This window comes from Corvus cornix, chromosome 2 (genome assembly GCF_000738735.6).
Source record: "Corvus cornix cornix isolate S_Up_H32 chromosome 2, ASM73873v5, whole genome shotgun sequence".
Lineage (NCBI taxonomy): Eukaryota > Metazoa > Chordata > Aves > Passeriformes > Corvidae > Corvus > Corvus cornix.
This window is the reverse complement of record NC_046333.1, coordinates 4,988,864-5,039,785: the sequence shown is the minus strand read 5'-3', so window position 1 is coordinate 5,039,785 and position 50,922 is coordinate 4,988,864. Positions and strand designations below refer to the sequence as shown.

Sequence of the window (50,922 nt, the reverse complement as noted above, 5' to 3'; positions counted from 1 at the left end):
GTGATCCCACCATATCAGTGCTCTCTGCACCCAGAAACAGTCCCAGTTCTTGGGCAGCAGAACCAGCTACCCCAGTGGGGGGTACTCAGACCTTCAGAACCTCCGGTCATGAAGCTATGACGTCCAAAAATAGCATTTCTTGCCCCAAATAACTAAAAATGAGGTAGTTAGGCTTGTAAAGAGAGAAGATGTGAACCTACTGCTTCTTCCAGTGAAGGAGTTAATTTAATGGTTGGGCTCAATGATCTTGGAGGTCTTTTCCAGCCTTAGTGATTCTGTGATTCATAGATTGCAGCACAGTGCTCTCTGTGCTGATGACACAGCAGGTGATGATGTGTGTTTTGGGGCTGAATAGCATATTTGAGGGAATTTTTATTTTATCTTATTTTATATAATGTATACTATCATATATTAAGATATTTTTTATATTCTCTTCCATCCCATTCTTGCTCCACTCACAATTCATGAACAAAGGTCCTCTGTCCTCCCTTCTTCCCTCAGAACCACAGTAGCAATGATCTTGCGGTGAAGAACCAGCAGCACCTCAGTGTCACAGATTTAGTAGCACAGCCAGGGAAAGGAGGGAAAAGCCACAAAATTTTACTTAATGTCCCACCCACTGGTCCTGAATAATTTCTTGTCTTTCTTTTGCAGTCCATAATTTTCAACTCTACTGCTTTTTTTTCAGAGGGAGGAAACACTGTTAAAACCTTGTTGAAGCACCAGGATGACCCATCTGTTTCATGTGTCTTTACAAATACAGAAATTACTCATAATACTAGAAAATCCTCAATCCTGTGATAATGAAATCAGCTCAGTCTGTACTCAGCTTATAGAAAAAAACAGAGCAATATTTACAAAGGAAATAAATCAGATTAATGAAAGGTAGGAAGAAGTACAGGAGGGGAAAGCTGCCTTTAAAATTTCTCCCATGCCAGGAGCAGGACTGAGATGGTTCTCTCATTTTCAACTCCCCAAAAAAAGAATCCTTTCCCCCACTTTTCAAGCATTTATATGCTCTTTGGGTTCTTCTTTTTAAATTGCCTCCCTTCAGAAGACACAGAAATGTAACCCAGGAACACACCATGAAAGCAGCAGCTCCAAATCCCACAGCAAGTGGGGAACACCCTTGGCACAGGAGCCACTCCTAATGCAAACACTAATCTTGAGGTAGCCACGTTAATTGGAACCCTATAGACAGGCTGATCAGAGAGCTGAAAATGGATTAAAAACCGTGCTGCCTTGCCAAAATCTTCCTCTCTGCAAGAAGCAGTCAGGTAATGCTGGCTTACTGAATGTCTGAGAAAGTTCAGGCAAGACAGCTGAAACCCAGTAAACGTCCATGTCAGATGGGAGTAAGTACCAGCAGCAAAATAAATACTATGGAAGGTCAGTTGGGGTCATCTTTCTCTTCACTTCTCTCCAAAAAAATGCCTTTTTCCTCACAAAGTGATCACTGCATTCTTAAAGGGATTATGGACAGCAGTGCTGGTTGCAAAGATCCATTTATTCTCCCAAAGATGCTCATGAAGCCTTTCTTTCAGCCCATATCCCTACACATTTGCCTTTCTAAGGAAACAAAGAGTCTGAAAAATATGCAGTTCTTGAAAGCCTGAATTTGGAGAACAGTTTTAGTTCAAAACAAATTCTGTATTTTTTTTTTCTTAAACAAAAAAAGAGGTTTAGAAGCGCTTTTTACTTGTGAAACTCTATTTAGCAAAAAAGAAAAGGAGTATTTTCCTTCACAATTTGAAAGGTTTCTCCATGCCCTCCCACCTTGCTAGCACTCAGTGGAGTGCTTTTACTTTCCAGAGACCTCGACTTTTTATAAACCCTTTTACTGCTTGGGATAAGTGCTGTGAGAAGCTCCTTTAGCACGAGGTGCCATGAGGATGTCACACGCAAAACTCAGTTAAGCCAACACTTCCCTCTACTGGGAAAGAAAAACACTGTCATTTATTTTAATTCCCTTTGAAATAAAGGGAGAGATGAGGATAACAAGGGGTTTTCCTGCCCAAAGACGGGAGATTTGAGGGCATGTGGGATGAAGAAAGGGCAATTACCAATACATTGCTGTTTTATTAGCCAGGCAAAAGGGGTTTGGCCATCCCATTTTGATTCCCCTTCAATGAGGACACCAACAAATTCTCTTCCCTGATGGCTTCCCAGCCCCACTGAGAGGGAATAAACAAACCAGCAGGGCTGGGACCCCCCCACAACCCCACCACACCATGCTGTGGAAAAAACAAGGTCAACCCACTATGCCAAACACCTTGTGTGGATCCCACACTGAACCACATCAGGGATAATGCTAAAACTTCATTGTGTAACACAGCCTGGGCTCTGGGCTTCTTTCTCCCTCTCTAATGAGAGCCCTGATTCCTTCTCATCCCCCCACTTCAATTCCAATAAGCAAAGAGACCCTGACACAAACCCAGCTGCTGTGTCAGGATACATCTGTATCAGTCTTCAGCTTCTGTCTTTTAATTAAGTGTATCATCCTCATGGAGCAGCTCTCATCAAGCATCCACAGGGAAATCCTGTAACGCCTGGATAAATTGCTACATTTGTTCAATCAGACTCAAAGATATAACCCCTAAAGTGAGCTAATCTAATTTAATGGGGGAAAAAAAAATTACAGGCAGGCAGTGCCCATGTCAGCGACTGTGTCCAAGTGTGAAGAAAGCATTCAGTGCTCTGATAGACATAACAGCTCACATCATTAAAGCAAAATTAATTTTCATCTCCCTGAAATGGCTCACCTCTCAATCCCTCCAAAATTAGGCCACTTTATGTCTAACCAGAAGACAGCTACATTTTAATTTAGAGGGGAATGAAGGTTATGCTGGGCTGAATTATGACCCATTACCATGCTTTTGCCACCTGTGGCCAGCAGAAATATTTGGTGATTAGGCAGTTCAGAGAGCAGAGGAACACAGCTTCACTAAAAGGGGAAAAGCATTTACATGGGGTTTAGTGATTAGCAGGGTCAGAAAGGCAGAGCTTGAGTTTCCAGAAAAGCTTTCTGTGCTTTTTGGAGGAAGCAAAGATATCCAAGCACCCCCTTTCCCTACATCAGGTAAAGCTTCCTAAAAGGGGCTGGTCACACACTGAGCCTTTGCAAAGTGTAAAGTCAAAATTTATTCCCTCCTTTTTGTGCCAAAAGCACATATCCAAGAAACAAAAATCTTTTTACCCCTGTACTGTTCTCTAACAGAACATCAGAACTAAAAACATCTCCAACAGAGTCAGAGTAAGCTGGTTGATTGATTCAAACACTGCCTGCAACCTGCAGTTAGAAACATGCCTTGAGAAGTATCTTTAAGGCACAGCTAACAAGAAAATCCCCACAAGCATTGCAGGGAAGTTCCAAGTGGTAATTTTCTGCATTTAGTATCCTGATACCTCTTCTTTCTTTCACTGCAGTCCATCATGCCCTCCCTGTTCCATTTTAACACTAATTAAAGGCAAACTTCCTTCCACTACATTTACTTAATATTTTACATGAGTCATGAACCATTTCCTTTTTATTTTTTAATTTGAATCTCCTTATTAATTGTAATGCCTGATAGTTTGTATTCAAACTCTGCCATTTCAGCTTCTGGGAAGTGCTTGGGGTAGAAAGACCTAAGCAATGATGATCACACTGTTTTCCAGTACAGAAACAATCCTGGGGACTTCCTTGGGACTGCTCTAGGTCTATTGATAGCTCAGATCTTGGGCAAATTGTGGTCACAAGTGGTTAAGTGACTCAGAATTTCTGATAAAAGCTTGACCAATTTGAGGCAAATTAAACTGAGCTCTTCTCCTGTTCCTTTTCTTGTAGGGTTTCCTGTAAGAGCACTAAAGGACAATGATGATGTAGAAACCTTTCTCTGGTGCTCCTCATTGATCCTTTCATCCTTATATTAAGTTTCAAATCCAGGGTTTGTAGTCTACTCTGCCTATCCACGTTCTTTTATTTGCAAAAGTGCCCATGGAGCATTAAGATGTGACAGTATCTTCTTCTGAAAAGGGGACATGAAGACAGCCAGGGAGATAACCATGCTGGATTAATAGTTGGACTCCATGATCTTGGAGGTCTTTTCCAACATAAATGGTTCTGTGATTCTAAGACTGAATTTGGGGATTATCATCATTTTTTCAGCATCTTCAAACTGATCAGCCTAAGGAGCCCTGGGTGGACATGAGGCCTGCCTTCGAGCTCTTTCAGCTCTAAAACTCTTATCCTGCTACTTCAAAGAATCCTTTAGGCTGGAAAAAACCTCCAGGATCATCAAACCCAGCCATTAACCTAATACTGCCAGGTCCCCCACTAAACCCTGTCCCTGTATGCCATATCTACATATTTTTTGAACCTTTCCAAAGGATGGTGACTTTACCACTTCTCTGGGCGATCTGTTCCAATGGCTGAATACCCCTTTTGTGAAGGAATTTCTCCCAATAGCCAATCTAAACCTACCATGATGCAACTTGAGGCCATTTCCTCTTATCCTATTGCTTCTTATCAGGGAGAGGAGACCAACCCCCACCTGTCTCCAATCACCTTTAAAGCGGTGCACTGACAGCAGGTTGGGGAGGGGATCCTGCCCCAGTGAGGCACATCTGGAGTGCTGTGTCCAGTTCTGCGCTCCTCAGGACAGGAGGGACATGGAGCTCCTGGAGCAGGCCCAGTGGAGGCTACAAAGTTGATTAAGGGACTGGAGCATCTCTCTCACAAGGCTGAGGGACTTGGGCCCGTTCAGCCTTCAGAAGAGATGATATCTCACCCATGTGCATCCCTTCCATCTGAAGGGAGGTGTCAAGGATGGACCAGGCTCTTCTTGGTAGTGCCAAGAAACCCAGTCTTGAGCAGAGCTCCACCCTCCACCTTTGAGTGAATGTTACACAACAAAAAATAATTACTGAATATATGCACGTCAGACATATACCCAGACAGTAATTAAGCACCACACAGCCACTCACTCACTCCCCTACCAGTGACATCGGGGGGAGAATTGGAAGAACAAAAGTGAGAAGGTTTGTGGGTTGAGATAAAGACAGTTTAATAGATAAAGCAAGAGCCACACACACAAGGAAAGCAAAACAAGGAATTCATTCAACCCCACAGGCAGGCAGGTGTTCAGTCATCCCCAGGAAAGCAGGGCTCCATCACACATAATGGTGACTTGGGACAACAAACGCCATCCCGCTCACTATCCCCCCCATTATTCTCTATTCCCCCCCACTTTCTATACTGAGCATGATGTCACATGGTCTGGAATCCCTTGGTCAGTTAGGGTCAACTGTCCTGGCTATGTCACCTCCCAGTTTTCCATGTGCTCCCACTCCCCTCACCAGCAAGGCACTGTGAAAAGCAGAAAAGGGCTCAGCTCTGTGCAAACCCTGCTCAGCAGTAACAAAACCACCTCCATATTACACAACCTGTGTCCAGCACAGATCCAAATAGTCCCAATACTAGTTACCACAAAGAAAATTTACCCCAGGCAAACCCAACACATTCCACCCCTTGTTCCATATCGTTTGCATCATAGTCAGGTCATAAAATATTCAACATAACTTCATTAACCGTGATCTCCCTTCCCACCCTTCAATACAATAAACAGATGAGCTATCTGAATGACCAGAGCCCAAGACAAGAGGCCATGAACTTCCAATCCTTCACACAAAGGGATGAAATATGGAATGAATGTATGTGAGAGGGGTGTGTAGGGAGCCAAGCGGAGCCCCCATCATCTCACTGGAGCCACCTGCTCAGAAGGGGCTTCAGTCCCAGCAGTAAAACCATCTGGTGGTGGGAATGTGATGGCCAGTGAGCCTCATCAATGGTCAGAGTAGTTTTCTTAGCAAGGTCTGCACAACAAGGTCCTTTGTGTTCATGTAGTCCACAACTTTGGGCTCCATCAGTCACAACTGGCCACTCAGGACAGGAGGAATGGTGTTGCACTGAGTTACTGGGCACCCAACCCAGCTCAGCTCACTCTGCTCTTTCTTTGAATGCTTTTCCTCCATTGGTCCATGTGGCTCCTGGTACAGTAATTCCTGCAATATGCAACTCAAGCAATGGCTTACAGCATTTGTAAGTACATCCATCACAGTCTCCACCCCTGGTTCTTTTGGGCCAGGTTACAGGGTTTAGCACTGCACTGAACTCCTCCCCTCACCCCCAGCCTGGCTGCCACAAGGGGTTCCTGCCATGGTCCACATCCTAGTCCTCCATGGCTGCAGGGAACTGCTCCTCACCATCACATTCACCACAGGTTTCAGGGGCATCTCTGCTTCCCCTGCTCCAGTGGGGTGTTCCACCCATAGGAAACCATTCTCCCCAAATTTCTCTGGCACAAGCTCTTCCCACAGGCTGCAGTCTTCACAGGCTCACAGCCTCCTTCAGGCATTAACCTGCTCCTGCATGAGGTCCTGTGTAGAGGGATTCCTTGTGGAACAGGGGCATATGATACCCCAGGACAGTCTGGGCAACCCAGGGCTGCTAGGGAAGAACCCCTGAAGGGGCCTCAGGCTGCAGACAGGCTTGAAAGACACCTGGCCGCAGGCAGCCTTGAAAATCCTTGGCAAAGTTACACACTGGTCAGCTCCTCCGCTGCTTAGAGGCTGTCCCATGGGAATAGGGTGTGAATCTTTGTAAAGTAGATATAAGTTGGTGTAAGTGAACAATAAAGGGGAGCACAATGCTCAAATCATATCAGTGTTCGTAACATGACTCTGGCCAGCTCCCCTGCACTCAGAACCCTCCCTGCAAAAGTCCTCCAGGAAATGTCTGCTCCACCATGGGCTCATCCACAGTTCACAGTCCCTCTGATTGGAGTTCACACTGGAGTCCCAGCCTGGCCAGTTCAGCAGCACAGACACACCAGTGATGCCCTGGTCATCTGCCAGCCCAGGCACATCACCAGGGCTGTTATCAATATGTGCCCAGGCACAGCAGAGTACTGTGATCAGCACTACAGAGAGCAGCAATTGCAAAAAGGAGCCACTAATGAGGCTCTAAAACACAGCCAGGCAAGTGAGCCCCATGGCAAGCACAGGAGCCTGTCAATTAATAGCTAAATGGCAGTAACAGCTATCAAATCGATCTAGCACACTTCAGTCAAGTCTCTCATTGTCTCTAACCCTTCGAGTTGCACATTGAGCATGAAAAAAGTCTGTTGTGGTTTGACACTGAACCGTGCCGTAAATCAAATCCCTCCTGATGGGAGAGAATTTTCTAAAAGTCCTTGCAAGGAGTTTCAAAGATAAACCAAGACTTTTCCTGGAGTTTCAATGCTGCCGGATAGTTGTTTATTAAGTCTTATCAGAGGAACAGAGCCACTAGTGTGACCCAGGTACAGCATAGAGCACAGAAAGCAGGAGAGAAGTCTAATTATCAAGATTTACATGGCCTTTTAAAGATATTTTAACCAATAGTTACTAAAAACGTATATTATTTTCACTTTCCTACCAATTATTCAGTAACACGACCAGGAACTGTGGAATTCTCTATCCAATCATTCCAAACTACTTTTACTGCAGAACATGGAGTAGTAGAAGAAGAAGAAGGTTTGGAGAACAACAACAATCCTCCATTTTGATATTTTTTACTCTTATCTAGTTACTACAAAGAGAAGCCCAAAGCCTCTAAAATTTTTCACCCTGTGACAATCTTACATAGTAGTCTATCACCTAATTCACACCACTGTATTTTCTAGTTCTTGTCTAATCATAGGCAGTTTTTTCCAAGGTTGGATGTTAAAACAGTGTTGTTCAGGGGGGTAAAAACCCTTAAAAACAGGCAGAGAAATATTCTTGGCACTCTGGGTTCCTACAGTGGTTTAATCCCAGGCAGCCACTCAGTCACTCCCCCACCAGCAGCATCAGGGAGAGAATCAGAAGAGAAAAAATGAGAAAACTCATGGGTAGAGATAAAGACAGTTTAAAAGGTAAAGCAAAAGCCACACACATAAGCAAAGCAAAATGATTAATTCATTCAGCACTTTCCACAGGCAGGCAAGCGTTCAGCCATTTTCAGGTGAGCAGGGGCCCATCACACATAGTGCTGACTTGAGAAGACAGATGCCATCACTCCAAACATCCCCCCTTTTTATTTACTGAGCATATGCCCTTGGCTGGAAATGTCCCATTAAAGCACATCAATGCACACATTGAACCACCACATTGTGCTTTTCCAAGCTGACCCCTCTGAATGCAGGGTCAGACCCTGACTGGATATTGAATCTTCTGCTCAGCATCAAGCAAAGTCCAATTTTTTTTTTTTCTCCTCTGCAATATTTGAGTGCTCTCTCAGAGTTTATTTTATTTACTATTTCATCTATTTTCAAACATTGATTTGGGAGTGACTGTAAATGGGGTAGGACTTGGGCTACTCTCAGATTTTTTGGAGGGAATTGCTCTACTCAACACAAACACAGCCATCCACAGAAAATAACACAAAATCCTAACACTTGAGTCTGGTCTCCAAAAGAGTTTGAGGACTGCAACAGCCCCCTCTTTTGAGGGCATAGTAGAGTGCAACAGCAAGAATGGAAGCTGGAAAAGCACTTCCCACCACCTGTTGCTTCTCATATATCGCTTTTTCTAACTGATTTTCACTCCTTAGCCCTTTCTGCACTCATGTTCATACAGAAAAAAAAGGGGCAAACCAAAAGCCTGTTTCCACAGATTGTTTAAAAGTAAAAGAAAAGTTGAAGAGCAAACAGGTGAAACACAGGCAAGAACTTCTGAATGCAGTGACAATGGGCCCCATTTTCTTTCCACATAGGGTAACTATTTAACTACTTTTCTAGTAAAAATGGAAACAGATAAATCACTCCTGTCACTCCCATCCCAAAAACATACCACAACTCCAGATGTAGTCTCCTTTCACACCTCAAACAGAATACTAAACACAAAGAAAAGTACAGCAACAAAACCCAGACCTTACAACAGACAGGCAAACAAATGCAGTCATGCCTTCAGAAAAAAAAGCCCCAAAAAGTAAGGATAAACTCCCCAAGTCCACATACATAGAAAGTCCATCTGGGACACCAATCACAGCAAAAACTTTTCTAAAAAATAAAGCAAATATACCTACAGCTGTACTACTACCTTGTTAGATATGGATACCACTACTGGTTTAGAGCACAGGTACCAACAAACCCTAGTCCTTACTCCAACAACAACAACCAAACCACACCCACCCACCCCCACTAAAAAAAAAAAAAAAAAACAACAAAAAACCCCCAAGAACAAACCAACCCAACAAAAAAAAAAAAACAAACCAAAAATCTCACCAAATCCCCCAAAACAAAACCCAACACCCCCCCCCCCAAAAAAATAAAAAACAACAAGCAAAACCCCCCCCCCCCCCCCCCCCAAAACAAAACCACCAACTACCACCCAAACACTCCCAACCTCCCCACCCATCTCCTGCCTTATAAATAGTTTATTTCCTGATTGTTTATCCCTTTCAGCTGTCTCCTAATGGGTGAATGCATTAACGCTGCTCTTGCCACATCCAATTAAGCTCCTGGCTGTTGGTTCCTGCTCTTCAGCTCCATCCAAGAAGGTGAATATTGGCTGCATACCATGCTGGCTATAATGATCGTGACAAATTCAGCTGTGTTACTGGTTTGTCAGATATAGGAAGGTGTTGACAAGAGCCAAAAGGTTGCCTGATTGTTGAGAAAATGCCTGTGTGAGAGGCTTTAAGAGCTCCTTCCACTCACATTACAATAATAAATACAGAAGTGATAGTGAATAATATTTTCATTGAAGGTGCTAAATAAAATTTTAATGTAGCATTGAAGGTGTATCAAAAACCAGTGACTTGGCACTGAAGTCAAGCTAATTTAAATGAAGAGGTAAGCTTGTGATTCTCAGTGTGAGGCTGATGAACTGGGAAACAAATTACCAGGTGGCAAATACTCTCCTTGATGTCCTTAGGTCAAGAGCTGTAACCCTGGCAGAACAAACTGGTTTAGTCAAATAAAGCCAAACCCACCTTTAAGATATTTGGCAGCACTGACCTGCCTTTCCAGTTCCTTTCAGTGAAAACATGGAAAATACATTTCCATTTTCTGGTATTACTTTCCCAAAACATATAAAGTCTCAGGGACCATCTCAATCAACTTGATTGGATAAGCAAACACATATTGGAGTATTGGATCTTGCTGTTGTGGGGCAACTTTTGCTTTAAGACCAATAGGGTACAAATGACAAATTTTCTACGTGCATCTTCCAGCTTTTCTCTGTGCAAGAAGCCTGGTCCACAGCTATGGGATCATGGCAAGCTTCCACAGGGAAAACTCACCACAGGAAAACTGCAAACTGCACCCTCCTATAGACTTTGGAGGGCGGGTGGTTGATGCAGACTCTGTTCAAAAGAAACCTTGCTCAATACTCTGGTTTAGCCCTCACCGACATTTATTCCCCTCTCAAGTACCTCAACTTTCATTTTGCAGGATTGAGCAAGCCAGGATTCCAGATTTCTTTCTAAAGACTTTCTAATTTCATGTCCATTGTAGAAACCCTTGAAATCTTGTTTGCTTCATACGAATCTTCCTTGGGTGTCTCGCACCAGTGCCTCCCCTCTACCTCAGCACTGTCTGCCCCCCACGGGCTGTGTCTCAGCTGACAGATCTTCACTTCCATTTCTCTGTTTCAGGGTTGCACCACGTTACACATCCCAACCCTTCTGTTTCAGTAATTGATCCAGGTCTCCACAGGGATCTGCTCTTTCCACCCCCTGGAAGCAAATATCCCCATTTGGCCCCCAGTAGAGGATTTCATGCTCTGCCCTATTACATTCTCTCAGGATACCAGGGGATAAGATTTGCCACGTTTTTCTTTCTTAGTAAATAGATTTCAAACATTTCTTATTCAATTTTCCACTGTCCTTCAAATATTTGATTATTTCCCTCCAAAATGTGTCCCACAGCCCTGCAATATACTTAATTCAGATCAGCAAGTCTCTGCTTGAGCTGCTTGTTACCTCTTTTTCTAATACAAGTATTGCCTTTAGATTGGATTTTGTGGATTTTTTTTCTCTCCTGCTACCTTTCCTGATCTGACAGGTTCTCACAAAATGCTTAGAGAGAAAGCTTCATGTTCATGTGCCAGTTCTCAACAGAATTTTTGCCAAGGGGTTATTCTGAACCCCAGCATTGTTTTAATTGCTTTCTGTGTCCATCCGTGGATTTACTCACATTTCCATTCAAACACTTCTTCTTTGCCAAGAAAAATAGGAGCCCATATTGACAGTAGTCTTCACTGAAAATTAAGGAGGTTATTTACCTGATTCTTATATATAGCTAGATCAACTTTAAGCTATCCAAAACCTCATCCTGCCCGATTTTAAACCAAACTCACATCTTCTTTACTTTTTCTTCTCATTTCTTTTATAACCAGTGATTTATTTATTACTGTTTCAGCTTCCTATTAATGGTTTAATTCTCTTTTACACTGGAAATTCTCACTGATCTTGTTTTCTGAACTTTAAACTGCAGCTTTCTTCTAGAACAACCCTTCTCCCTCTAAGATCTCTGCTTGCTGCTAATACTTTTTCAGGTAGTTATTTATCTGTTCAGGTTTCACTCTCTATACTTGAGACAGAGGCCCCACTTTTTTTTTTTTTTTTCACATTGAAAGTGTCATTTTGATCGAAAACCACTAGGAGGAAGCATTCAACAAGTTTCCCTGTCCAGATGTAGATCCCAGTTTTAACTTTATTAAATTCAAATAGTTTTGAGAGGAAATAAGGAGCCTGTAGAGTCACAGTTTGCCTTGAAAATGCTGTGGCACAAAACCCCTTGAAAACACGTGTAACTATTTACCTTCCAAACTGGCTTCTCTGCTCCTGCTAAAAACAGTTTGGTGACTCCATCCTCTGAAGAACAGAAGCCACCTCTAATTTACAACTTAATTTTCCCCTGACTATTGTATTTGTCCTTTAAACATCTTCCTCCCTCGCTTTTATTTTCTCACCTGCTTTGTTTACTGAGAGTTACAGTGCATCCTCTCAGCTGTTATTTCTAGGCTGAACAAACTAAACTTGAATCTCTCTTCATATCACAGGTTATTATTCATCCTAGCGTTGCTTCCCAGCACATGATCCAGTTTTAATTCACAACTGTTGAATTACAAAGGTGTCTGGTGAATGGGAGGAAAAAATGTCACCTTTCTTTCAAGCACAATTGGAGTTTCATGCCGGGCAGCTCCATCAATTTGCCCAAGAGCTGAGAAACACTGAACTAAATTATTCACATGGTTCAATTAATGATAGTCTCAATGGTAAAGTCAGTTTAGCTTGTGCTACAGGTCCTGAAGAAAATATTGCTGAAGAAAATAGCTTTTTATTCATTCTTTTCTTTTTTATTTTTTTCCCTGCCCCCTTTAACTCTTTTGACTGATTTGCAAATATTCAAGGATTTTCCATTACTTTGATTTCCTATGAAAAATGTATGTTCTTTAGGTGCTGAAATAAAGCCCAGTACAGAGAGGTACAAATGTTCAGGAATTCTCATGTAATTTCTCCTTATATTTATTGTTCCACATCACTATCAAAGGAACAAACTGATACATCATGTTGTTGAACTTGTGTTTCTCATGGGCTGTCAAAGGGAAAAGCTCTCAGGCCTCAATTTTTTGTTGTCTCTATTAATAATCCCCTTTAAAAATGCAATAATTTGGGGTAAAATTTTAAGTGATACAGAGTTTGAAAGAGGTAAGTGTTGAAGAGACCAGGCTGATAGTGGTCTCTGATTAGTGAAATAATGACTAAAATCACATGAAATATTGCTCTGAATGACCAAAAAGGACAACAATCCATCTGGAAACAAGGCTGTATGTCCCACAGCCACCACAGGAAAGCATGATGTTTGTAAGGGCATCGGTAGGATCCAAAATTAAGAGGCTCAGAGGAGAACCAGAAGGATTTGGAAGATTATTTATTTCTAAGGGCGTATTTTCTAACTGCTGTGCTTATATTCCGAATTTCATCTCCCAAATGTTTGGGACCTTCTTGTGGCTTCGAAGATTTTCTTGTGGTCTTTCATTACATAAAGAGGCTTTGTAAGAAAGGTGGAGCAAAACTTTATTAGGGTTTTAGACTGAAAAAGGATAGGTTGAACTTGAATATAAAGAAGACATTTTTTTGCTATAAGTTGAGGTCCTGGCACAGGTTGCACTGAGAAGCTGTGGCTGCCCCATCCCTGGAAGCGTTCAAGACCAGATTGGACAGGGCTTGGAGCAACCTGGGATAGGGGAAGGTGTCCCTGCCCATGGCAGGGGGTAGAACGAGATGATCTTTTAGGTCCCTCCCAACCCAACCCATCCTATGATTCTGTGGTTAAAGAACAGGGCAAGGGAACTGTCTTCCCTAAGACAATATCACTTTTACTCAGAGTTTCTGCAGAAGGTAAAGTTCACCCTAGAGGGTACTTGTTATTTCTTGCACCAACAAAGGATTCACTTAGGGTACCAAATGAACTTTGGCATCTGATCTCCTCTAGCTCAGTTTCAGGGTGGCCTTTCCAGAGAGGACATCAGTGAGACTTTTATGTATCTGACCAACAGTTAATTGTTCTTACAATGAAAAATAATTCTTCCTGGCACACAAACTGGCAAAGATGAGTCACACCACATTGAGTTACAGATATGTTTAATACAATTTCCTGAGAGAATGTGATGTCAGGACTGTTCATTGCACCCCCAAATCCAGGAGAATGATGCATGTGGCTCATTACTGCTCCTCAATGGATCCTGCACATCTTGGGAAGCTGACATTGAACAGGGTGGAGCTGGGAAACACCATCCCACCAGTGCCATGTAGTCAGCTCCTCAGCTGTGGTTGTTCACATGCTGTGAAAGCAGTTAAAAAATAATTTTAGCCATATAAACCCATTTAATTTCATTAATTCTTTTATGGTTTTTAGATTTGTTTTTTATTTGAAGGAATAGAGCCCCTGAGTTCCAAAGGCACAGAGCTGTTGACTTTTCTGGTAAAACACAGATTCACTGTGCACCTACCTTAAAATCTGAGGAAGTATTAGTCAAAACTAATTAAAGGTACTACAATTTCAGGAATGGCTTGGGAGAAGCTAAGGGAATATCACAGATGAAACTAAAAGGTACTATAAATATTATTTATTTGCATCAGTCATCAGACAATATTAACTGAAAACAGAGTCTCATTATTAGGTGTAATTTACCATTCATAGTAAAAGAGAATTTCTGTCCAAAAAGCTCACAATCTGAAGAGGTGGAAAAGACAGGAGAAGAAAGCAACACAAGACATAAGAATATAACTGCTACCACAGAGAAGGGGCATTCAGGAGGGAATAAAACTTGCTGCAGGTTGCAAACGAGTGCACATGAGGTCCCACTCAATCACAGAACTGGGGTACTTTTCTGGCTGAAATAATTGTGGAGGGAGAAGCTCACCTGAGCATTGCCAGAACCTGCCAAACCCAACACTGATCACACAGCTGCAACCTTGCAACTAAGAAAAATAAAAAGCATCTTAAACTTGAAAGACATTAGTGTATGTAAGAAATTAAAATGTCAGGCGTAATTTGTGACTACATCTAGTAGGTGATAAAGGAAAACACAACAGTCCTCAGACAGCAAAGTGCATCAGCTGGATGTATCTCCAAAGTACATGTATGAAGGACAAAAGATGAAGAACTGTTTGGGCATGTGTTTTTCTGAGAAGCCCGAGATGTAAGGACATGAAGATAAAGGACTTCATAAGGAAAATGTGGCGAGACGAGAAACCATCAGAGACCGTCTGCACATGTAGTTCAATGAGAAATGGAATTTATGATTAATCCTTAGTCTTACGTTAACCCCAGACCCAAATACATCAGCCCAGATTTCCTAATTGACAACATTACTGATAATTTGGTTTCTTCTAATTTTCGCAGGAGAGAGAAGGCTGGTTCTCCCATCAGAGAAGCACAGGCAGGAGGGAGAAAGGTTTCTACCTCCACTGGGACACATCTGCTGTAAGCCCAGGCCTCTTTCCATGGTCATGGGTGATGTTCATCACCACGACCAACCAAGCTCTGGTGGGTCCCATGTGGATTTCCCCAGCCTGGGTTTCTGGTGTCTAAGGGAGTACCTGAAGAGATATTACCAATTTCCAGCCAGTGGAAATGTTGATTTGCGTTTCTCTTCTCTACCACATTGTCAAGAATGAACTTGAACACAAAACTTAACCATTAGGTGAAGTCTGAGGAAAGTATGCTATAAACACAATTTTTTATGGGATGAGTGATGGCACAACTGCCTTCACCTCACTGCCAGAGGAAACCAGGTTAAAAATAAAAATCCTCACAGGCAAAACATAAAGCAAGGTTTTGCTCTGCTCAGTATGACTTCTGTAATACTAAGACTTGTATTTATTATTTCATTAAACTTCAGTAACACAACTATGATAACATACATGCCTTGGTTTATTCTATAAATCGATCATATGGGAAGAAATCCACTACACTGTGGAATATCTGTGGATCATGCAGGGTCTATGTGGGACATCTGTCCCTAAACATAAAAAAATTAAAAAAAAAAAAAAAATTTAAAAAATCAGCAGCCATTTGCTAAACAGGTTTATAATTATAGCATCAATTAGGAATGGAATAAATTTTAGCTCCTTTCTATTCTTCAATTTATGCTCATATTGACATTCATTTTCTGTTCTCCAGTAGATCCAATGGTGCTTGGACTTTCCTCTGCTTCCTTTACAGGGAAAATATCAGCTGAGGTTGCCTATCACTGCTATGAACATGTCACAGCACTCAGGTACTGTGGGACCTGCTGTGCAGTGGGATGCCCTTGATCAAACAGATCCAAAAGCTTTCTCTGAACTTGTAAATATTGAAGAAAACTGAACACAGCAGAGCCAAAGGCCATGATTCTCCAGTTGCCGTAATTAACTGATCACCATCAACAGCCCTGGTTTCACAGGGAGGCTGCTTCAGCTGACATGTATTTACTATATCACATTCTGTGAAAATTTAAAAATATTCTTAACAACTTTGTCACTGATTAACTACTTAACACCTGGAGATTGTTGATTGCCTGTTATTTCTCCATTCTCAACCATGAGATTGCCACTACTCTCCCTTGTGACGCTGTCATACGACGGAGGGATGGACACTGAGGATGAAGTTTCAGACTTGTTAGCACTCCTACCGTAATTTGCACTCAGCATAGATGCAATAAGTCCTTCGTTTTCTGGAGCAGCATCCCCCAGAGTGTCAGTGCTGCAAGTTCTGCGCTGGTACAGGTAGGAAGCCTGTTTGAGGGAGCGCAGGAGCAGGTGACACCTGTAGGCACGTTGGATCACCGTGGCCGATGCTTCCTCTTGCCTGTGTCTGAGTGTAGTTGATATTGGCTCGTAGGATTGTTTTGATGGGTTGGCAGCCATGAATTTCTCCTCCATTTGTACTTTCAGAGAATCCAGCTCCCCAGAATCTCCCAACACCCTCTTGGTGAAAGCAAACAAGATATCCAAGCAGTGTATCTTGTCCCCACTGACCACAGGCAGGTCCATTGCTGTGAGTTCAACTTTGTTTGGTTTTGGTACACGCAAAGGCTTAGACAGAGCATCTGCAAAGTCTGAAAGTACAGAGACGGTTATAAACTGGGTTGCCTCAGGATCAAACTTCTCCCAGATTTCATAAAAGATGTCAAAGTCATCTTCCCCTAAAGGCTCTGTACTTTCCTCAGTGGCAACATTGAAGTTCTCTAGAATAACAGCTATATACATGTTTACAACAATGAGAAATGATATAATGATGTAACTTACAAAATAAATAATACCTATGGCAGGTTTACCACATTCACCTATGGTACCTTTTACGTTTGGATCACAGTAGGGTGGCCCAGTGTTTAAAATAGGACTGAGAAGACCATCCCAGCCAGCTGATGTGGTGATTTGGAAGAGACAGAGCATGCTGTTAGCAAAGGTTTGGAAGTTGAACATATCGTCAATGCCACCTTCCATCTTCACATAGGCAAAGTTAGCCATGCCAAAAATGGCATAAATGAACATGACCAGAAACAGCAAGAGGCCAATGTTGAACAGAGCAGGTAGAGACATCATTAAGGCAAAAAGCAGAGTTCTAATTCCTTTGGCTCCCCGGATGAGTCTCAGGATTCGCCCAATCCGGACCAAGCGAATGACCCTGAAGAGTGTGGGTGGTAAGAGATGTTCGAAGGCTTTGCCAATGCTGGAAAGCAGTAAGGCTGAAAAGGAAAGGATAACAACTCATTAGAATATCACAATTTTCCTTAACTAGCAAGGAGGCTGGAATGATAATATCTTCAGAGCTCAAAAATATCTGATGTGTGCTTGCTAAGCTCTACCAGAATTACTTTTAGGAGAAGCTGACTGAAAAAAATAGTTGTAGAAATCAGCAATTATGAACTATTTTCTTCAGCCATCAGAGGACAGTCCCTGTTGCACTAAAGATGACAAGGAACTTTCTGTGCACAACTTCAAATATCTGTATCAGTTGACACTTGGTGACTGATGGTTATCTTTGGCTCTGGTTGCATGAATATTTCAGCAGGTTCAGGTTACCTTCTACATTTGTCTTCAAATACTGACACTACAAAGGTAAACTAAGAAAGCAAGATATAATGCAGTGTCATGGTTACTATTGAGATAATATAGGCAAGATATGCAGAAGCAAACACAGTAATGGATGTAGAGTGGCATGCACAACTTCTACAATGGCTCTTGGTTCATTTAAGGACATAGCTACACACAGATGTTACTTTTTCTTTGTTTGAATGAAAAAAGTGACATCTAGTAGCACTAGAAGAGGCTTGTCTTTTCTAAATGTAGCTGTTTTGGGTACATTTTTCTGTATTTACAATCCAGAAACTTAATTTTCTCAAGAAAGGGCCATAGTCTTACTGGAATCTTACTTACCCAAGACATGAGTCATACTAAAGAAATGAAGTATCCTTCTTCCCCTAAATGCCTGTTGCTTGTTGGCAGTACTAGCCCTAGGAATAGTTAAATGGGCAGAAAGCTCAAATTTGCAACTGAGCTCTTTACCTCATTCTTCCATTGCAATCCCTTCAAATTAAAACTAATACATTTTTTGTGATCTTTTCTATCCTGGTACACAATGTGTATTTTCAGTCAGCAATGCCTGAGTTTAGAGAAACTGAATTCCATTGTCTATAATCTAATTCCAGTCTTCCTATTCTCCATATATTTCAGTCATCTATCAAAAACACAGATGACAAAACCTAACAATTTGATCTGATTGAAGATTTCTTAGTTGGCACTAAATCTGTGACAATGGAAATTATCATGTAATGTGATAATGCTGTGATGGGATATTCATTCTGTATTTCAGATGAGGAAAAAAAAAACCCTAAAGAACCATTATGAATATATACACACTTTTACTAAAACAATTGTTTTAAATCTCATTTAATATTATTTAATATCATCATAGGGGGGTACTTATTTTTTCCTTAAGACTTTACAGTATTACGACTTACATTTCAATGCCTATTTGCAGTTAATAAATTTTAACTACCTCTTTTTTCCTAAAAAGAATAATAATTGATATAGTAAAGAATTTTCCAGACAATTTTACTTACCAACAAGTGATATAATAACAACAACTAAATCAAATATGTTCCAGGCATTTGAGAAATAGTACTGCCTCAGAGCCAGCAATTTCAGCACACATTCTGCAGTAAAGATGGTAACAAAGAGTATATTGATTTTGCTGAGCACGTTTGTCTTCGTTTCACTTTGCTCATAGGTTTCCACCATCATCGTGATCATGTTGAGGCAGATGAGACCCATGATGACAACATCAAAGATTTGGGATGTTGCAATGTCGAAAAGGAAGCCTTGATATCTGTTCTAGAGGGGGGAAAAAAATACATCTGACATCAGTTATGAAAATAAGGAGTACTCATCCATACATGTTTCCAACATTTTCAATTTTTATGTTGCAAAGTCACTCAGCTACAGTGAAGTTGGTGAAATTGGAGAGGGGCAGAGTATAAAAATGACACTGAAATCCCTTCCCATCCTGAAGTTTCATCACTTTCAAGGTGAATATAAAACCCAGTAATATTTATGCAGAGAACTTAATGAATATTTAACCCATAAAATAATTCAGTCAATGTGTTTCAATGTAAAGACAGTATGAATCATTTATATGCAATATATAAATATATGCACTTTTCAGTGAATTAAATTGTACTTTTGCAATGCTTTTTCCCTTTGAAGAATTCAGTCTTACCAGTGGTCTTGGAATAGGTTTTTGAGGTTTCTTGGATCCCAACTTTTTCATTGCATTGTAGTATTTTTTCTGTTCTTCTGTCATGAAGATATCTTCCCCACCTAAGTATACAAGGAAATGTCACTGTTATTTGGTGAGAAGATAACTATTGTAGTTAAAATGTCTAAAATTCTCAAAACTGGCATTCCTTCCATTTTTACACCTTGCTGGTACTGGCCCTTTTCATATCATCTAACTGTGTCCGAAAAATCAGTGGCACAAACCAGACATTCACAGAGTAGAAGTCTTGGTGTGAAACTAGGCTCACTCAAAAAGCATGAAAACAAAAAACATGGACAGGAACAAATCTATCCCTGACTTCCCACATGCTGGGCTTGCTGAATATCCAAGATACTCTTCAGAGCACCTGTAGCAGACCACTTACTAAATAACAAGTCTCCTGTCACGCTCAGCTCCCAAAAAGGAGTGAAATTTTAAGAGGCTTTGAAATGTTTCAGGAAGATCTAGGTGTTCAGGTTACAGGGGAAAAGAAAGGAGAAAGTTATTTCTTGTAACTTAATCATTAATACTCTGGTAAATGCCGATAGAAATTTTAGATTCCAGGTATAGGACCTTGTTCTCAAAAGCACAGCCAAGGCACTTATCTTTTTCTTTTGTTGGTTGAAGTTGTCAATGATTACACCGACAAAGAGGTTCAGGGTGAAAAAAGATCCAAAGATGATGAAGTTCACAAAGTAGAGATACATATACAGACTGTTCTCCATCTTCGGCTGATCATCTTTCTGCAAGAATGAGAAGCAACTTGAGAAATAATCAACAACAACATGGGCCCAGTTCAGAACAATCTTCATGTTGAAGCTCCTCTCAAAAATTGATTCCAGGAGTAATTATGATTTACAGCCTTACTGCTAATTGTGACAGAAGTGGTATAGTTTAAAACTACCAATAGTGCATAACTCAAAATTTTGTTTGAATATTCTTGACATGATTTTCACAGGCATTGCAGAAGTTCAGTTCCTTCCAATAAGAACAAGAGCTGCAAATTTCTCAGTACATGAAAAATCAAGCAAACTATGTAGAAGTCAAACTCCAAGCTCTTGCCATTAAAAATCTTGGCCTAGATATGTTGTTATTCTTTTTTCTCTTCTTAGCAAAAAACTTCTGTGATGGTTATTATTAATAAAAACAAAATCAGAAGAAGAAAAATAACTTTTCACATTGAAGAACAAAGAAGAAATACATTGAAACACACACAAAAACATATCAGTATATGAAAATACTATTATTATTTTAATATTTATATTATTATAATATAAATATTATAATTATTATTATTATATGAATAACATTGTATAATATATATTATTTTTATTTATCTGTATTTTCATATATAATATTAGCAGTATTAAAATATTAAAATAATGTAAAAATTCTTTTATTCCTTTGAACTCATAATAAAATTAAGACATCCTCTATATTTCAAATTCTTTCCCTCCAAAGTCATTCCACTTTGTTCTGTTTAAGTGGGTGGATCTAGAGCTGAAACCCTCTCCCCTTTGCAACAGAGGAGCTTTAGGATACTATGAATCATTTGCAGATTAAATGTTTATATCATCTGATAAAAAATAATTACTGGAAGTATTTAGCGCAGACAAACAGCAGATGTAGAAGTGCAAAACTAATAATGCATTAGGAGAAAGCAGTAGCATTCACCAAAAATGTGGTTTGAATACAATGACTGACCTCTCGTGAATCTACTGCTGCATACATGATGTCCGTCCAACCCTTAAATGTTGCCTGGAATGAAAGATGATGGAAAATGTGTTGAACTTTGACCTTAAAAGTCTTCACATTATTCGCAATATCCAAATGACCCTGACTGGAGCAAGAGCCTTTGCTGAGTTCCCAAGTACAAAGCACCGAGTTCTGGCTGCTGCTGTGTGTGAGACATTCTCAGCCTCGTTAGGATATGAAAGCTCTCAAGGGTGGGACAGAACACTTTATCCTAGGATTCTGACAAAGCAAACCTTCATCAGCGTGGTACTTAAGGCCATGCAACCCTCATGGCTGAGCAAATCCATATTTTGACAGAAATGTCACTATTTACCCCAGATTTCCATCTGAGATTGACTCCAGCGCTCAGGATCACAAAACTGCTAGAGGCTGCAACAGCACCTGCTCACCAAATGTTACTTTATCACCTGGAAAATCACAGCAGGATCTCATCTGTCCCCCTTTTGCCATTTGTGTGCATGAACAGCCAGCTACAAGGGGAGAGCAAGTTGTAGGATATTTCACTGCTTGCATCACCCTCAGAGACGAGTTAGGAATTGACAAAAGGTCAAGCCCATCTGACAAGGTGCTGACTACTGAGGGTAAGCAGCACTTACCACCTGAAGAAGAGCCAGGTAGCCAGAGCCAACATTATCAAAATTGACTTTAACGTTGACCCAGAATATCTTTCCAGTGTTGTTATACATCCCACAGTCTGTTTTGTTGTCGATGGAGCTATTTAATTCAGAATTTTCATCTGTCATATTGACACATTTCCCAAACTTCCCAGCAAAGAGGTTCACTCCCATGATGCTGAAGATGAGCCAGAAGATGAGGCAGACAAGCAGAACATTCATGATGGAAGGGATGGCTCCCAGGAGGGCATTGACGACAACCTTGGGTGAAAAGGGAGAGGAAAAATACACTTCAAAAAAAAAGGATGGGCCTGGGTATCTGTAAGCAGTCACTTAGTTGTCTCTGCAAGAAAAAAATCTGATGTTTTCCATGTAAGTACTAGAGCTGGCAGGAGGACCTTGAACAATGTCTATTAGGCTTTCAAAGCAAGAGCTGATACTTCTTGGTCTGCTGTGAGACCCTACTACTACTAAAATGCACTTCCACCCTCTTTTTTTGACTTTCCCTTGGTTCTGGAATAGGAGAGAGTCCATTTGCTTCTTTGTTTTAAACTGTATTAACATAAAATTTCTGAAGTATTCATCCATGAGCACTAGTGCAGAGGACTATTTCTGAGATTGTCAAAAGTAGTTTTTAAAAGGATCAGTAATAATTCTCCACTAGTAATTTGCTTCATTTACTTTTAGCAGATTATGATTGTGTTTGGGGTCTATAACCATGAGCCAGGTACATTTTCTGTGCTAAGTGCTGTACAGGCACAGAAAAGTGCCTGTAAATGTAGATTTTAACATATGCTAAGACATAACAGATTGCTTCATAAAATGGGGTAAGGGAATGGTGGGAACATTTCTTTGAGTTTCACAGTGAAGGCAGCGAATTCATCTGTGAGGTAGCAAAGAAAAACTTGATGGACCAGCAGAAAAATTCAAAGGCCCTGTGAAGGTTTTTTGGAGACCCCGTCACATGCATACTTCATGGCAAGACAGAAAGTATGACATCACCTGTTTCAATTTCAAAATAGACTCCAGACATGGAAATTTTGATAAATTCTGATAATTCATTTAATGCCATTTCTGTCTCTCTTCATAGTGTCAAGATTGCAATCAGAGAATTTTCAGTCTCACTTCCAGAATGTATCCAAAAGCAATTCATGTCCCAGCTGCATTGAGTCTGCTTTTTTGGAAGCACAGAATGGTTTTGGCTGGGAGGGACCTTAAAGATCATCCAGTTCCAACCCTCTGTCACAGACAGGGACACCTTCCTCTATCCCAGGTTTCTCCAAGCCCTGTCCAAAATGTCCTTGAACACTTCAAGGGATGGGCCAGCCACAGCTTCTCTGGGCAATCTGAGGAAACAATTTCTTCCTGACATCTAATCTACATCTCTCCTCTATTAGTTTAAAGCCATTGCTCAGGTAAGTGTGTGACAGTGATATTGTTTGCATTTCTATCACCTGTTTCCACATGCCAGAGCACATCCCACAGACCTGACTTTTGCCTAAATACCACTGTGGTTATCCTACTGTTTCACATTGCAGTGTACAGATATATTTTACCAGACGGATAAGGGAATCCCTCTCTGCATTTGTACAATGGTAAATTTGTAAATAAATGTAATTAATGTCCAGCAGCACCTCTTTGTTCCAGGTGCTTTTTTGATGGAAAAAAAGCATCAAATATTCTACAGACAAACACTTTTGCTTTCTGAAAGAACACTATTTGCAACAATAATTTGAGTAAAGTACCTTTTAATAGGCTACAGGTTTTGTAAATCAATCCAGTAAAATCTTTCAGAATTGAAATGACTGCTCTGAGTTGGCTTGCCATCAGACTTCAAAAATTGTAATTGTGCTCACAGTTCTTATTCTCTACTTTATTTTTGTCTCCCTCAGTAAGACAGGAACACAAGAACGATTGAGCAGCAATGGAACAAGGTTCCACCTAGGCCAGTTTTAGTTTCAACAGCATTTGGATCAATCACTCCAGGAAAGTCTATAAGGAACATCCAAGTACAGAAAAGCGCAACTAAGGGGCTCTTTAAAAATTCATTTTATAGTTCCTAAACTGAACTCAGGGTAAACGTGTGAACTTCATAAAGACACAGCGATGAGTTATAAACCTGTTAGGTGCTCATCAGTTCTGACAAGCTCTAATTTGCAATCAGCCTTACCCTCATTCCCTCAAACCGTGACAATGCTCTCAAGGGTCTCAGAGCTCGCAGAGTCCTAAGAGATTTCATGGGGCCAAAGGTACTGCCAAAGAGGTTTACCAACGAGACCTGAGTGGGAGGACAAAAAAGAAGTATGAGCAATGTCCTGTCACCCTTATTTCTGTTAAAAAAAAAAAAACAAAAACAAACCAACAAGCAAAACCATACTTTTGGTGCCTGGAATACAATATCCCGACACCATTGCTACAGGAGTTGAGGGCACTGTCTGAAATCTGCATCCAGAAAATAATCAGGGATTCTGCTACTATTCCTGTGTAGAAACAGCAAAGGCAGAACTCACATTTACAATAAGGAAGTCCAGCCAGCACCAGGCATTGGTAAAATACTTCTTGAAGCCATAAGCCACCCACTTCAGGAGCATTTCCAGAACAAAGATGAAAGTGAACATTTTGTCAAGAAATCCCAATATCGCTTGAATTCTTTCTCTCTTATGAATATGGATGTCTTCAAATGCCTGAAATCATAATTGATATAGATAAATGGCAAAAGTCAGAAATGAACCTTATACTGTTAAAGTCAAGCAACACTGAGATCTCTTTGTCCCTCAGTTTGTTTTAATACAGAACTGAACATCATCTATTACTAAAATCTATGCCAGATGATAAAAGTATAATTCTCCCTGTGCCTTCTCTTTTTTTTTCTCTATGTAGTACAGCCCTGTGGATGCATCCTTCCTGCACAATGAAATTGTAAGAGGACAGTATATATTTTTAGAAATTTATATCATAAAGTTTGTATATTGAAAAAAACTAAGTATTTTTTCCCAAGTATTAAGAATCACTTGTTTGTTTTAATGGTATAAAATTTCCTTAATATTTCACAATTGTGACATAACTTCCTGAGAAAAATCCAGTATACAGCCAGAACAGAAACAGCTTCTGAGATTTATATATTCTTAGCTTTGCTCATGCTCTCTTATAATTTTTAAAAATATCAATAATAGATTTGCAATAATTAAAATGGTGAATAAATGACTGCTATTTGAAGACTCTTCCCTCATTATGAGTTCAAAGATATTCACTGTGTTTGCTGCTAAGAACAACTTCTCTGGGTGTAAATTAAAGCCAAAAAATCCTTCTGAGTAGATACATGAAACTGTGCTACACAAACCAGGGCTCCACTGCTCAGAAGAATCATGAATACGATAAAGGATTCAAACCAAGAATGTTCAACAATCTGGTAGCAGGTTTTTCTCAGATTCCACCAGGTTTCTCCTCCAAACTTTACAGCACTACCCAGGCAACAATGAAAGTACCGAACACAACCTGAAAGTGAGAGACAGCAATGAGTGCATGGAAGGAATGTACATGAATGTGAAGGCATGGCCAGGAAACTTCTGGGGATAGGAAAAAGTCAATGGTCACAGTTACTGCATCGTTGTTGTTGGTTTTCCCTGTTTTATCAAGAGAAAAAAAATTGGAATACATCTAGTTTGTCTTGTAGTTCCTATTTTTATACACAGTAGGGAGAGCCCCTTTGGACAACTTTCCATTATTTCAAGAGCTTTCTGGGACACTGGACAGGCTCTCACTGACCTGAGGTTGGGACACACAAAATGTCAATGCCATGGGAAGGGTCTTGATACTACTAAAGCCCTTCTCAGTTTCTGCACACTCTTTGGAAAGCAGAGGTGAGATGCCCCTGAACAAAAAGGCTCGGGAATAGAGGAGGCAAACAATTGTCTTCAATATTGCAGCATTACACTGTGCCTTGTGAGGTCTATTCATTTATTTATGTGCTTCTGAATTTTATTTATTTGCTGATTTTATACCATAGAACCCAAAAAAACCATGTCATGTTCTAGCTGATACATAGACCCCATAAAATGAGACGTCTTCTTTCCAGCTCACCAGATTCCTTCTCACAGCAGACAGTGATGCCAGGGCCACCTAATATTTCCTGATCACTCATTTACAACATCCTGGGTTTGCTTGCTTATTAATTTTTTCACTAATTAATTCTCTTTGGCTAACTTTTTCCTTTCTGTATTCTCTGCATTAATTCATTTTCTCACTATGGCAAACAATGTCAGTCAGAAGGCTTCTGTCATTTCCAGGCATGGAAAAAATAATGTGTATATATGCAAAATCTTATACATTAATTATATAGCAACCTATACATAACTTGCATCCATGATAGGTTATAATATATGTAAAAAAATATTCATATTCTTTTTATTGCAATATTCTCCAGTAATGTGGATCTGGAATTTGAGGCAAGGAATAGCACTTGCACAAGATAAGGACTTTGGGAGGGGGGGAGGGTGAAATCTGTGTTAGGTAAAGGCTTGCTGATTGATTTCTCTCATGGTTTTGCCACAGCAGGCACATTCCAGCCAGGGACTACAGAGAACAAAACAAGACATTTCACTTTTCTTCTCTGCAGCAGGAAAAAAACCAAAAAAAAACTTTATTTATTTTGTTCTAACGTCTGAACTGGCACAAAAATGCCATTGATGAAGTAGTTAAAAAAAAAAGAACAAAACAACAGAAACAAACTGTTGCTCAGAAATCTGACTTGTGTGTTATTAATGTAATATTTGTGGGTTTTCTCTTCTGGAGAAATCAAACTGCAATGTAGATATAGTGGATCTCTCTCAGGATTTATGATGTAAAATGTAACTGTAAAAGTATTTGTATTATTACTACTCAGAGATTACTTTGCATTCCAGAATAACATCTCTATAGCTTCAAATAATCTCTACATGCTTAACTGTTATTGATTAAATCCTAAAACTGTGGATTACAAGTTTCATTGACCCAAAATAGGCACAACAACAACAACAAAAAAACCAAACCAGCTTTGCAGAACATGGCAATAGTGTCAGCCAGATTTGATTTATCTGAGTTCTCATCACATAAAATATCCAGGATGTGGTGGTTGAATGGGAAGGCAGTGAGGGGGGAAAGGGTTTGCCTTTGGGAGCTCAGGGCACTGTGGGACTGGGAGCTGCTGGGCTCTGCAAGGCTGGAGAAGTTCCTCCTGCTCATTTTGTGGTGCAGCACAGCCTGGGTAAGTGGAAAAGAACAGAATTGAAGAAAATGGATCGGAGATGGGGAAAATGGGGGATGAAATGTGTGTGGAAATGGTGATGGCCAGCCAGGCTGACTGGGTGAGCAAAGATGAAGTTGGAGCACCAGGAAGAATTTCCAGTTTTAATTTGTTTAATATAACACACTTGTCCACCACTGCTGGAACCCCAGCATAGAAAGCCACCAAATTTGTCAGGATTGATATCATGAAAGTCACCATTATTACATACTAGGGTAGGAAGAAATCATAAAAGTACTGACCACATCCTAGAACAACTTGCAAAGCTAGATGATGTTGTGTGAAGAGTTGAAAAGAAATTCTCCGATTTTTGGAAGATATTTAAGGTCCCTTCCAACCCAAGTAATTCTAAGATTCTCTGATCATCACCCTATAGAAATTCAATTAATCCTAGGACCTTCTGTTGCTTATTTCACTCCTTTGTTTGAGATTGTCCATGAAATGTTATTCAAGGAATACTGCTGCAAAGTATTAATAAAACTGATGTTCCAAGTGACCATTGTCAGGTGAGACCTGATCACATACACTTCTCTCATGTTAAACCCCCAGAGTGACTTGGTTGCTCTGCAACTGAGTGAAATTCACCTCACTTCACAATCCTATTTTTTGGAATGCGGTCTATGCCATTGCCCATGTCCCAGCTGGAAGCAACTGGCTTTTAGGGGAAGAGGTTTTATTTTTCAGGTGTCTCAGTCTCTGTGTTGACTAGAAAGGGACAATGATTTGGACTATTTAGCTCATTTTCAGATAACTAAAATTAACTGAAAATAATCTGACCCTATTGGCTCAGTATCACTAGAGAAACAAGGCGAGATTTCATTCTTCTCACTTCCCAGTAGTGAAACCGTGAGAGCCTTACCTTCTGGAAAACATTGTTCTGGAGTCTTGAAGTCTTCAGAAAATTCTGGAATCTGCTTTAAAACATCTTCAGGATTTGTCAGATCCACTGTGCTGACTTCAGAAGAGCTGACACTGTCCAACTACCGAGCACAGTAATATCAGTTACTGATTCTTTCTAATTCCGGTCCATGAATTAATCCATGAACAAATAAAACTCAAAATTAAAGCTTGGTTGTGTACTAATATTACAAGTAGTATTGGTAATGGAATAAACTTTGTGACTTTAAAAGGTACAAGCTTAGAAGTACCAATGGGTGCATTCAAACAGAGGCCAAAGCTCTATAATTACAATATCTATCTACATGAACCAGATGTAACTGCCTAATCAGCTGGGAAATTGAAGAACTTTTAAATTGCATATTAGTGTATGTAGTTCTCAAAATGGGATAAATTACTTGGGTTAAACCCATGAAATCATGGAAATTGAATGAATCACATGCATTCACACAGGAGATCCAGATAAATATATCTGTTGTCATGCCAGGAACTGAGCACCCATGACAGTATTCCTGAAGTAGAAATTGGAATTATACACTGCATTCTTCAGTTACAAAGCTTTTTGCCATCCCATTAAACCAAAGACAATGTGTTATGAGTCAGCAATTACATACTCTCTGCTTTTGTTCCTTCATGTTTCCATAATGCTGTTTTTTACTTCTTTGAATGCATTCTATATTCAAAATTATTTTTAAAATACTGTAAATTACTAACTATCATCTTTAATGACATAGAGAGAAACTCATTTCAAGCATTATGTTTCTTGAACCCAAGATACTTAGGACACAGGCGGACTTGATGGAATTTCCCACATGGAAGCTTATCTTTCTTTGAATATATTTTCAATCCTCCTCCCCTTTTTTGGTGGACTCAGATTTAATAAATAGAAGGTATCAGAGAGTATTTTATAAATTATTCATAACCATTACAAAAATTACATTGTAGTTTTCCCATTTCTACATGCTCTCTTTCCTACACTTCTATTTTTCTTTAAAATAAATACCTAAAAATCCTTTGATTTTGCTCACAGAATTCCAGCTCCAGTATTGGCTTTGGTCCAGACAGACCAGCTACTGCAAGTTCAGAGCTGCTTCTGGCACTAAACTCCACTCTGGTAAATCCCTGAACAGGAATATTCCTGTATTTGACCAGTTTTGGAAAGACAACATCACTGAAAAAAAAAAATTGTTACCTCTTTTTCTTCTGGTGATGACAGTTCAGCCTTCCTGTCCTTTCCTAGATAAAGCACACTGAATTCTTCAGAGGAAAATCCCGATCCTTTACTCCAGCTGCCGGAATTTTTTATTCTGTCTCCTCTTTGCCTCAGGTGATTTTCATCCTGAAATTAATCTGTGGATTAGAGGGGCTTTCTTTTGCCTTTTTAGGGAGTGTACAAGTCAGAGGGAAAAAACCAATAAGCTATAAATTTCATTTAAAGTGGGAATCTCCAGACAAGAGCCATAAGAAAGGCTCATACTGAGTCTCTGATTTTACCTAAGGATAGAACTTTTTCCCAAAACAGATGCAGAAATTAAAGGATTTTGGTGATCTATCCAAAACTTAAGTGAGAATTTTTACATAGGAATTAAGAGGGAAACTTAAGGTGGGAAATTGTGATACCAGAATGACAATTGTGATTAAAACAGAACTGAAAAATTCACAGAGCACAAAGAAATAGGGTAAATATATGATGTCATATCAAAAATATGTCCTTAGTAGAGCCACTCCACACTTAATCCTATCCACTTCTAGTAATTACTACATTCTACACACAGCAAGGACAAAGTAAGAATCAGAGCTATAAATTCATATTCTGAATCCATGATAATGTTCTGTATGCAGAACATGTATTTTTACTCTTTTGTGCAAATAATACCAAACCAGTTGACATTAGTCACATAGATTTTTACAAAAAACATCCAGGTTCACCAAGGACTATCACAATTACCTGTGTGCACCACAGCATGTCAGCTAGGAATTCCTGCAACAATTTTCTTTTAAAATCATGAAAGAATCTTGGTTTTAAAAGGCTCCAAGTGACGATTTACCCTTGCTCTAAATATTTTCACTTTTGGTTCTAGTTCAAAACTTTGTAACTCTCTGGAAATGGATCAACATATCCCACCCTGTTCTGCTAGAGACCATCTTCTCCCACGCATCCCTGCCTCCCTTCATCTCTCTCCATGATTCTAGTGTTCCAACACAAATAAAGGAATCCATTACCTGTTTGCTGTGTTCTGTGTCTGTAAATGAGCTCAGTTTATCGTCATCTTCAAAACCCTCACTTGTATTCTCTGCCTCAGCAATAGGGACACAAACAAATATATTGGGGTTGCTAACAAAGTCTTCAAGGCCTGGGCATTTGTCCTTGTTTTTCTCAATCCATTCATTATTGTAATTCTCTTTACAACTCTTTGTTTCTGTGCAAGGAAGTGAGTTCTGTGCAGTCAATCTGATTTTCTTCCTGTGTATTTTCTTTATCTGCCTGAGCTTCCTACAACAGGCATCCCACGTCACGCTCTTGACAAAGTGGAATCCCTTGCGGATCCGAGCGAAGGCAATCCGAAGATTGTTCATTTCTCCATCATCCTCTGTTGTCTGGAGACTGTCAGTACTAAAAGAACTCAGCAGCAATGCAATGAAAAGGTTGAGAACCTGAAAGCAGTCAAAATAATAAAAAAATTAAAAGTCCGGAGAGTAGCATTCAAAAATCTGAATTCTAACTTTGAAGAACACAGATGCTACCAAAGTTCAGTCTCTACTGAGCAAACCAAGAAAACCAAGGTGATAAGGAAATGACAGCGACTGATCACATTTTGATTGATGAAATCCTCTGTCAGAAACATCAATGTTCCCATTGCCCTACTCCCAAAAAAAGTAATTTAAAATACCAGAGAAAACAGACCTGTGTGTGACAAATGCATTACTTGGCCAAAGCAACTTTTCAAAGGTTAAAGTAGTAACATAGATTCACATCTTGTCAGTTTAATAATTGTCTCTTCATTCTTCAAATTAGAATTAGATCAGGCCTCTGTAGAGTTACTTCCAGAATTCTGTGAGATCAGATTCAGGCCCAGAAATTTCCTCAAATCTGCCACATTATCACAAAAATCAAAACCAAGAGAAGCTTGAATTTCCCATTTTTTAAGTACCTTCAAATAAGGGAATTTTTAAACCTCTGTTTGTTTTTTGTTTGTTGGCTTTTAAGGGAATGTGAGAATTTAATTTTTTCACTAGTGTTTTGGTTTTGAATGGGATCCATGTATCTTAACTTTTATCATGGCAGAACTGGGCAGATAACACCCGTGAGCCATCCAAGGACCACAGGCAGTGGAGAGTATCAGCCTTCCAGAGATCAATTCATCCCATCTGTCTTAGTTATTGACTTTAGACTGGAATAAATCTGTCCCAGATACCTCTCTCGGCTTCCTTGGACCATAAGAAAGCCTGGACAAAAAGTGCAGGCTAAACACTTCACTGCTTGACTGTTAACGTTATGTGATAGAAATATCACTCACAGCATTTCATCACTGACATCAATCCTTGCGGTGTGGAACAGGCAGGACATTAAATACATATTTGGTACTCAGCCACAGAACAGATATTTCCCATAAAGGTCTGCCTAGAGTTAATTATATTCAGATTTTTTTTTTTACAATTAAGAGAAATTTGGTATATGAACGAAGGATGCGAGGAACAAAGTTACTAAAAGGAGATATTTATGACTTGGGCATTAAGAAAGGAGAGCACAGGACAGGAAGGCAGGCTTGTTTCAGCACAGAGTGTGAGGCTGTGTAGGTTATGCCATTACAGGATCTAGCTCTTGGATGTAAATGTACTTAGAGATTCCCAGAGAAAATCCTGATTTCAGTGGTAGCACTGTAGATTCTGCCATTTGCTGATAAAGAACTCAGTACTTGCGTGAGATCTTAAAAATAATTAAATAAAATTGATTTAGAGAGGGACTTAAGCACTTGGCCTAATTAATTCAAGCAGGTAAGCCATAAGCCTCACTGATTATTTACATCCAAATCCCAAGATGTGAAGAAACATAGCTGCCTGTATTGTATTTACCATGAAGATATTCCTCGTCACATTGCCACGTGAAAAGGTCAAGTGATGCTGTGTGCAAAGCACACAAAATGGGAAAATACAGGCAATGGCTTAAAGGTGAAAGGAAAAGGAGACTAAAACATAGATAGGTAACTTTTCCACCTGTTTTTAGGCAAGCTACCTTTTGTTGATAGAACAGCCATTAAGTGGAGTCCACCATAGACAGGATGATGAGAAGGAAACTTACCACTAAATTTCCTATCACCATGACCAGCAGAAAGACAACAAGACACAGTGATGGTTCAGCAACCACCATGCAGTCCCACATGGTCTCAATCCATTCTCCACACAGAATTCGGAAAATGACGAGGAATGAATGGAAAAAGTCCTTCATGTGCCAGCGTGGCTTGCAGTCTTTGTTTATTTTAGAGCAGTTGAGCACATAATTTTTCCCAAAAAGTTGCATCCCTACTATAGCAAAAATGAAAATGATGATTGCCAGGACGAGGGTCAGATTACTCAGTGCTCCCAGGGAGTTACAAATTATTTTAATTAGAGTGTTTAAAGTTGGCCAGGACTTTGCCAGTTTGAAGACCCTCAGCTGTGTAGCAACATAAAACATAGTGTTAGACATCGGTAGAGATAACTCATCTTTGCACCATGCAAATACTACAACAGCCAAATTACTGATATTCGGAATTATTCCAGCCATGCAACATTTGTGGCACATTAATACTTTTTTAAAGTATTTATAGATGTTTTTTCTTTTGACTGGGCAACATTGCAGACATAAATTAGTCACCTCATAAAGGACCAGACTAAATTGAGACCCTGATAAATGCTTGGCTCACACAGGGAAATGTCCATGCAATGCTCTTGATGTAGATTATGGTGCTTAATTTACATGTAACACAAAGGACCAAAAGTTCAGGGACTGCTGCTGTAGCACTATGAAAAGAGTCTATCTTTTGATAAACCAATTTAAATCCATCCCTGGTATATGAAAAGGATACCTTAACATCATTTCCACATCTCTTTAAATACTGTTTGTTTCTGTTTGTACTCTGACACTTTTTTTCTTAATTTCCTGTGCTAGTTTTTAATTATTTGCATCAGTTTTACAACATGTCCATTCTGGAATACTTTTTCCTTTGAATATTTCTCAGTGTATTCAAAAGAAATATACTTATTAAACTCTCACTCTAACATCACAAGGAGTTTGAGTGCGTTTTTTATTCTTAAAGCCAAGATGAGGAAATAAAAATAATTTGGGTAAAAAAAAAAAATCATTTCTTGCCTCCTAGCTACAGAAGTATTCTCTATTAAATTCAGAAGATAAAGTTTCATACAACTGAGCATGCATGAAGCATTACCAGTCTGAAGGATCGTAAAACTGACAGGGTTCCTCCTTTTCGCCTTTCTTTCTTGCTTTTGTGTTTGGGGAAACTCAGTTCAATTAAACTCAGTGTCACAATGACACTGTCAAAAATATTCCAGGGCTGCTGAAAATAATAATAGGGATCTAGAGCGATGATTTTTAAGATCATTTCTGCAGTGAAGATTCCTGTGAAAACCTGTGACAAAGAAACAGTAGCATCAGCCTGAAAGTAGCCATGAATTTATCTTATCTTTAGGTCATGTTCCCTCAAATAACATTCATGGACAGGTTAATAAAACCCGTGTTTATGAAGTCCTAATGAACTTTTAATTAAAATGAGAGGATTGTTTTCTGCCTTCTCAGGAGCATGCCAAAGTGTGTAAAAAATCCAAGAGTCATCTATATTAGAAACAAAGTTTATAAATGCAGAGTTTGCTAATTTTTAATTTTTACTGTTACTCTTTATGTTTCAAGTAAAAAGACACATCAACCAATTAATTAATCCTATAAAAAGCCACATAGCTGAGAATTTGCTTACCAAGTTGCCTATTTTAAGCATGAATTTAAAAGTGGGTGACATGTTATTGTGCTCCAGTGCCATGAACAAAGTGTTCATCACAATGCAAAGGGTGATGGTGAGATCAAAAAAAGGATCCTTTATGAAAGCAGCCACTTTTTCCTTGATTCTCAACCAAAGTGGACAACAGTCCCAAATTAGATACTTTAAAGCAAAGTTCTTCAGGCGTGGTGGGCATTTCCTCTGAGCTTCTTCGTGTTCTAAATGCAAAAAAAAAATCCTTCTATCATTAGTTATCACTGAGCAAGATGGTGAAATGACAACTTCGAGCATTCAAAAGACCAGAGAAGAAAAAGGAAACCTCTCATCTCTCATAGAGCATGAAGCTCCCCTGCACTTTTTACCATTCATGTGGTTCTTACATCAGCTGATAAACATGAAAATAAAAATTCAGAGAAAATTGGATTCCAAATTCTTTCATGAGCACTTCCTTCAAAAGCCGTTGGAAGGAGTTGTATTTGTCTCAGACTGGTGCTACAATAATCTGACAATGAAGATATTTGTGATGCAGAGGCCTCACCACAGCCTCTCATGTTCTCACAGGACAATAGAGCAGCTATGGCACTTCCCACCTTGTCCTCATGCGAGTGTCTGGGACAACATCTGTGTCACACCCACCAACTTTTTGTCTCCCTTGACTCTCAAGGCAATTTAAAGAATCAGTGGCAGACACAGGAGCTCTGACTCTGGCAAATCCAAACTGTCTGAAATTTGGCCTTTGGCCATTTCTATGGGAAAAGTCACACCTACCATTTCCCAGCTGATGCAAGTGCCAGACATCTCCATTTTCCATAAGTAAAACTTGGGACAGAAGCTGTTTTGTCTTTGTCATTTGCGTCTTTTTAATCAAATCTAAATCTCGTAACTTTTCTTTCTTCACCATCAATATTAACGAGTCCTTCAAAATGCTTTTGACCCAGCTTAAGTCCTGTGCAAATTCATTGACCAACTGGAGCTAGCTTTAAATACAAGCACAGTAGGAATTACTCCTCTGGTTTTCAAGGACCTGGAAGCTTTTCAGAGATAGATGATCTGGATCTGACTCATTTCCTTTTCTTAGTTGGACTTGTCCTTATTCCTGTCCTCTGTTTAATTTTCATTTCTTCTCCCCCAGGCTCAAGTACCAGATTGCACCCTACACCACTTATTCCAGAGTGATCACGTTGACTCAATCCTCGCTTCAGGTCTGGCTCTTGTCTTCCTCTAGAGCTACAAGTCCTGTTCCACCCCACTTCGCAGCTCAAACTGTGCAACAAAACCCAGATCTTTGATAAATTACACTGCAAAGCAAAGCTCAACTGGATTTGTTGCAACTGTGATTCTCCCAAGAAAAAAATCTCCTAAAAAATTAAGGAAAGGGACCTCCCAGCCACAATGGTACCCCCCTGTTAAGTCCCATACTTGTGGTCCAAGAACTGGTGGTAGAGCTGCTCAAAAGAGCCAAAAGAAAACAAAAGTTCATAATCCTGAATAACTTGGACTGAAAATTTTCAGCAAGATCTGCAACAAAAGTATCAGTCATCAAAATAACTATCACTGATTAATTCCCACCAAAAATTCACACAGGAAGGTAAGTTAAAGGAATAAAATTGTGAGGTTAAGTATTCAGTATCCAAGAATAGCCACAACTAATTTTACTTGCATAATCTTATTAACTGTTGAATTCTGCATACCTGTGTGTCTGCCACTGACCCAACAGAAATCACAGGATCAGGAGGAGAAAACCGTGTCCCAGTCCTGCAGGTCAGATGATCAGAAACACCTTCCACCCACTCTTCCTACCCCCTTCACTGTCTGTCCTACAAAATGAGCCTTTACAATAGGCAAAGATTGTGTTCCAGTACATAAAGACATATGTATAAGACCTTTTTTTTTTTCCTAAAAAAAGTCCAAATTAACAATGAAATTCCTAACTACACACCTACAAATCACTGCTAACCTTTAAGAAGTATATTTTGTTATTTCATGGTAGTGTTACCTTGGGGTTGAAATAAACTTAATGAGGAACCACTTACCCTCCAAGACACTGGTAATTATGCTGACGACACTTGCTGCCCTTTGTCTCTGAAGAGCCTCATTAAAGTACTCCGCTGACAGATGAGGAGGTAAATGCATCATGCTGCTCTCATTATGCACAGCTGGCTGCTCAGAGAAGTAAACACGATTAGGGAGATACCACAGGAATGAAATGAGCCAGGATGTGATGATGGGTAACTGTGAGAGTTAATAGGAAAAATGACACGCAGCCAAATAAATATACCTTCTTACAAGATGTAATAGATGGTGAGATTGAAGGTCCTGCTCTGTAATGGGGCTGCAGTGAATGGATCCGGCAAGCCCATAATACGGGGCAAGCACAGCCTTGTAAATGAGTGCATGAGGGGAAATAGGCCTAGGAATTATTCAAGAGACTAATGGAATAGGAGAGAGGTGATGGATAAATGGGGGAAATTGGGAAACTTACAGGCAAAAGCTGCTGCATGATGCTAAAGGGGCTATGAACAAAAAAAAAAAAAAAAAAAAAAATCACAGGTATTATTCAAAATTACACCCCTGGGCAGCATTCAGGATGAAAAGACTCTTTGGTGACTTGTAATTTCAGCACTAGGAACCTTTAAAACTATGTTAATACAATTAATGAATGGCAGAAACATAAGGTTTATAACAGGAAGGCAAAAATCTAGTTTTCAGGAAGTATCAGACTATTAAAAACCAGTTTCTACAGACAACTTAAAAATTCCCCACATCACTATGCTTGAGTTCACATCACTGTTTACCATTAAGCTGAAACTCTTAAAACAACCAAAAACCTCCCCTGCCACTGATCGATAAGCCACAATACGAAGCATATATTTAAAATAATAGATTTTTCCTTACCAGATCCCTCTTTCCCGAGTCTTCCATGACTGGTGGAAGCATGACTCCTTCAGAGGACACTGGATCTTGGCTGTGCACCCTGCTGCTCCCTCCTCCCACCCCCAAACCCACCCCAAGGTGGTCATCCACGTTGGCGCCCTTGCTGCTCCGTGCGCAGTTCGGGGTCGCGGGGTGGGAGTTGTGGCCCCTTTGGCTTTGCAGGCTGGAGCGTCTTCCCATCTGCGTTCCCGACAGGGACTGGCACCGGGTTTTGTGTCCCCCAGCGCCGTGGGTCTCCTCATCACTGAAATCTGCCCTGGAACCCACGTCCACGGTGGGCATTTGGAAGTTGAACACGCTACCGTGGCTCAGCCTGCGCTTCGCCTGGGTGACGTTGGGGCCGTACACCAGGCCGAGGAGAGACTGCAAGCCCAGGAAAAGCAAAACAGAGAGAACAGCATAACATCACAGAGAAAATCTGGGGAAGCAGTAAATTATTAGAGCTTCGTAACATTTACTGTCAACCATTGCAAGTCCAAAACTCTTATTTGATTTCAATTTTTCAGGAAGGATTATGTTTAGATTTTAAAGGGTAGGTAATAAAATTTTATGAGCTGTACCAGCCATTTTTGAGAGAAGCTTTATACTTAACATTTTAAGTATGAAATTTTTAACAGAGAATGATGGTATAAAAGCCAGGTTCTGATAGTCATTCACTTCTTTTTATTTCTCAATGTTATAGAAAATTTATTTAAGTATTTTAACTTTCCTTTCAGTTATAATACTTACTTTTCAAATTAATTTTTACATCTAATTCTTCCTTATCCCAAAAAGTTGTTTATTTTAAAGACTTAAGAGTGATCTGTGTTTGCAATGGGATTTGGTTTATGTTTTCAAGCACTTAAATTAAAATTAGAAATCTGTAAGGATCTCAGATTCAGATAATAGATTACCAACTTTCGTTGACTGTCTGGGAGCTGTGACTTGGGGAATACTTCTTCTTCTTCATTATCTTCTATCCCCAATGACTTATTTCTCTTTTTCCTATTGTTCCTTTCTTTGACTTCTTTGGTAGACAGAGAAGAGGCTTCAAAGGAGCTAAGTGACAGGATATCAATCCCTTTAATGCCCAATGACTGAAATTAAAAGAGAAACATGGATGATATTTTTGCTGGGTGCTCTGAATAAAAACAGAAAGAAAACACTTCTGTGCTCTATACTATTATTTCCTGTAAACAACTTGTGTTTCACAAAGCTCGTTAAAAATCTTCAAATATGTGATAATGCTACAAGAAAGAGTTTCCCCAACATATGGAGCACTGAACAATTTGCTATTTGCAGTGTGTTATATGATCACATGTACTGGGCCTGCCAGAGGCAAAATAATCACATTATAGCTCCTACTCCTCCATATGGCAAATTTGCTTACAATAAAAATGCTCAGTTTGAAAATAATGCAGTGGAATATATCCTTTCCCCAAAATAAATGCTCAAACAGTAATAAAATTCTCTCTTTCCATTTAGGATCCTTGGGACTGTATTCACAGTGTAGATGATTTTCCTTCCCATGATGAATTTAGGATGATATTTTAAAAACACAGGAGTATCTTGTTCCAGAAGCTTCTAAGCCATTTAAGTTATCAAGAGACTTTTCATTCAACTACAATAGGTTTTGGCTCAGATGTTAATGCAGCAGAATTACTGTATGTTTCTTTGCTCAGCAGCCCAAATGACAAAATAGAATAAAAAGCATTAAGAAACAACTACATTTTCTTTTGGAAGCTGCTGGTTGATGGAATTTTGTTTTCCAGATTTTAAAATACCGCTTTTCTTAAAGTAACATCAACCATTAATGCTTTTTACCCAGAATAAAAATAATTGTTTCACAGGAAACATACACCACTGAACAAGGAATTGTTCTGCAGCTCCTGGAATCACTAATTTCAGTAAGTTGTCACTTGCTCCTGTTTCCATGAGTGGCTTTTATACACAGCACTACACAGGGAGTGATGCTTTTTCTTATGGATGGGGCTCTGAGCAACCTGGTCTAGTGGAAGGTGTCCCTGGCCATGGTAGGGGCTTAGAATGAGGTGATCTTCAAGGCCCCTTCCAACCCAAACCATTCTATGTGATCAACAATAGAACTCTGAGACAAACACTTAATAAAGCAAATAATTTACGTACCTCTTGCCCCTTCTGCAATAATTCCATGGCTTCCCGAAATTTCCTTTCCTTTGCCTCGGTTTCGGCAATGGTGGCCTTGTTCTGGTCCTCATATGCCATTGTTACTACAGCCAGAATCAAGTTGACTAGATAAAATGAGCCCAGAAAGATGACCATCATGAAGAAGACTATATACACCTTCCCAGAAGCTCTGAGGGTCTGCAAGCAACACACCCCAGAGATAAACATTACCACAAAAAATACCAAGTAGCCTTTCAATGTGTCTCTGAAATTCTTTAGAAGCACTGAGCTTCCTAGACACAACCCTTTAGGAAGCTTAAATGGAATTAGATCTTCCTTAGCCCTTCTTCCCCGTCTTTCTCCCTCCTCCTATCCCCTCACATGTGAATCACTGATTGTACACCCCATGATGACAACCAAGGAGGCATTTTTATATTTTTGAAGGACAGTACAGAACCCTTTTCGTACTTTTTTCCAAGAGCAGGGTGAAAGGGCTGGGGGACACTTCAGCATCCCTTTTCTGGGAGTCACAGGGAGAAGGGAAGACATGGGCTTGATGGCTTGCAGCTATTGCTTTTATTTGAGGTTTCTTGTCCTCTCTGCACATTTTCTACTTCAACTAATGACAATCAGTTCTTCTGAACCATGCACAAAGCTGGTACCTGTTGGTACAGACGCTCCCAGTAGTCCTGGGTCATCAGGCGGAATAAGGAAAGAAAAGCCCAGCCAAATGTATCAAAACTGGTGAAACCATAATCAGGATTTGGCCCAATTTTACAGCATTTATAGCCAGGAGGACAGACCCTAGAATTAATAACAAAAAGTGGAGCTCTCATAGCAATGCAGATTTCAAGGAAAACGTCAGCTTATGCAAGAGTTCTGATTATGTTTCATCTCTGCAGTTTATTACAAAACAATTTTCTACTCCAGGTAGTATTGGCTGAAAGGAAGGACTCTCAATCCAGCCGCAAAAGAAGATAGGCTGGAGTAGACCACCATCCCAGGACAGCTCCCTCATCTCCTCATCTCCAATCCTCATCTCCTGCCCCTCACTGCAAAGCAGCCACATCTCTCTTCTTGCCCAAACCTGCCCTCCAAATATCGTGTTTTGTTTTTCCAGTTTAACACTCATGAGCCTTCACAGAGAGGAAACTGTCTGTCCTGTGCTACTCCCCAGACCTTTCACCTTTTCAGTTCTCTTGTACATCCATGGAGAAGAGGAAGAGCACTTCTGGAAAGTCTAAAAGACTAATTAGACCTGAATAAGCTGACTGCAGGTTCATACTTCATTCCCTACAAGAATTAAATTATCTGACTGTTTGCTATACTTTGTTTTCTGTGTTCTTGTTTCTGAATTCAAGGAAAGCTTGGAATTTCTGCTTTTGTCTCACATGACTGAGCAAATATAGGGGCACTGAGGCAGAGAAAACTTCCAAGAAAGAAATAATCTTAAGTGCACTTACCCAGCACCATGACCACACAGCAAAATATCCACAGTACCATTTTTCCTAGCAAAATAATCTATTAAAAAAAAAAAAAGGGGAAAAAAATTAAACCCAGAGCACTTTCTAGCCTGAATACTCTATCATTTAATATGAGTAGTGATGAGTAACCAGTGACCAGTAAGAGAGAGTGCACAGGTTTCCCACGCTCACATTAACTGCACTGGATTGCAGGATGTCCTGGCCTCATTTATAAGCATGCATCTGTGTATGCACAAATTTCAGACTGAAGGCAATCCTTAATGCAGAATTTTTAAAGATATTGTCACTTTGGCTATGTCTGTATAAAGGAAATGAGGAATTGGAAGGCATAGGCTCAAATACAGATACGGAATCCCAGAGTCATTTGGGTTGGAAGGGACTGTAAAACTCAGCTCATTCCCACCCCCTGCCATGGGCAGGGACACCTTCCACTATCCCAGGTTGCTCCAAGCCCCGTCCAACCTGGCCTTGGACACTTCCAGGGATCCAGGGGCAGCCACAGTTTCTCTGGGCACCCTGTGCCAGGGCCTCACCACTCTCTGAATAAAGAATTTCTCCCTAAAATCTAATCAAAATGTTAAACCAATTCAATATTTGGTAAATGTTGGCACAAACTCTGGCACAGTTCTGGCCTGTAGCAATTACCCCTCTCCAAGACAGTGTGTGAACATCACAAGGAATAGAATAGACCAGTTCTGTTTCCAATGAGCAATAAAAAACAAAGTCCTGTTCTCAGGAGGAAGAAAGAGTATTTGGCTGTGTGAATCTCCACCACTGCTGAGCCAAACAGCAGCTCCTAACCCTGTTCAGCTTGTGAAACAACACAGATTTTTAATTTCTTGAGCTCTACTTTCTCCAGGCCATTGCCTTTATACAGCTTCAATGTTCTGCATATACCAAAATATAGATCCTTTTGCTTCCTGTTCTTCAGCACAGAAAATCAGCATTTTTAGCCCTACTTTGTCACATCCATTGTTTCTGTTATGTTCTAGTGTTCTAGTCACTGGTTCCTTTTCAAGTTTGCTTTCAATTGTGATTTTTACAGCATTCTGTACATGTAAATTACTTGCTTCTTATGTGTATACTTTTGGTAGGAACAAGTGAAAAAAGGTTTTCCTCAAAACCTTTTTTACACTTTCTTCCCCTGGACTATGAAGTTATTGAAGAAATTCTGTCTGAACAAATCTCCCACACAGAGTTTGGACAAACAGCAATTCTGGGTGGCTTTTCCTGTATTTCAGTGGTTCTCCTGGGACAATTCTTCTCTCCCTCTGCAACTGCTGCTATGTCTGAACTCACTGGGGGAGATTTTCTTCAGTGATGAAGCCTTCTTCATATTTCTGGCACAGACATTGATTATTTTGAGCCTGTTTTTTTCACATAAATTGAGGCTTCTCCTTTAGCACAAGGCTTTGCTATTCTGAATTGCATCTTACAGTTGTTCCTCTGAGAGTGCTTTGATGCATTTTCAAATCTCTGCTCCATGGTTCCATCACCATCTTCAGACAAGGTGTAAATGTGAAAGATGTATATTGTATATATCTTATATAAGACATAAAATAAGATATATTTGATGTCAAGTAGTAAGTGATTTGACTTTTCAACAAATTCCTCTGTTTCAAGCTGAAGAACAGTTCTCCCTGGGCAGGAAAATGGAGAAGTATGGGCTCTTCAGGCAGTAGTAAAAGGTGAACTTTGGGGAATTGCAACAGAGAATGAGCTAATGTGTGTTTCAGTTATTGTCATATCATTCAGGGAAACAGAACTGGATGTTACTGGAAAATTTGGGAGTGCTTTTTGCTATAATGAAGGGAAGGAGTGCATTCCTGGATGCCTGTGAGCTGCTCTGGCAATCGGAAGGCCATTATCAGGTAGTTATTCATCAAAATATCAATCAAGACATCAACGTACTTCACAGCTGTGGTTATACATGTGTGCGTAGGTGTCTATATCATTATCTGAAGAAGAATTAAGGAGAAAAAATTACCTGAATCATTAGCAAACTCTTCATAACTTTCCCATGTTTTATTACAAAACTCTGTAGTGTTCCTGATGCACTTTTGTCTGAGATTGCCCTTAAAAAGCTGGAGGCCTATGAGGGCAAAGACACTCAAGCAGAAAACAGTCAGGATCATCACATCAGCGAGTTTCTTAACAGACTGGATAAGTGCCCCTACAATGATCTTGAGTCCTAAAACGACAATGTAAAAACGAAAAACAGGATGAAAAACTGAGATTCAGACATCATACTTGATTAGAGTTAATGTATAAAAGCCAAAGTACAAGAATTACAGGATAACATGTGGCACATATATTTCCAATATAAGTATATTCGGGATGAGAGTGACTAATATGAGAAAAATATTTTTTTCCTCCTTTTGTTGTCCCTACAATTTTTAGATTTTTGTTTAATCCCTGAAAAATACTCATGCAAAGGTGACAAACTAGAGATAGTCTGGTTTTCTTTATCCATAAAAAGTAATACTCATGATGCAAATGATACTTCCAACACTGGTAATTTGTGAAGGTAATATCCAACCTAAGCCTCCCCTGGAAGGGATAGATGATGTAAGATCATTAGTAGTAAAGCCCCCTGAATATTCAGAGTTATTTCTGCGGAACCATAACACACAGACCAGCTAAAGAATATTATGTTAAATTGACGTTATAAAGTGCTAACAGTATCTTTAAAAGCATAATGAAAAGAAACTATATTCAATATTCTTTCTAACACAACTCATTCTGACAGGGACAGATGAACTGAGACACTTTTTGTGTTCACAAATTCAGTTGTGTCTACAACTTGTGAAAGATACAGGGGGGAAAAAAAGGCAAAAGCCAATGGTTTGAATGAAGCAAAGAATGAGTTGTAAGGAGGAGAAAATACTCAGCAAATAAGATTTCTTACCTGGAACTACTGAAATGGTTTTTAAAGCTCTCAGAACCCTGAAAGTCCGAAGGACTGACACACTCCCCAAGCGGCTAAATGCTCCCACATACCTGAGAAGTCCAGATGTGAAATGTCAAGTGGTTGGACAGAGTTGACAGCACAATTATTTTACAGTGGTCATTCTTGGATGTCAATCTTTCCAAGAGTAGTTTAAGTAGTAAAAAAACTACGTATCAAGGATTTGTCTGAAGACTTATAAAATAGAAATGTATTTCTTGATTTTTAGAGTTTTCCTCTAAGGTGGCTCCTGGCTTGTGCACAGCTGCTTTTGTATAAGCATTTTCAAACATTATTCATTTAAAATACAAATGTAACACTCCAAATTATGAATTTCCAAATGCTGGCTGAACTGTTTTGATCTCCCTTCTGTAGCTGCATTTAACCACTATATAGAAACTTGATAATTACCAGAAAATTAAGCTTAAACTATGATTTTTGGAGATGGAGCCCTAATTTAATCCACTGTCCTGGTGTCTATACCCATCACCCTAATTGGAAAATTATACTTTCATTCATGGGATCAGTAGGTCTGTATTTATGCCCAGCTCTCACATTTCACCAGTCTAAACACATCCATTCACATATACCCACCACTGGGAATATCTTTCTCTGCACAGCCCTATTCCCTTCTTGAAAGACTAAAATGTTGTAATACAGTGAGTGCTAAACAAGGAGAAAAGTCAATGTTCTAGACAGTTTCAGATGCAATTAGGAGCCATGGGTTGGTTTTTAAACCACAGACAGCTTTGCACCACAGCAATGAGAACCTCCAGCACAGAGAGCCAAGGCAGGTAATCCATATTTTATGCACTCCCACTTACGCCATGACGATAACGGTGAAATCCAACCAGTTCCAGGGATCCCGAAGGAAAGTGAATTCATTTAGACAGAATCCTCTTGCCAATATTTTTATCAATGATTCAAAAGTGTAAATGCCAGTGAAAGTAAATCTAAGGAGGGGAGAAAAGTGCCAAAGGGAAAGAGCAGTATTAGCACTCAGTGGAAGAGGCATGGTCAGACTATTTAATGTCTGGGCCAGCAAACTGAGACAATGGTGGAAAGAGTAGGCTCCTGCTGGATTTCAGTGTATTCCATCAGGATCTGGTTCCCATGGAGCTGGAGGCAGTAGGTGACTGCAACCTGAACATGCCTGTTAATGTGCAACCCATGACATACTTTTTGGTGTTCAACAATTTTCTCCAAACTCTTTCATAGAAGTTTTCACAATTGCAGAAACACCAAACTCCCAGTTATTAGCTAAAATAAAGATCAAAATTTGTATCTTCCTCCAGTTTCAAGTGGCCAAGTGAACATGTGATGTGCTGTGTTATTTACTTTGGGCACACGGCAATCATTTCTGTGCAGAATATGTAAAACAGAGGAATACAAGAGTAGAGGGTTTTCAATTTAAGACGGCAATTATTCTTATTAATGGAAAATTAGCAGTAAAAGCTCTTCTGGACTTAGTTGAGTGCACTTATAGTTTCAAGAAGGCAGCAATATCCCTACAGAATTCAAAAGGCTTTCATTTGGTAGTCAGCAAATGCACTAAGAAATTGTATGGATGTAATGCTTCCCTTTTCATTTGGAAAGAATTATTCTGAAATTATTCTTGGAATGCATTTGAATGCTAGTTGATACCAACAGCAGATACAACTCTGATCCAACCTTTAATTTTCTCATAGGTAGAGAAGCACCTCAGCATCTTCTGGAGAGGTGTATTTTAACACCATGCAGAGTCTTGCTCCTGCTTGCATGAGGATTTGCCATTCCAAGCTGTTTCAATGTCATTTAACATGAGATAGTAAAAAAGTAATTTTAAAACTGTTTTTAATACTAAGTATTTGGGAATCTTGTCCCTTGTGTTAGGTATTCAGTATTCATATTCTAGCATATTTTGCCAAAGTGAAAAAGTGAGAGCTGAAATAGTCTCTAAAAAAAAAACCAAAAACCAACAAACCCATGGCATTATACGTTTCAAGGCTGACTACAAAGACATGGATTTATTGTGATTTAACATTACAGGTGTTGGCACGCTGAAGAGAAAAGCTTTACATTGTAACAGCACCCTGCAGGCCAAGAACTTCTGACAGAACATTTTATTAGAGCAAAACTCAGCATTTCAATATAATTAGCCAGAATTTTAAAAGACAGCAGCTCCCTTGTGCTCAATCAACATCAGTAACAATGGGAAATGCATTTTGATAGAGAGCAAATAATTACTGAGTAACTTCAGAAAATGGGAAAATTGGAGCAGCGGAACAGACATGAAGCCAGTTCAACAGTGAAACTTCATCTACACTCACTCTCTCCTATAACACCAAAATTATTGTAGATATTGGGTTTAAGGACAAAACTACTTCCTCAAATAAAAAATAAATTTAAAAACACCCTTAAACAAGCAACTTTCCTTTTAAATCTCCCACAAACTATCTCGAGTGAAAGTGGCAAGTCTCAATAACTCAATACAACTACATAATTAAAAAATATACATACCCCCAGATACTTACTCAACATATGTGTTCCATGAAGATGACGACGACTCAGTCAGAGCCATGAATACACAATTAGTTAATATGGTGCACATGATAAACCAGGTGAATAATGTAAGTCATGGGAGTGAAGGCAAAGAATACGACATGGATTCAGAAATGTAACTAAATATTCCATCAGTCACTGACATAATATCTGGCTTTTTGTTTAAAGCACATATAAGAACAGCAGGCACAGGTATTCACTGATTTTGAGCCATGTTAGATGACAACACACTACTGTTGTTATTCATGACTTCTGCACTGACTACAGATCTGATGCTCTAAGCATTTCCAGCCTGGAAAAAGGACCCTCAACCACTCTAGGATTGGGTGGAAGGACACAATTTTAGTTTCATTTTATAGCATAAACACTTGCCCAAATCACACAGGTGGAGCCCAAACCTGCCTCTGACATGGCACACCTGTTCTCTTCCAAAGGACAGCATGAAGTCTGACAGGATGGTTGCAGGGGTCTCAACCAACTCTAGATCATAGAATCATAGGATATGCTGAGTTGGAAGGAACCCATCAGAATCATCAAGGCCAACTCCTGGCCCTTTTCAGGACATCTGAAGAGTCACACCATGTGCCTGAGAGCACTGTCCAAATGCTTCTTGAACTCTGTCAGGCTGGTGTAGTGACCACTGTCCTAAGGAGCCTGTTCAGTGCCCAGCCACCCCCTGGGTGAAAAACCTTTTCCTGATATCCAACCTCAACCTCCCCTGGCTCAGCTCCAGCTGTTTCCTCAACTGGTCACTGGTCACCAGAGCGAAGAGATCAGGGTCTGCCCCTCCACTGCCCCTCACAAGGAAGTTGAAGACCACGAGTCTCCTCTCAGTCTCCTCCAGGCTGACAGACCAAGTGACCTCAGCCACTCGCACACGGCTTCCCCTCCAGATCATTCACCGTCTTCATAGCCCTCCTTTGGATGCTCTCTAATAGATTAATGGGGTTTTTATAATGGGATGCCCATGTTTAGCCAACTCTTGGGGCTTCCCAGCTGCTGTCTGGGACCTGCTGGCCCAGAGACAGGAGCTTGGGAAGCTACCTCATGTGTAGACACCTAAGCTCAAACACGTGACTCTGGAGTTGGATCTCATGCCGTGTCCTACCACACTTTGGCAATCTATAAGGTAGAAGAAGATGGGAAAGCTATCTAGCTTTGCCATTAGCCATCCTCTCCATCCCCACAAAAAAAAAAATCCTGGCTTTAGCTCTAGGCATGGTCCAGGTGTCACAAGGAGCTGGGCCACTCACGTTGAAATGCCAGCGTCAGCCAACTTCTGCGCAGAGAAAACCTCAGATGAGAGGACATCGCTCTTCCAGGGATGTCTGCACACTGCTACGATGACAACCCTGGAGCTCTTGGAGCTACCTCACACCACAGAGGCAGGAGGTGGCTGGAAATCTGAAACCCACACAGGGACACCACAGACTCTGCTCTGAGTTTGATTCAGTCCCAAGCAACAGCTCAGGTGTCCTTCCCCAGTGCCAAACTGGAGTAGTACACTTGTGATTCCGATCCCCTAAATTTGATATATAAGGTGGGATCTATATTACCTTCATATTCCCAAGGCATTCCCTGCAATAGCATTCCTGGAAATATTTATTTTCATAAACCATATGTATGCTTTTTGAGTCTTATTTCCCAAAGAAACTAAGTTTACATGGGGTTTTTTTCTGTGTGTTTTCCTGTGTGTACTTGCCTAACTCAACCTGTTCTCTCAAAACTGGCCAATGGTTCATCAGCTCTATGGGTGAGTTGAATTTAATTCCCACATTTGGGTAAACAAGATGAGAAAAAGGATAGAAATCACATCAATCTTCTCACTGGGAAAGGCTTCAGAATGAGATACTTGTCTATGAGACATCAGGAAATCAATATCAGAGCTCAAAACACAAATCTGTAGAAAATCAGGCTAAATAAGCCCAATACTCACAAAACATTTTCTTTTTAACTATCACAAGAGCACCAAAACACTAGTAATATCTAAGGTGATTCATAATTAGAAATCTATCTATAGTGAGGAAAAGACCAGATTAATTCAATGCTCTAAAATACGAAAGCATAGGATTATGTAGGGTTTTATAGTCAAAAAAAGTGAATAAAGCCAACAAAAGGATATGAATGTACTAAAATTTTAATTGCTCTTCTTCGTATTGGATGAAAGGGACTGAAGATCCACAGGGCACGTGTAGCAGTAAATCTGTAGATTGTTTTCTGCTTGTTTAGCACTATGAAAACCTTTTAAAAATAAGCAAAGAATTTTTCAGGAAGTTGATATATATATATATATATATGGAATATATATTTTGTGCTGTATCCTGTTATATCAGTCATGAACAAGAGCTTGAATTTCAATTTACCCTGGTTAACTGGAAAGATTCTGTATTACTTTGCCATCCTTTCATCAGAAACTGATGAAAGAGTTAATACCCTTTAACATTCAGGCCACAAAATATTCCTGAGCACAAACTTCTTTTTTCAATCTTGTGATTTGTGAAGAAGCGTGCACAGAACTAATCTTGCTTATGATTATTCTCTTAAAATAGAATGAACCCCTCTTTGAGTCAAGATATACAGAGGTGCAGGGAAGAACTGCAGCCTTTATCATTATTTTGTATTGTTGACAGCGATCCTCAAGCTCTTATATTGTGGAAATTAGTTCAATGCTTAACCTCCTCTCAAGCAAAAAACATAATTCCCAATGGATTAGTTCCCATTTCTCTATGTGTTATTGAAAATAATATTCTTTAATATGTCACAACTAGAACATAGTATTCTTCAATATGTCACAACTGGAATATAGAGCCTGAGTCAGGAGGTTTTAAGGATTCATCAGCAATTGTTTTAAAATAATTTTTATGCTTTATCATTTATTGAATGGGTAAGTGGAACACTGAGATGGAGTGAAACACATTGTTCAAAACGATGGAATTTAAGAACATTTACAAAATTACGTACAAAATTAACAAAATTATTATTACTCCTAATTATTATAATTTCTTTCTCAACCCCCCCTTTTCTTCCTTTATCCAGTTTATTTTTTCTGCTTCTATTCTGATTCAAATGTCAATCAATTCCATATTATTTCATTCCTAAAATTCAAAGTTAAGCTTTTTTTTTAAGGATAACAGCACACCACTCAGCTGTGCCAACTGCATCCATTGTTTAACCTAGAAAAGGATGAGAGTTTGTATAAAGGGATGTAAGCAAAACTCTTTGATAGATTGCCCACAGAAACTTTTGGCAATACAATAAATTAAATTAAATTAAATTAAATATAAAATTGAAGTATCTTGGTTGGCTCTAACCTTATGATCTTTGTAGTAAGGGTCGAGATCCTCCAGTGGTTCCCCAATGAGCTCTGAAGGAAGGTTTCCATAGAGAGCTGGCAACTTCTGGAAAGCTTTTAGATCAAGCTGAGGACGTGCTTTCTCCTCAGTTTTCTGCTCTATGGTATTTCTTCGACAATTCTTTTTGGTGGCAATTCTCTTTTTGATCTCTGCCAAGGATTCCTGAGTGAACCTACGGAAGTTGTTGGTACCAGGTAGCAAGAATTCAGCCATTTTTCATGCTTCTCTTCCTGTCACTAATTCTGTCCAAACAAAAGAAACAAGTTGAAAGGAAGTCAAGTAACTGTGAAATAGGTAAGTTATGGAAATGAAACAACTGTTTGCCCACACATGGCTAAGAACATCAACTTTCTGAGCCATCAGTTTTTAAAAAGAAAAAGAAGATACGATGAGTACCTTTTTCACTGAGAAATCTGCTCAGTATTTTTTTATTATTACTGATAGGATGTGAGCAAACCTCTATAAACTTAAGAGTGTATTTGGAGCACCTCATTTAAGATACACATTATCCTAAATGCTCTTGAGCTGCTCAGAAAAAACCCTACTCTTCTGGTTCAGCCCAATATTTGGAAATGGGACAGTAAAACCAATCAAACTGCAACATCAAATGTGTGGAAGCTGTCAGCAACAGGAGGATCAAGTATTAAATTAAGTAATGCAGATGGAAATACTGAGATGGAAAGTCCACCCTGGTGGAGCCAGCAAAGGAATGAGCGTTGTCCTAGAGGGTTTAATTTGTGACCCACAGAGTCAGTACTGACTGACACGGAGGACAAAAATGCTTGATCTGACAAAGTTTATATTTTATGCCTACTTGCCAGAACAAAAGAAAAGTGAGAATAGACTGGAAAAACATTTTGCATTTTTGATGAAGAAATCCAGTCAGGTTTTGGATAGAATCCATCCGCTGAATGCTTCCTGAGTCCAGGCTTTGCAAGGAGCTATCTCTAAAATATTTCCTTTGATTAGGACCTTTGGGAAGACATTCAGTAAAGGGTCAGGGAACTCCTGATTTAGTGCAGCCCCACCTGCACACTGCAATGATCACACCTGGTCAAGGGGTCTCACTGGGGTGGATCACTGCTGAGCAGACACAGAAGAAGATCCCATCAGAGGCACGCAGTCAGGTTTTTTCCATTCAGAAGCCACCACTACCACTTCAAGTGTTCTTCAAAGTTGACTCCGTAACAGCAGTGAGAGCTTAATCTTGAAGTTTAAGTCCCCCTGCCTGACAACATGTTCTTCCACCTTTCCTTTCCAGACACTACATGGAACACCCCAGGAAAACACAACCCAAATCAAAAGGCTTTCTTTTATTTTGGAAACAATTTTTTTTGTGTGCTGACTGCCTGTATCTTCCCCTGCCATGCAATGCCTTTTCATTTCTCCCCAGATACAACATGATTTCAGTTGACCTCACATTGCTGAGCTGTAGGAAACCATTGCTGTGAGAACAACAGCTGGAGGCCAGTGACAAACTAACTGCAGTGAAATTGCTCCATTTTTGCAGCCTGGCTGCCTCTCCCATTAAAGCAGCACATGAAATTATGAATATGAGAAGTAACCCTAGCTCCCAGCACAAATTAACATCATTTCTGGAAGAGAAATAGGACATTCGGGCAAGAATACTCATTATTCTACACTTTTCAAGATAAGGTTAACAGTCTGGAAGCTGTGTGCAATATTACA

At 39.7% G+C, this 50,922-nt stretch overlaps 1 protein-coding gene across 1 annotated transcript; it reads right to left on the bottom strand.

Moving 5' to 3' along the window:
* Window positions 1-16,042: 16,042 nt before the first annotated feature.
* Window positions 16,043-49,446, bottom strand: LOC104686508 (sodium channel protein type 5 subunit alpha-like). The gene is made up of 27 exons (XM_039550142.1): window positions 49,192-49,446; window positions 48,003-48,121; window positions 45,853-45,948; window positions 44,164-44,292; window positions 43,301-43,392; window positions 42,380-42,583; window positions 40,372-40,429; window positions 39,571-39,712; window positions 38,909-39,106; window positions 37,678-37,860; window positions 36,746-37,147; window positions 35,884-36,013; window positions 33,830-34,068; window positions 33,287-33,487; window positions 32,161-32,514; window positions 30,084-30,515; window positions 29,053-29,199; window positions 27,823-27,943; window positions 25,023-25,177; window positions 24,193-24,366; window positions 23,853-23,960; window positions 21,665-21,943; window positions 21,018-21,071; window positions 19,915-20,056; window positions 19,275-19,375; window positions 18,619-18,889; window positions 16,043-17,241 (listed from the first exon to the last, which is right to left on the bottom strand). The coding sequence occupies exons 1-27, from the start codon at window positions 49,444-49,446 to the stop codon at window positions 16,043-16,045; spliced, it is 5,985 nt and encodes a 1,994-aa protein (XP_039406076.1).
* Window positions 49,447-50,922: the final 1,476 nt, after the last annotated feature.

What these genes read in the sequence shown, in the direction of transcription:
- LOC104686508 (XM_039550142.1), bottom strand. Translation starts at nt 49,446, where the DNA reads ATGGCTGAATTCTTGCTACCTGGTACCAACAACTTCCGTAGGTTCACT. An exon ending in ACTCGGGAAAGAGGGATCTG is followed by an intron (nt 36,014 to 36,745) that starts GTAAGGAAAAAT and finishes TACTTCTCTGAG; the next exon opens with CAGCCAGCTGTGCATAATGA. An exon ending in TGTTATTATATCACTTGTTG is followed by an intron (nt 17,242 to 18,618) that starts GTAAGTAAAATT and finishes TTTCCTTTTCAG; the next exon opens with CCTTACTGCTTTCCAGCATT.